The following is a 53564-nucleotide window of genomic DNA, read 5'->3' on the forward strand; positions in this document are numbered from 1 at the left end:
CTTAAGAGAACAACCTATCTACTAACACTAAATAGGGTAGGAGTGAATTCCATCTTGCAAAGCTATGTCCCCAGCTATTCATCCGGTCTTATCCCCAAAATGGTAAGTTTATTGAGCAGTGCTGTTGAACTACTCTCACCATTTCCGGATCAAAGGATAATCCCGAACAAATAGAAGTTCATAGCTAGCTCAAGATTAAGATTGAGTTAACCTATGTTACATATTAAATGAAATAGTCAGCTTTAATAGTAAATGATCGTTATAAAGTATTTTCATGGTCCACTCTATATGAAAACTCATTGCATAGCATGCCCCACTCTCATGTCTCAACATGAACGATTTCTGGATCACATCATTTGTAGAACCTTACAACTTCTTGTAACAACTACAAAGTGGGTCGCATTCAATAATGTTACCAAGATGAGATACTCAATTTCATCCATATACTTATTAGACCATTTAGGCTATATACTGTCAACTTGATCCTGTTTATGTCATTACATAAAGTTATAGCAGTTAGACTATAGCCAAGGATGCGTTTATTGGATTTTCATAATAAGATGCAAAATCAACAAATCAATATTATTGATCAAATGGAATGTTTAACATGAATTGTGAGTTCTAGGACATTTCCAACAATCTCCCACTTGGACTAAAACTCCAATGAGAACAAATATATACAATATAATGTTGAGATACATAATGGAAAAAGTACAATAAACTAGGGAATCTATAATACCATAGACATGCTCCCACTTGCCCTAGACTACACTACTCGGAGTCTTAGTCCAACTAGGTGGCCTTCGGAAACTTTAGCCAAGAGGGCATTGGTGAATGGATCAACAAGGTTGCCTTCAGAGGCTATCTTTGTGACGAGCACATCTCCTCTGTGTATGATCTCTCGGATGAGATGGTACTTTATTTCAATGTGTTTTCCACGCTTGTGACTCCTGGGTTCCTTTGAGTTAGCAACTGCACCACTGTTGTCACAATACAGTGTGATAGTTAGATGCATATTTGGAACGACTTCCAAATCAGCTAAGAATTTGCGTAGCCATACTACTTCTTTAGCAGCTTCGCATGTAGCCATGTATTCCACTTCCATGGTGGAGTCAGCGATACAACTTTGCTTAATGTTTCTCCAAACTATAGCTCCTCCGTTAAGAGTGAAAACTGATCCTAAGGTAGATTTTCTGGAATCTATGTCAGTCTGAAAATCAGAATCAGTGTATCTTGTAAGGATCAAATCCTTAGGTCCATACACAAGTATATAATCCCTCATTCTCCTTAGATACTTAAGGATTTTTGATAGCAGTCCAATGACTGTGTCCAGGATTGGATTGGAACCTACTGACGATTCCAACTGAAAAACATATGTCGGGGCGTGTACACAACATAGTATACTGATGCGTTATTTTATTAGGTGGAATTATGGATGATATGTGATGATGAAGATGCATTGAGCACTCAAGTTTTCTTAGTGGAATCTGTTACGCGTTCGGTATGTATGATATTCAATGCTCACAATGATGCAATACTACTACTATTTATGCGTTAATTAGGGATTGCTCAGGTAGTATGCCCTGCATTGTCACAAGTTTCCTTACGATGGAACCAAGTTTAATTCCACTGTAAGTTTCTCAGTGTGATCCAAGGTCGAACACGGGGAAGTGGTGCCGGTTATTGCGGTATGTTCATGGTATATGCGACTAGGTTTTTAATTCTTCATAAAAGGTGTGTGCAGTATGTAAATTGCAGTAAAATAAAGGAAAGCGGTAAAGATTCGATAAGACATAAAAATACAATAAACCTAAGCTAGATGTTACAATATATAGGCTTTATGTGCAAGATAGTAGGATTAAGGCTGGCTGTGAAGATTGTGCAAAGACATGGGATGCGACGACAAGTCTTGTGAACAGATTAGAAAGAAAAATATAAGTACTACAAATAATGCAAGTTCTTAACTGAATTGAAAGTACAAATACTGTTCTGCTCTTCTCTTGGCGTACACCTCTCAGTGATCGGCCGTGTTTCCCACATGTCTATGGTGAAACAGAGTCTAACGTAATGAACGCAAGGTTGTTTCCATGTCTGGAAGTACTACTCGCTTTAGTTAATGCACTCTTCTGACCTTCTCTCGATCGATCAGAATGACATCTTCACTTCTGCTCTCATAGGTAAAGATGCCGTCTAGCATGCTTTAACTAAACGTATTTTATAACTTTAATACATATTAAGTTCTTGGTGATTCATATTGCTCATCAAGCGATTAAGAAAACATCATGAAGAAAGTGACTAATGGGTGAACGGAAATAGACAAAAAATGGTAAACGAAATCTATCGAAACATTTAATATTTCTATTAAGTGTTTGATACATGATGTGTGAATGAAGAGATAAAGAAAATATGGAATACAATGAAAGAGAGATAGAACAAATAAAATCCAGTGCCAATGTCTTGGCACAGATTCAATGGAGATCTGCTTGCCGGATCGGATGGTTTTGATGGCAGGAAGAGCTTCCCTCTCAGGCTTGCTCCACCGGTAGCAGGGGTCTCTGCATAGAGCTTCGATCAGGTATATGACAGGTCGGATCTGAGATTTAGCTCTCGGCCTTATCTCGTTCTCTTCCCGGATTTCTTCTCTTCAGCACTCAGCTTAGCCTTTTCTCTTTAAAATCTTACAGCACTTAGCCCAGTATTAAATAGCATACTTTTCTTTGAAATCACTGGGGTATTTATAGGAGCAGATCTTTTGACTCCAGCCTTGTGGTCCCCACATGATGGTTATGGTAATTCTGCAAATGGAGGGATATTATTCCTTCTGTTATGCAATCAGACCATCAATTTTGCACAATCATTAGTTGTACACGTGTCTCAATCCTCCACTCTCGAGTTGCTCAGTTGCATCTTTCGATCATGGGTTCACATGTGGTGTTTGTTTTTATTACCACATACGGTTGAAGCGTAGCTCTGGACCGACTGTCGCCTTGCGCCGTTACTTCGGTAATCGTCTTTTCATGGTTGATTGATGGGCGTAATATGACAGAGATGCGTTGATTAGTTTCTTAGGAGCCTTGAGCGCAAGCGGTGACTTGGTCTCCTACAAAATAGAGTAAAGTTTGGCTTGTCCTCCATCTTTTTGGCGTTAGTGGGTGTACTTGCAAACATTTATAATTATTGTCATACTAGGTTAATTTTCATACAATTGGCGCATAATTACTAACTTTTGGCCACAATATCTAGATAAGGTGGCATAAATAACTTGTATTTCTACAAGTTATCAAAATCCAAGTGTAAACCCCACTGAGTTTCCTGGTAAGTCCAGGGTCGAACTCAGGGACTTGGGAAAACAATATGTGGTGGTAATTTTTCAGAAAAACTTTGAGGTAACCGGTAACTGAAATAATTGTTGGTTTATTTGTTGCGGTAATGAAAATAAAAAAATGCGACAGAGTTCGAAAAGAGTTGACAAATGGAAGATGCGATGAGTATGCGGTGAACGGGTTGAGAAGGGTTTCGGCTAGCACTCCCTAGGATGCGTTCATGCTATGCGATCATGTAACACATACAATAGTGAACTATCTCTCGATGAGAATGCTACGACTTCTAATGTTAGAACGCATGCGATATATGCGATAATTCTATAGGACTTACACATAAGCCTCTATTCTTATTTATGCGATGACGAAATGACACACATACAAATAAGGCGACCACATAATATCATACCTATCTCTAAGGTGCATGCGATGTAGGTTGGAAAACAGAACTTATCTCTAAGTCCCTATCTCTTGTTTATGCAGCTCTAATTTTGCTCTCTCGAGTCTAGATTCTAACCTAGTTCTCTCGAGTCTAAGCTTCTTTCTTTAGACTCTCTCTTGAGTAGCTCTAAAGGGATGTTTGGCACAACATAACACAAGATAATCGCAAGCAATGAACATCCTAGGTCATGTTAGCTTAGTTCTTCTCAACCCATTCGACAAGTTTAGCTACTCATGCGTGCTAAGAGAGTGAACAGATGTAGAATAAGAACTTCCATTGTATAAATATAAAGATGAAGTACAAAATAATAATGCAAGAAGAGAATAAAGAGCCTGGTAGCAATCTCTTGCTTCCCAGGCTTTTACACTGTCTTTTCTACTCGTGTTCAAAAGATAATCTCGCTTTCGCGAGAGTCGGCCCACTCTCTGCTTCTATGCGTCCGGGTTCTCTCTCGAATTGCCTTGAGCGATCTTCCGGCATCTCTACTCTTCTCTTGCTCCGCCTTCTTCAAGATAAAAGAAAAACTATGAACAAAGACGTGCTAAGCTAACTGAACCGAACCCCTTTTCTGAAGAATGCCTTTAGTATTTATAGAGCTTCAGGGTGAAGGGTGGCTTCTCTCTTATGATTGCACAGATGGGATTGCTTTAGTTCCCTGACTGATGCGCCGAATATTTGTCACCGAAAAGCTAAATGTACTTATTACCGTTAGTGGCTGTTAACTTAATTCGGATTCGATCATCATCAACTTTCTGTCCCATCGTGATTAATTATGTCTTTCACCCAGATGCACCCACCAAGTTGTGCCGACTCTATGCGACAATCCTTCTTGAGCAAATGTTTGCGAACAAAATCACTGTAAAGCCTTGCAGTAATGCTGCGCTCGACCAATGATTTCCTGTGATCGCTCTTTCTGCCTTGCGTCAACGCATATTCTGCATAAAAATACAAAAATCAACTATTTCTATGCGATTAACGTATGCGACCGCAATGTTTAAACTTAATGCTTTTAGACACAATCTAGCATATTTTATCAGCATAAGCCAACATTGTTTAAGAACTTAGCACTATGATAACGTGCATTTCTGCCCATTATCACACCCCCAAATTTAAACAATACTTGTCCTCAAGCATAAGCTAAAGATTTCCTTTAGCAAGTCGACCGTAATGTTCTTTTCCTAGATTTCTCAAGGATACTTCATTCAGCTCCTATACACCAAAATTTCCTTAAGTCTTAGTCAAGTCTCTTCTTAAAATATTTCTAAGACCTAGGGATTGCAAGCTTAACCTTCAAAAGGACTTTACTCGATTCCGGGACATTGCATGATTTATTTCAAAAAGAATACTTTTCCATCTTGGTGTCAAATGATTTTTTTTATCCTTGCATATTTCTTGTCATTATTAGTTTTTTCTGACCTTGCGCTAATCCAAGTGCCTTGCCTTCATTTTGGCTTGCCCCCACGTGTGTCATACGGACATCCAACTACGAGCAATGCGATCTTTCTCAGACTAAACTTATACTACTTGGTAGCGGAGTTGGAGTCATTTATTTAGGCATTGATCCTAGTGACTTACTTTCGTTTTGGCTTTCCCCCACGTGTGTCATGCGGATATCCAACTACGGATAAGTGTCCTTTACAACTTAACTCTTATCAACATGGGTTTCCCATTACGTTGATAGTGGAGTTGTTATTCTCAAAATTTTCCTCTTTTCTTCTTCTTCTTTTTTTTTTCAAAATAGCAAGGTCGAAAATAAATACCTCACCCCCAAATTTGAAATGCAGCAATGTCCTAATTGCCAAAAGATTGAAAGAAGTCATGCAATGTTCTTAAAAGACTTCGTAAAGAGAGTTTGAAAGAAAGCTAGCAGACCCCTAACTTTTAGAAATATTTCATGAGGTGACTATCTTAAAATTAAGTTGACTCTAGTATATACGAAAAAAAATAGAAGCATGTGTCTCATCATTGAAATCATAATTGGCAAAGAACTCAAGTAGTGACTCACTAAATTTATCAATATTAAATGATTGCGGTAATCAAAGAGGATGCGTTGATAAAACTTTCAAAAGTAAAATGCGATGCGATAGTGCGGAATTTGGAATTAAGATAAGGAAGAATACAATCCCCAAATTGGTGCTATCGCCCGCATTGTGTATTGATGCATCCTTCTTTACGGCGATCTATCTTCTTTGGATTGCGGTGATGGCATAAGATAAGTTGCGTCTCTGTGTAACACCTCCGCAATCCGGTGCCTCGATCGTTGCAAGAAAAACAGTGAGAGGGTCAAATAATTTTAAATAAAACAAAACAATTTTACTGCATTCTTTTTCTTTTTTTTCTTTTTTTTTTTTTTGTAGAATAAGAATAGATAAAGAGCTGAAAGGATATAGTGAAATGAAAATTCTGAGTAGTAGAGAAAAGTTGAAGATTCCATGATTTCACTTGTGTCCCTGATGAATTTTGATCGTCTAATAGCGTAGGAACCACCTACTTTTCAAAGTTCCTCAGTTCCACAGACTTGGCGATGCCAACATTCTCCATGATACGCTTTTGCTCGCTGCCCATTAACTTTGAATATGTTGGTTCCGTCATCATTTGATAATTCAACCACACCATGCAAAAATGCCTATCTAACTATGTATGGTCCGGACCAACGTGACTTTAGTTTTCCAGGGAAGAGTCGTAGATGTGAGTTGAATAGTAAGACCCTCTGCCTGACTTGGAATTTCTTACCGCATATGTGTTTGTCGTGCCAGCGCTTTGTGCTGTCTCTTATACACATCTAGATGTGTATAAGAGACAGTTCTTACTGCATATGTGTTTGTCGTGCCAGCGCTTTGTGCGCTCCTTGTAAATCCTTGCATTCTCATATGCGTTAATCCTCCATTCTTCTAGCTCGACCAGTTGAAGTTTTCTCGCTTCTCTTGCTTTCTTCAAATCAAAATTCAGTTTCTTTACCACCCACAATGCCTTGTATTCCAACTCTAGAGGCAAATGACATGCCTTACCAAATAACAACACATACGGGGACATACCTATGGGTGTTTTAAATGCAGTTCGGTATGCCCACAACGCATCGTCGAGCTTTGTTTCCCAATCCTTTCATGAAGGCCTTACCACCTTTTCACGTATCAGCTTGATCTTCTAATTGGACACCTCGGTCTGACTATTCGTCTATGGATGGTATGCGGTGGCCACTTTGTAGAGAATGTTATATTTGCACAGCAGCTCCTTGACAGTATGATTGATAAAGTGAGACCCCTCATCACTTATTATGGCACGTGGGGTGCCAAAATGAGTGAAAATGTTTTTCTTCAGGAATTGAGAGACTATCGCCGCGTCGCTTGTGGCGCATGCCACTGCCTCTACCCACTTGGATACATAGTCGACGGCTAACAAAATATAATTTTTACCATTCGATGGAGGGAAAGACCCCATGAAGTCAATACCCCATACGTCGAATAATTCAAGCTCCAAGATGATGTTCATCGGCATTGCATGTTTCCAGAAATGTTACCTGTGCATTGGCACCGATCACACTTCATCACGTAGGCAGTTGCATCCTTAAACAATGTTGGCCAAAAGAATCCACTCTGTAAAACCTTAGTTGTGGTGTGCTGTCCTCCAAAGTGCCCACCATATGGTGAGTCATGACATTGCGATAATATGCGTTGTTGAGCAGAAATTTGGCACATATAGTCGCAGAATTTGATCTGCCCCTCTTTTGTACAAATTCGGCTCATCCTAGAAATATGATGTGCATTCGTGCTTGAGCCTCCTCTTCTGGTGGTCAGTATAATCTTCTGAAAATTTCTCACAAACCAGATAGTTGACTATGTCAGTATACCAAGGCAATTCTTCAATATGGAACAGCTGCTCATTCGAGAACACCGTGCTCACCTCTAACTCATTGCGGTCAACCTCAGGGTTTTCCAATCTGGACAAGTGATCCGGAACTTGGTTCTCCGTCCCCTTTCGATCAATTATTTCTATGTCAAATTCTTGAAGGAGGAGAACCCATTTGATCAACTTGGCTTTGCATCCTTCTTTGTCATTAAGTACTTTATCGCCGAATGATCAGTATGGATGAGTACATTTGTTCCCAGCAGATATGCTCTAAATTTTTCCAACGCAAAAATTACTGCAAGTAGCTCTTTCTCGGTGGTGGTGTAATTGGTCTGAGCAGGATTTAATGTCTTACTCGCATATGCGGTGGGATGTAAGATTGTTTTTCTCTTTTGTGCCAACGTTGCTCCCATCGCATACCCGCTTGCATCGCACATTAATTCAAAAGGAGGTGTCCAATCAGGTGCAATTAACACGGGTGTGGTAATCAGTGCATTCTTCAAAATTCTGAATGCGTTGAGGCAATTATTGTCAAAATCAAATTTTCTGTCAGCCGCCATCAACGCACTCAATGGTCGTGCTATTCTCAAAAAGTCCTTGACAAAGTGTTTATAGAATCTAGCATGCCCCAAGAAACTTCGTACAACCTTCACGCTTGTTGGAGGTGGAAGTTTTTCAATTGCTTCTTTTTTTGCTTTATCCACCTCCAACCCATCCCAGGAAACCTTGTGCCCCAGCACGATGTCCTCTTTACCATAAAATGGCATTTTTTTTAGTTAAGAATGAGATTCGTCTCCTCGCATCTTTTTAGTATCTTCTCGAAGTTGGCTAGACAGACTTCATAGGTGTGCCCATAGACAGAGAAGTCGTCCATGAAGATTTCAACAAAGTCCTCAAGATAGTCTGAAAAGATGGCCATCATGCACCTTTGAAACGTGCTTGGCGCATTGCAGAGGCCGAACGAACTGCGGCGAAAAGCAAAGTCCCATCATGGGCACTGAATTGGTATTGTCCTGTTTCTGGAGCAATATAATCTGAGTTATACCCGCATAGCCATCCAAAAGTAGTAAATCTGTCAATTGAATTGTAGAGAAATGAATCTTCTTATTGCCGCATTCAGCTTTGATAGTCCATGCAAATACGCCACCCTGATATGCTTTTCGGTAATAGTTCATTATTTTCGTTCGGAACTATCGTCATGCCACCCTTTCAGGCACCACACTACACGGGCTGACCCATTGCTATCTACTATCGGATAAATAATGTCGGATCTAAAAATTTAATGATCTCCTTTTTAACGACCTTTCATTGCAGTGGTAGTCTGCACTGATGTTCGATCATTGCCTTGTGGTTTCTTCAAGACAAATTCGGTGCATACAGTACGCTGGCTAATTCCTCGAATGTCGGCGAGCGTTCAGCCAATTGCTCGCACATGTTTCCTCAAAATGCTCATCAACGCATTCTCCTGTCTTCATTAAGTTCCGAGGAATTATTACTGGCAGCTTCTCATTTTGCCCCAAAAATGCGTACTTTAGGTGGTCGGCAGGGTCTTTAAATTCCATTGTTGGTGTCTACTAAGGACGTTGCGTTGTTTTTCTTTCTTCTTTTTCTGTTGACTCTTCTTCTTGGGTTGCGATCGTTTCAACTTCCTTGTTTGTTCTTTTATGATCGCATTATAATAGTAATGGATGCACTTGCATTCTCTTCTTCATTCTCTTCGTCAAACTTTTCTTCTTCAATCAAATTCTGGTCATCTGAGTCATGCAGGTCTTCTCGTCAGGAAACTTCATGGCGCGATGATGTTGAACTTGACTGCTATCCATTTATGCTCAAAGTGATCTCCCCTTTATGCACATCAATCTAGGCACAACCTGTTGATAAAAATGGTCGCCCCAGGAAGATGAGCACATCTTTGTCGGCTTCGTAATCCAAGATGATGAAGTCGGCTAGTAGGATAAATTTGTCTATGGTGATCAACACGTTCTTCACCTTCCCCTCTGGATGCACCAGAGATCTATCTGCTAGTTGGAGAGTCACGGTCGTGGGCGCAAGTTGCCCCACATTCAGCTGCTTAAAGATCAACAAAGGCATCAAGTTGATGCTGGCTTCGAGGTCACATAAGGCTTGCCTGATGTATAGTCCTCTTATGGAGCAAGGTATAGTAAAGCTCTCAGAATCGCTCATCTTCGGTGGAATTATTGATTTCGAACTCTGTGTTAAAGCCACCATGGCAAACTTACCAGTACCCCTCTTCTTGGTTACCATTTCCTTCAGAAACTTCGCATATGCAGGCATCTCCTCAATCGCTTCACTGAATGGAATATTAATATATAATTGTTTTAACATAGACAGGAAGCATTGGTACTGTACCTCGTCATTGTTTTTCTTTCTGAGTCTCTGCGGGAAGGGTGGTAACTGCACTCTCACGATCCCATTCTCTGTTGGCTTTGAGGTGGACGTAACTTCTGGCTCTATTGCTTCTTTTTCTCTTTCTTCTTCTTGTGCTACCGCAATTTCAGGTTCCGGCGCAATGGGAGGAGTCCCGTTAAGCTCATTCTTTTCTCCCTTCATAGTTTTTCCACTCCACAATGTCACAGCTTGACATTGCTCTTTACTTTGATCTCCCCGGGTTGCGTGGGAGTTCTGTTGAACTCGGCAGAGCCCCTTGCAGCCTGTTCTTTAACTCATTTGCAATCTGGCCTATCTGTAATTCTAGATTGCGGATGGACGTAGCCTGACTTTGAAGCACAGTTTCGTTTTTCTCTATGTATTGATTCAATAGGCTTTCCAAGGAGGATGATTGCGACGGTTGCGAACTACTGGCTTGATTGCTTGTTTGACCGTTATTTCGCGGGAATAATCCTGGTGGCCCTTTTTTCTGCCCCACAGATTGGAAATTCTACTGCTGATTCTTCCATGCAAAATTGGGGTGGTTTCTCCACCCGGGGTTGTAGGTATTCGAAAAGGGATTATTTTTTACAAAGTAAACGAACTGTGGATTCTATGGCCATTCTTCCATTGCGTGCCCATCATCGTAAGTCACACACCTTACGGTGTTTTGACTAATTGCGTTGACTTGCCCATTTTGTGGTGTTGGGCTGCTGATCGCAATTCCCTAAATTAAGTTCATCATTGCGGTCATCTGATTCTGTAGTGAAGCAATGGCACCATTACTTGCGTCGTTATCCTTAATTCTCAGTCTCTGATCTTTCTCTCTCCAATCCTCGTGGTTTTTAGAGATGCGATCCAAGATATTCTTAGCCTCATCATACGTTTTGTCAAGCAGACCACCAGCGGCTACTGCATTGGCAGCGATCTGCGAAGCGTGATTTAAACCATGATAAAAGATTTCCATCTGAAGGCAGTCTGGCAATCCATTGTGTGAACAGTTGATGCGTTGTTTTATGTAATGGAAATACAGATGATATGCATTAATGGATTGCGTTGTGCACTCAAGTTTCCCCAGCAGAATTCAAGTGTAAATTCCCCTGAGTTTCTTGGTAAGTCTAGGGTCGAACACAGGGACTTGTGAAAATAGTTGCGTAGATATTTTTATGAAAACTTTGTGGTAACCAAGTAAATAAATAAGTGTTGGGTGTGTTGTTGCATTGATGAAAAAGAAGTAAGTAAAGGCAACGGATTTGAGAAAGATTGTTGCGTTGGTAGATGCAATGAGTATGTGATCAACGGGTTGAGAAGATCTTTAACTAACGTTACTCGAGAATGCGTCAGACTATGCGATCATGTTACAACCATGAACAGCAAGTCATTTCCCAATGTAAATGCGATGCTCCTAAGTCTAGGATGCATGTGTTGAATGCAAAATGTCCATAGAGCTTATCCCTAAGTCTCTACGTTTGTCCTATGCGTTGATGCAAAATGTATGAAAGCAAGGTGACCGCATACAATCATATCTTATCGCTAAGATGCATATAATGCATTAATAACCAATAGTGCTCATTCCTAAGTGCCTATCTTTCGTTTATGCGTTCTAATCTGGTTCTTCCAAACCTAGATTCTGACCTGACCTTCCCAAGTCTAGATACTGTCCTTAGACTACCCTCCCGAGTATCTCTAATAGACGAATGAAGTATTCATAAACAAGAAAATCGCAAGAATGAAGATTCCCTCGTTATGCTAGCTAATTGGTTCTCAAACCATTCAACTAATTTAGCTACTCATGCGTGAACAATAGAGAGTGAACAGATATAAAGAAAGAAATTCCATTCTTATAAATAAGTTGAATACAAAATGACAGTGGAAAGTAAAGGTAGAGAGCCTAGTAGCAATTCCTTGCTAACCGAGGGTTTTTACACTGAATCTCTATGCTGATCTAATGATGTTCCCGCTTCCACAGGCGTCGGCCCTCTCTCTGTCTTGGAGCTTCCGGTGCTTTCCCAAGCTTACCAGAATGATCTACTGGCACACTTTCTTCCTCGCGTCCGCCTTAAAATGAAAGAAAACTATGGACAGAGGCGTGAAATTGTCAAGTGGTGAATTAATCGACTGCTTAACCCCTTCTCTGAAGAATGCACTTGGTATTTATAGAGCTTCCATAGTGAAAGGCAGCCTCTCTCTCTTGATTGTACAGATAGGACAACTTTAATTCCTGATTGACGCGCCAAATAATTATCACCGATAAAACTATATGTACTTCGTGACCGTTATCAACTGTCAACTTAATTTGGATCTGACTGTCATTAGCTTTCTGTCCCATCGCTCTTAATTATCCTTTCACCTGGATGCGCCCACCTTGTTGCGCTAACCAAGTTGCGGCGATTCTTCTTGAGCGAATGTTTACGAGCAAGATCAACGCAAAGCCTTGCGATAAAGTTGCGCTCGACCAATGAATTCCTATGATCGCAATCTTTGCATTGCGTTAACGCATATTCTGCACAAAAATATAAAGATAAACTATTCTAATGCGTTGGACACATGCGACCGCAATATTATAGATTTTATGCTTAATGGATGGAATTTAAGATATTTCATCAACGCAATCCAACATTGTTTAAGAACTTAGCACTATGATAACGTGCATTTCTGCCCGTTATCAACAGTCCTGGACCAACCTCTTAAACCTCGCCCAGGTATCACTAAGCGATTCGTCCATGTCTTGTTCAAAATTGGTGATTAGTTTCCTTCGTCTAGCATTCTCAGTAGATGGAAAATATTTCTTCATGAACTTCTCTACGACCTATTCCCATGTTTCCATTTTCTTGCCTGATCACAAAGAGAAAATGGAAACAAAGTTAGTCGAACTTCTTCGGCCGAGATGTTTGGGAACACAAAAGTATTGAAAATTTCTATAAAGGTACGGAGGTGGGCGTGTGGGTCCTCGCCATGCCGGCTTCTGAATTGTCTTGCAGTCTGGATCATCTGCAGCATCATCGGCTTCATTTCGAATCGGCTTCCATGGGCAGGCCTCATGATTCCTGGAGAGAAATCATAGAGGTTTGGTAATGCATAGTCCCTAATGGGTCCATTGCGATTGTTAGCCAGGAGGATTGGATTCGCCATGACGTTGTTTTCGTTTGGTGGTCCGTTTCCAGGCTGCTCCGCCATATATTCTTTGTCTGAATGTTGTTGTTGGCGGTCTCTTAATCTTCGTCTAAATGTCTTCTCAATCTCCAAGTTGTAATTCACCAGAGATTGAGAGTCTGCAAAGAAATCATAAAATTATCGTTAGCACACTATTTTTCCGAAGTTCCCAACAACGACACCAAAAACTTGATGCGTTATTTTATGAGGTGGAATTATGGATGATATGTGATGATGAAGATGCATTGAGCACTCAAGTTTTCTCAGTGGAATCCAAGTGTAAACCCCACTGTATTTCCTGGTAAGTCCAGGGTCGAACTCAGGGACTTGGGAAAACAATATGCGGTGGTAATTTTCAGGAAAACTTTACGGTAATTGGTAACTCAAATAATTGTTGGTTTGTTTGTTGCAGTAATGAAAATAAATAAATGCAGTAGAGTTCGAAAAGAGTTGACAAATGGAAGATGCAATGAGTATGCGGTGAACGGGTTGAGAAGGGTTTCGGCTAGCACTCCCTAGGATGCGTTCATGCTATGCGATCATGTAACACATACAATAGTGAACTATCTCTCGATGCGAATGCTACGGCTTCTAATGTTAGAACGCATGCGATATATGCGATAATTCTATAGGACCTACACATAAGCCTCTATTCTTATTTATGCGATGACGAAATGACACACACACAAATAAGGCGACCACATAATATCATACCTATCTCTAGGGTGCATGCGATGTAGGTTGGCAAACAGAGCTTATCTCTAAGTCCCTATCTCTTGTTTATGCAGCTCTAATCTTGCTCTCTCGAGTCTAGATTCTAACCTAGTTCTCTCGAGTCTTAGCTTCTTTCTTTAGACTCTCTCTTGAGTAGCTCTAAAGGGATGTTTGGCACAACATAACACAAGATAATCGCAAGCAATGAACATCCTAGGTCATGTTAGCTTAGTTCTTCTCAACCCATTCGACAAGTTTAGCCACTCATGCGTGCTAAGAGAGTGAACAGATGTAGAATAAGAACTTCCATTGTATAAATATAAATATGAAGTACAAAATAATAATGCAAGAAGAGAATAAAGAGCCTGGTAGCAATCTCTTGCTACCCAGGCTTTTACACTGTCTTTTCTACTCGTGTTCAAAAGATAATCTCGCTTTCGCGAGAGTCGGCCCACTCTCTGCTTCTATGTGTCCGGGTTCTCTCTCAAATTGCCCTGAGCAATCTTCCATCATCTCTACTCTTCTCTTGCTCTGCCTTCTTCAAGATAAACGAAAAACTATGAACATAGACGTGCGGAGCTAACTGAACCAAACCCTTTTTCTGAAGAATGCCTTTGGTATCTAGAGAGCTTCGGGGTGAAGGGTGGCTTCCCTCTTATGATTGCACAGATGGGATCGTTAGCGACTATCAACTTAATTCGGATTTAATTCCCTGACTGATGCGCCGAATATTTTTCACCGAAAAGCTGAATGTACTTGTTATCGTTAGCGACTATCAACTTAATTCGGATTTGACCGTTATCAGCTTTCTATCCCATCGTGATTAATTATGCCTTTCATCCAAATGCGCCCATCAAATTGTGTCGACTTTATGCGGCAATCCTTCTTGAGCAAATGTTTGCATACACAATCACCGCAAAGCCTTGCGGTAATGCTATGCTCGATCAATAATTTCTTGTGATTGCTCTTTTCGCCTTGCGTCAACGTATATTCTGCATAAAAATAAAAAAATAAATTATTTCTATGCGATTAACATATGTGACCGCAATGTTCTAAAGTTAATGCTTTTGGATGCAATCTAACTTATTTTATCAATACAAGCCAACATTTTTTAAGAACTTAGCACTATGATAATGTGCATTTCTGCCCGTTATCACATACATCAAACTCCCAACTGCAAAAGCATATGGAATTCTGTTCATCTTCTCAACCTCTTGAGGTGTCTTAGAACATTGTTCCTTTGACAAATGAATTCCATGCCTGAAAATTAACAAACCTTTCTTGGAATTTTGCATGTTATACCTTGACAACATCTTGTCAATATAAGATGCCTGAGACAGTGCCAATATTTTATTCTTTTGGTCTCGAAAGATCTGTATTCCTAGAACATACTAAGCATCACCTAAATCTTTCATTTGGAGCTGTGTTGCTAACCATCTCTTTATATCAACAAGAAAACTTGTCTCATTCCCAATGAGCAAGGTATCATCATCGTATAGAACTAAGAATCCTATAATTTTGTTGACTATCTTCTTGTATACACAAGGTTCATCAATGTTCTATTCAAAGCCATAAGATTTGATCGCAGTGTCAAATCTTATGTTCTAGGATCTGGAAGCTTGTTTCAATCCATAAATGGATCGATTAAGCTTACAGGCTTTTTGTTCTTGTCCTTTTTCGATGAACCCCTCTGGTTGAGACATAAAAATACATTCATCAAGATAGCCATTCAGAAAAGCTGTCTTGACATCCAATTTCCATATTTCATAGTCATAATATGTGGCAATGGCAAGAAGTATTGTTATTGATTTAATCATGGCAACAGGAGAAAAAGTTTCTTCATAATCAACTCTTTCTCTTTGGGTAAAACCCTTTGCCACGAGCCTGGCTTTATAGATCTGTACCTTGCCAGTTTGGTCTCGTTTTCTCTTGTAGATCCACATACAACCTATAGGTGTAACACCTTGTTTTTATCTACAAGTTCCAGACTGAGTTGAAGTACATAGACTCTATTTCATCGTCCATGGCTCTTGTCCATTCTTTCCTGTTGAATCTTCTATTGCCTTCTTATAGGTTAATGGATTCTCTAAACCATCATCTTGTATGATGTCTCGAGTTTCTGTTAAACCCATGTAGCATTCAGGTTGTTGAATAACCCTCCCACTACGAAGAGGGATTCCCAACTCTTGAGATGGATGTGACGGGACACAACCATTGTTGATGGTCTAGTTTGATCAACAACTCTTGTTGACCTTTCTGTAGTATCTTTAGACAGTTCTTGCAATATTAGTTTACTGCAAGGTAGATGATTTTTAATATGATCCTCTTCTAAGAATGTTGCATTTGTCGATACAAACACTTTATCTTCTTGGGGATCATAAAAGTATCCTCCTTTTGTTTCCATAGGATATCCTACAAATAGACATAATTTCAAACGTGTTTCCAATTTCTTAGGATTTTGTACCAACACGTGTGCTGAACAACCCTAGATACGAAAATGACGTAAACTTGCTTTGCGTTCTTTCCACAATTCATATGGTGTTTCTGAAACACTTTTGGACGGAACAAAATTCAGAATATAAACTGCAGTCTTTACTGCATATCCTTAAAAGGATTGAGGTAATGTAGCATAACTCATCATAGACCGAACCATGTCTAAAAAGGTTCGATTTCTCCTTTCTACAACACCGTTTTGTTGTGGTGTTCTAGGTGCTATGAGTTGGGATTGAATTCCATGATCTACTAGATAGTTCTGGAATTGCAAATCTATATACTCACCACCTCGACCAGAACGAAGTGTTTCAATTATTTTACTTAACTGATTTTCAGTCTCAGCCTTAAATTTTTTGAACTTTTCAAGAGTTTCAGACTTGTGAGTGATTAAGTAAATATAGCCATATCGAGAGTAATCGTCAATAAAATTGACGAAGTATTGATATCCTCCTCGAGCTTTAACATTCATCGGACCACAAAGTTCTGAATGTATTAGTTCAAGAGGTTCTTTGGCATGAAGACCTTTGTCAGAAAAATATCTTTTCATCATTTTCCCTCAAGATAAGATTCACATGGAGGTAGGGAACTGTCTTTTAACCGATTTAGATGACTGTTTTTTACCAATCTCTCAATCTTGTTGAGATTAATGTGACCAAGCCTGAGGTGCCAAAGATAGGCATTAGGGAGAATTTTTCCGCTTTTTATTATGAGTTTCAACCGTTTTAAACATCTCTATATTTAAAATAGCTTTTGCTTCAATTGGTTGTAATATGTATAAGTTATTTGCAAGTCTAGCATAAAAAATATGAACACCTCTTGAATAAACAAACACTTCATTACAATCAAAAGATACACTGTACATATTTTCTAAAAGACAGGAAATGGAGATCAGATTTCTTTTCATCTTAGGTACAAAGAACACATTCTTGAGCAAGATAAAAGAATCTCCAAAAAACAACTTCACATTGCTTCAGCTGAAATGACTTCACCTGTGCCTACCTTGAAAGTCATCTCGTATTCAGAAAGTCTTCTCCAAGAACTATAGAAAAGTACAAACAGGATTAGTGGCACCTGAATCTAATATCCAGGTAAGGTGAGAATTTTCCACTATACATGTTTCATCAACTAGTAAATCATATTTACCTTGTTTATTCTTTTCTGCTTTCTTTTTAGCCAGATATTTTGGGTAGTTACGCTTCCAATTCCTAACCTGTTCACAATGGAAACATTTTCCCTTGGGAGTTTTGTTTTTGTTTTTCTTCGCAGAGGTTTTCTTTTTTCCTTTTCCTTTCTTCTTCATTTGAACGGTTTTATCCTTAGAAGAAGAAGGACCATCTTTCTTATCATCAATGAGTTTCATACTAGATGTGGACCCTTTGTAAAACTTTTTTGGTTTGGAAATAACATTTATTTCCTTTTCCTTGAGTTTCATCATAGTTTGAAAAGTTTGCAATTCATTCAATAGCGTTGTTAAGTTATAAGTGATTTTGTTCATAACAGCATTTGTCTTGAATGGCAGATAGCAATCAGGAAGAGATTCGAGTATCATGCTCACTTGACTTGTCTCGTCTATCATAGCCCCGTGAGCCTCCGCGATGTTAAAATCAACCATCATGTCGAGAACGTGTTCTCTTACATTGGTCCTATCTTTCATACGTGTCACATACACATATTTGATGGCTTCATGTCTAACAAAAGATGACAGTTGCCTGAACATCTCCTGTAATGATGCCATGATCTCAAGAGCTGTGGACATGACCTCATGTTTTTTGTTGGGTACATTAGATATACTCACCAAGATATAGGCCCGGGCTTTTTCATTTGCCTTCACCCACCTTCATAGACATTTCGAAAATTTCAGGTAGCTGTTGGATTGAGAACTGGAGGATGCTCCTCTGTTAACATAAACCTCAAATCGTCTACTACTAATATTGTATTGATATTTGACTTCCAATTCGAGTAACCCTCTCCGTTAAATTTGTTAGAGGTAAGCAATTGTATGATTGAGGTCGAAATTGCTGAAACATTTTAAACAAACTCTATTAAATATGCATCTAAATCCATTTTAGCAAAACTAATAAAGTACCCAATAAATCTTTATTTATTTGCAACGATACTTAAGTGATTTAGAACAAGTGCTACGTGGGGCAGTCAAGAATTCCTTCACAGAAGCAAGACAGTTCTTGACCAAATACTATTATCTAGAATAACTCGTATTCCAATAGTTCTTTTTAGTTATCGTTTTCGGTTAAGATCTTTACTAACATTTAGTAATTCTTGTAAATGTGACCCGCTATTTTCAGATCTTATAGGATGGTATGAATATGCCTCCGAGATAGAAGGCAATATCCAAGACAGAACTATAAGACCCTATTCATTTTACTGAAGCCTGGTTTGTTCCGAATCCTATGTTACAACCCTCCGTTGGGATCGCCATGGTTAACGACTAGCTAGTGTCGCATAAAAACGACAGCAAGCGCAACATAGGAATCTCACGTTCAAACTAATGGAGGAGACCGTAGGACAATGTTGACACATTTCCTTCACCCATTTACTATGAACCACTTCCCTCATTCACCTTGTTATTGATCCATGAAAACACTTTCTGTATGGAGTAATCGAGGTAAAATTGACAAGAAGCCGAGCATGGATCTCACGATGTGAATTCTTGAGGACGTGAGAGCTAATAACTATATACCAAATATATTGTTAATCTCCCACTGAAGTATTCTAAATGATTGGGTAATTTACTTAGGCATGATGACTAATTTCATACAACTAAGTCTAAGTAGTTTATCCAAATATAACTATTATAATTGGATTCAACTTACAATGTCTTGGTGATAAACCAGTTTATTACCTCACTTCGCTCACACAAGCTCATAAAATTAGTTAACTACTCTCAATAGTTCGGTCATAATCCTCAGATAGGAGGTGTTCCTAAACTGTTAACTTAAGTACCTGCAACCTTAAACAGGTTTATCCGATATGAGTTTGTAATCGTATTTTATAAGGTAACAATCTATTTTAACGTTTAAAATTAGTTGTTAACCTAAGTAAGCATGCAACTATTCTTTGTTAAGGATTTTATGTTGGGAATGTTCTAGAACTCGCAGTTCGTGTTAAACATTCTATTTTATCAATAAATTGTTGATTTTGCATCTTATTATGAAAATCCAATAAACGCATTATTGGCTATAGTCTGAATGCTGTAACTTTATGTAATGACATAAACAGGATCAAGTTGATAGTATATAGCCTAAATGGTCTAATAAGTATATGGATGAAATTGGGTATCTCATCCTGGTAACACTATTGGATGTGTGATGCATTGTGAATATGATGAAATATTGGTGTATAATGCGATGATGGTGTATGCGTTGTGTGATGGAACACGAGACATACGCAACGGAAAAGGGACCCAATTATACTCTAATTGCTTTTAATTAAAAGGAAATTAGCATGCAATTGAAGGAAAAAATAGTAAATTAAAAAATCATCTTTGAAGCTCTAAAAATGCTTTTATTCGCTGAATCTCGACCCAAACTCTTCTGGACCACCACTAGAGATAACTTACTATCCTCTGGACTCAGAACTGGGTTGTGGGACCCGATGGATGAAGAACTCGAGAGAGATAAAGAGATGGAAAAGAAGATGGAAATTTGGGTTAGGTTTGGGGTTTTTTTTTCTTCAGCCCAATTTTAGAAACCTATTTTGGCAAAAATGGCAAAAAGTTTTTAATCCAAATTCAGAAGCTCATATTTATAGAAAAAGGCCATGCAAAATTGCATGAAACAACTTCATAAAAATCCAACACCTAGAATCCACTATCTAAGTGGGCTTAATGTCTCCACTACAAGCCAACCTAGCCCACTATTTTGTTAGTGGAATTATCCAAGAAAAGTTTGGATTTTCCCACTAACTTTAGTCAAAGGGCAAAATGGTCATTTTGTCAAAGTCAAACTTTGACTATGATTTTTTTGTGTTGACTAATTTTGATCTTCTGAGCATGAATCTGCATTCATTTTCTCGAAATTCAAATCACATTTGAATATAAGGCCGGTCAAAATTTGACCTTTCAAAGTCAAAAGTCAACTCTTTGACTTTTTACATCTTTGACCATTTCCATTATTTTCGAGCTTTCGAATATGAACGTATTCATATTCTTGATATTTAAATCACATTTAAATATTAAAGATGTATCTCTAAACTGAAAAACTGACCACTATATCACATATACTTGTCGGTTTCTCTCTCTTCACCTAATTCGAACAATTCGAATTATTCTATCATACTGCTCTAAGTTTATTCCATATAAGCTAGTAGGGGAACCTAATGGACCTATAGATCATGGGCTCCAATGATCCGAGATTAGTTGGCTAAACTCTTTAGACGGAGCTAATCAACATTCATTAACTCACGGGTCATTCCACTATAGTCCCGTAGTTGCACTCCCCTCACTATAGATATATTTGTGTCCATTTGATATAACCATGATTAGTAAGCTAATCCTTCACAGGTTGTTCATAATCTCGGTTGGGTGATAAAAACCATTTGACCCCCAAGACTACATCTTATTCCTTAAGTTCCACTGATCCTCTAATGAACAATTGGTTTAAGGTCGAACCTATAAACCGAACCCCTCTCGGGCCAAGGAGAGGGTAGGGCCCCTTGTTCAAGACCTGGATTCAGTACTAAAGAGAACAACCTATCTACCATCCCTATAACGGGTAGGAGTGAATTCCGTCTTGCACCCTATGTTCCCAGCTATCCACCTGATCTTACCCCTGAAATGGGAGGCTTATTGGGCTAGATATAATGAGCTGCCCTCACCTATGCAGATCTAAGGATAATTCCGAGTGAACAGGAGTTCATAGTTAGCTGAGGATTAAGATTAAGTTACCTAGGTCATCAATGAACGAAATAGTCAGTTTTATACAGAAAATGACGTTTAGAACGTAAAAAGTGACTATTTCATGGTTCAGTCTTATGTAAACTCTTTACATAGGATGCCCCCACTTTCATTTCTCCACATGAACGATTTAGGATCACATCGTTTGTGCTAACTACAAAATGGGCCACATCCATAGTGTCCCTAGAATAAGGCGCCCAACCTTATTCATATACTATAGACCATTTTGGCTATATATTTCAACTTGATCCACATTTTATGTCACTACATAAAGTTCAAACTACATTAAATAGCCTCAGGACCTTAGTTTATTGGATTCAAGATTACAATTTCAATAACAATTTTATCGAAAAACAAAATAGAATATGTTTATTAATTTACAAACTACGAGTTTTAGGACATAGAATCCAACATTGTGCATGCAAGTTTTCCTAGCAAAATCCAAGTATAAATTCTACTAGGTTGCCTGGTAAGCCCAGGGTTGAACACAGGGACTATGGAGACAGTATGCGTCGATGATCTTAGATTTCTTTGCAGTGACAAATAAAACAATGCGTTGGTTGGCATGTTTGTTTAATGTATAGATTCTATGCGGCGGAATTGAGAAAAGAGTCAACAACAACGAAAGTTACAATGAGTATGCGAGGGGAACGGGTTGAGAAGGTATGTAGCTAGTGCTTCCTGAGATAGCGTTCAAGCTATGCGATCATGCTACACACAAGCAAAAACAATTCATCTTCCAATGCAAATGCTATAGCTCCTAATTTTAGGACGCATGCTATATATGCGATGATGTCTATAGGACTTATTCCTAAGTCTCTATTCCTCGTCTATGCGATGATGAATGATGCACATAGATACAAGGTGACCGCATACCATCATATCCTATCTCTAGGGTGTATGCAATGCGTTAATAGCAAACAAAACTTATTCCTAAGTTTCTATCTCTTGATTATGCGGTTCTAATCTGACTCTCCCGAGCCTAGATTCTAATATGACTTTTCCAAGCCTAGATTCTATCCTTATACCACCCTCTTGAGCATCTCTAAAGGACGAATGATGCATACATAATACTAGATGATCGCGTAAAGTGAAAATCTCAGGTTATGCTAGCTAAGTGCTTCTCAACCCATTCGATAGTTTAGTTACTCATGCGTAATGTAAAGAGAGTGAACAGATGTAGAGATACAAATTCCATTTTATAAACAAGATCAGAATACAAAATGACAATGGAAAATAAGGATAGAGAGCTTGGTAGCAATGTCTTGCATCCCAAGCCTTTTACACTGAGTTTTCTCTATTCTGCCCAAAAGAAGTTCTTGCTTCCGCAAGAGTCGGTCCTCTCTCTATTATCAATGCTTCCCAGCACTCTTCCGAGTTAACCAGGATGAACTTTCAGTGTCTTCTCTCTTCACTCACCTCCGCCTTCTAAGTGTATAAAATTACAGACTACGGCTATCTGAGTAAATGGTGAAGAAGACTGTAAATTTTGAATAGCGGAACACCTTTAATGAAGGTGGCCTTAGGTATTTATAGAGCTTCAAGGTGAAGAGCTTTTTTGTCAAATGATTGCACTGATGGGATTTCATTAATTCTCTGTCTGATGTGCTGATTAATTGTCAATGAAAAGTTCAGTGTACTTGCTACAGTGTGTCGTTAACGGCTTGTCAACTTAATTCGGATTCGACCGCCATCAGCTTTCTATCCCATCGTGATTTATTAAGCTTCCACCTTGATGCACCGTCTCTATGTGGCCACCTTCTTAGGTAGATCTTCAGGAATGCATACGATCGCATAGCCTTACGGTCACAATCTTTTAATGCGCTCAGATGCTGAATTCCTTGGATCGCAATTCTGCCTTGTGTCGACGCATTTTCCTGCACAAAATACGTAAATTAGCTATTTTAATGCGATGGACGCATGCGATCACAATGTTCTCAACTTAATGCTTTTGGACACGATTTTACAAAGTCAAGGAAAGATACAACCCTCAAATTTGCTCTGTCGCCTGCATTATTTGTGATCTTATTTCTTCGATTGCGGTGGCTGAATAAACTAGTCACATCTTTTGGTTATCGTGTGGCTCCCCCGCTATCATTCACCACGATCGTTGCAAAAAAAAAAAAAAACATTGAGAGGGTAAAAAATATATAAGACAGAGTTAACAATTTTTTTTTTCTTTTTCTTTTTGTAGATGCAAGAAGTAAAAAAATATAAATAAATGATAACAGAGATAAAAGAAGGATAGTGTGAGTTCATGAATCAATGATAGGAAAAAGATACTCCAAAAGAATTGCGCCCCGATGAGTTTCTATCGCATAACAATGTAGGGACCACTCGATTTTTCTTCATTAAGGATTTCTCAGGTCTACGGAGGTATTTTCCCGATGAAAGTCACCTCTGCGATATATCTTGACTCTTTGCCCGTTGACCTTGAATGCGCGGGTCCCCTCTTCATTAGTCAATTCGACCGCACCATGCGGGAATACTTCTTTGATTATAAAGGGTCCTGACCAGCGTGACTTTAATTTACCGGGAAAGAGTTGTAGCTGCGATTGAATAATAAGACCTTTTGTCTGACGTGGAGATTCTTCTTGCATACTTATTTGTCATGCCAACGTTTTGTGCGCTCTTTGTAAATTTTGGCATTCTCATATGCTTGCATTCTCCATTCATCGAGCCCGACCAACTGCGACCTTTAAGTCGAAATTAAGCTTTTTCATTGCCCCACATTGCTTTATGCTCCAGCTCAAGTGGTAATGACATGCCTTTTCGAACGCCAACGCATAAGGGGATATGCCTATAGGTGTTTTATAAGCGGTCCTGTATGCCCATAAGGCATCGTCCAACTTCATTTCCCAATCTTTTCGTGAAGGTTTTAGCACCTTCTCTAATATCAGCTTGATTTCCCTGTTGGACACTTTAGCTTGACCATTTGTTTGTGGATGGTATGCGGTGGCCACTTTATGGAGGATATTATATTTGAGCAGCAAATTGTTGATGATGTGATTAACAAAGTGAGAGCCTTCATCACTTATTATAGCACGTGGAGTGCCAAAACTAGTGAAAATATTTTTCTTTAAGAACTTGGAGACTACCACCGCATCACTTGCGACGCACGATACCGCTTCTACGCATTTGGAAACGTAGTCGACGCCCAATAAAATGTATTTGTGACCATTTTATGGTGGAAATGGTCCCATGAAGTCTATGCCCCAGACGTCGAATAATTCCAATTCTAAGATGATGTTCATGGGCATTACATGCTTCCATGAAATGTTTCCTGTGTGTTGGCACCGGTCGCATTTCATTACATAGTCTCTTGCATCCTTAAATAAAGTTGGCAAAAAATATCCACTTTGTAGCACCTTTGCTGTTGCGCGTTAGCCTCCAAAGTGTCCTTCATATGACGAGTCATGGCATTGTGATAGTACGCGTTGGTGAGCATTGTCTGGTACTCATAGGTGCAAAATCTGGTCTGATCCCCTCTTATAAAGATTTGGCTCATCCCAATAATATGATCAACATTCATATCTGAGCCGCCTCTTCTGGTGGGTTGTGTAATCCTCAGGGAATTATTCGCAAAACAGAAAATTGACCACGTCCGCATACCATGGTAATTCTTCAGTTTTAAATAGCTGCTCGTCTGGGAAAGTTGCGTTCACCTTTGACTGGTTGTGATCGATTTCTGAATTTTCTAATCTTGACAAATGGTCTGCAACCTGGTTCTCCGTCCCCTTGCGATCAATGATTTTCGTGTTGAATTCTTGGAGGAGGAGAACCCATCAAATCAATCTCGGCTTCGAATCTTTCTTTGTCATTTAATACTTGATTGCCGAGTGGTTAGTGTGAACAATCACTTTGGATCCCAGCAAGTAAGCTCTAAATTTTTCCAACGCAAATATCACCACAAGCAATTCTTTTTCTGTAGTAGTGTAATTTGTTTGAGCAGGGTTCAGGGTTTTACTCACATATGCGATGGGGTGTAGTATTGTTTTTTTCTTTTGCGCCAGCACCGCCCTAATTGCATAATCGTTTGCGTCGCACATTAGTTCAAAGGGTTGTGTCCAGTCTGGTGAGATCAACACAGGTGCGATTATTAATGCATTCTTTAGTATCTTGAATGCATTGAGACATTGGTCATTAAAGTCAAACGCTCTTTCTGCCTCCAGCAACGCACTCAATGGTGGTGCAATTTTTGAAAAGTCTTTCACAAAACGCCGATAAAAGCCAGCATGTTCTAAGAAGCTTCTGGTAGCCTTCACATTTGCTGGAGGTCGGAGCTTTTCAATCGTCTCAATCTTCACCTTGTCCACCGCCAGCCCATCTTTGGAGACTTTGTGCCTGAGCACAATACCTTCCTTCACCATGAAGTGGCATTTCTCCCAGTTTAGCATAAGGTTCGTCTCTTCACATCTCTTCAGTATCTTCTTTAGATTTTTGAGACAGACTTTGTATGTTTGCCCATACACCAAGAAGTCGTCCATGAAAATTTCTACTATATCTTCAAGATACTCAGAAAAGATGGCCATCATACACTTCTGGAAAGTGCTTGGCACATTGCATCCAAACGGCATGCGTCAAATCGCAAATGTTCCATAGGGGCAGGTGAATGTGGTTTTCTCTTGATCTTTAGAAGCAATCATGATTTGGTTATAGCCGACATATCGATCCAAGAAGCAGTAGTAATCATTTCCCGCTAGGCGGTCTAGCATCTCATCGATAAAGGGCAAAAGGAAATGATCCTTCGTTGTCACTGCATTCAGTTTGCAGTAGTTCATGCAGATTCGCCAGCCAATGACGGTCTTCATCGGTATTAGTTCATTATTTGCATTTGGGACTACTGTCATCCCTTCTTTCTTTGGCACATATTGCACGGGGCTGACCCACGTGCTGTCGACGATTGGATAGATAATCCCTGCATCCAACCACTTGATTATCTTCTTCTTCACGACCTTCTTCATCGCAGGGTTGAGTCTGCATTGATGTTCGATCAATCCTTTCTGATTGTCCTCGAGACATATCCTGTGCATGCAATATGCGGGGTTGATTCCTCTAATGTCTACTAGCATCTAGCCAATTGCTTTTATGTACTTTTTTAGGATGCTCAGCAGTGCATTCTCTTGATCTTCTTGAAGTGCAGAGGAAATTATTACTGGTAGCGTTTCATTCTGCCCTAGAAAAGCATACTTCAGGTGGTTTGGAAGGGTTTTCAGTTCTACTGTCGGTGGTTGTTCCAAGGATGGTTTTGGTGTTTTTCTTTCTTTATTCATTGTCAACTTTTCTTCTTTGGTTGTTGTTTATGTGATCGCATTGCAGGCTACTATGGATGCGGTCACATCCTCATCTTCATCTTCATTTTCAGACTTTTCTTCATCATTCAAACTGGGTTCCTTATCGGACTCAATGAGGTGTTCTTCTTCCGGATATTTCATGGCTCTGATAATATCAAACCTGATCTTCCGTCCGTTCACGCTCAGTGTGATCTCTCCCTTATACACATCAATCTAAGCGCGACCAATGGGTAAAAATAATCGTCCAAGGATGGTGGGTACATCCTTGTCTGCTTCATAATCAAGGATGATGAAGTTTGCCCGTGATGCATTATTTTATGTGGTGAATTAATGAAAGAAATTATGGTGATGGAAATTGTGTTGTGCAACCAATTTACTTAGTAGGACATAAGTATAAATCCTACTGAGTTTCCTAGTAAGCCCAAGGTCAAACTCAGGGACCAAGGAAAACAATATGCGGTAATAATTTTTAGATTACTTTGCGGTGACAAATAAATCAAAGAGTTGTTGGTTTGTTGTTTATAGAATAAAATGTATGCGGCAGAGTTGAGAAAAGAGTTAATATTACGAAAGATGCAATGAATATGCGGAGGAATGGGTTGAGAAGGGGTTCAGCTAACACTTCTTAGGGTTGCGTTCATGTTATGCGATCATGCTACACATATAAAATAGCAAATAATCTCTCAATGCAAATGCTACAACTTTTAGTTTTAGAACGCATGCGATATATGCGATGATGTCTATAAGACTTACACATAAGCCTCTATTCTTGTGTCTGATGCGCCGAATATTTGTCACCAAAAAGTTGAGTGTACTTGCTATAGTAGTTCGTTAACGGCTTGTCAATTTAATTTGGAATTGACCGTCATTAGCTTTCTGTCCCATTGTGATTTATTACTCTTTTCACCCAGATGCGCCCACCATGATGTGCTGGCTCTATACGGCAACCTTCTTGAGAAAATAATCACGATCATAAATGATCGCATAGCCTTGCATTAACGCAATCTCTTAATGCGCTCGACTGATAACTTGTATAAATACAAGTTATTTATGCTGTCTTATTTAGATATTGCGGCTAAAAGTGAAGGAATATGCATCGTTTGTATGAAAATTAGCACAAAAATACAATAATTATGAATTATCGCAATTACACCCACTAACATCATCAAGATGGTAGAAGAGGATATTTCTATTATGTTTTGCAGGAAACCAAGTCACCGCTTGCGATCAAGGCTCAACGAGAAACTGAACAACGCATCTCTGTCACATTGCGTCCATCAATCAACAATGAAGAGACGATCAACACGATGACGGTGCAATGCGACAGTCGATCCTGAGCTGAATTTCAACCGCATGCGGTAATAAAAACAACACCGCATACGAGCAACTGATCGAAAGATGCAGCTGAGCGACGCAAATGTGGAGGATTGTGACACATGTACAACTAATCGTTGTGCAGATTTGACGGTCTGATTGCATAACAGAAGGAATATTTATTCCTCCATCTTCGGAATTTCCATAAAAATAAGTGGGACCCACAAGCGAGAGTCAAAGCTTTTCACCTATAAATACCCCCATAGAATTCAGAGAAGATATACTGGATACGGGTATACTTGATACGAGGGCTAATTGATGCTAGATTATTGAGAGAAAGGCTGAGCTGAGTACTGATCGGAAGAAATTCGAGAAGAGAAGAGACAAGGCCGAGAGGTGAGTCTCAGGGAAATTCTGCCAGATCCCCACCGTGAAGTTCTGTGCTTAGATCCCTGTTACCGGTTGAGCAAGCCTGAGAGGGAAGCTCATCCATCCGTTCACTCCATCCACATCGGCAAGCAAATCTCCATCCAGATCGGCACCAAGACGTTGGCGCTTATTTGTATTTGTTTCTAACTCTATTTCATCAATTATATTTCATTCTCTTAATCTCTTCATTCGCAAATCATGTATCAGACGCTAAATAGTTTTATTGAATGTCTCGATCATTTCCATTTCCACTTCTCTGTCTATCTCCGTTCCTCCATTAACCGTTTTCTCCATGAATTTTTCTTAATCCCTTGGTAATTAATATGAATTAAACGAGTAACTTAATCTATGATAAAGAGATAAATGCGTTTAGCTAAGGCATGCTAGACGGCATCCTCACCTGTGAGAGCAGAAGTGGAGATGCCATTCTGATATGTCGTGAGAAGGTTAGAAGAATGCGTTAACTAAAGCGAGTAGTACTTCCAGAGATGGAAGCAACCTTGCGTTCATTACGTTCATCCTTGTTTCACCACAGAAATGTGGGAACGCGGCCGATCACTGAGAGGTATACACCAAGGGAAAAGCGGAACCGTACTTATGCCTTTAACGCAATTAAGGAACTTGTGATGCTTGTACTAATTATCTTTTCTCTTTCTGCTTCACACATAAGACTTGTCACCACATTACATGATCTTTGTATAATCTTCATAGCCAGCCTCGACCTCGATATCTTGTATCATGAAACTTGTATCTTGTATCATCTTAGCTTAGGTTTATTTTATCGCAATTTACTTGATTATTGCATTTATCGCTTTCCTTTACTTTATTGCATTTTTAAATACTTGTACAAACAACCTTTATTAATTTGAAAAACCCCTAGTCGCATATATCACAAATATAACGCAATAACCTCAAACAGTCCTTGTGTTCGACCTCAGATCATACCGAGAAACTTACGGTGAAATTATACTTGGTTTCAACGCAAGGAAATTTGTTACAACGCACAACATACTACAAGAACATTCGTTAATAACGCATATCATTGCATAAAATCTATGTCATCAAGTTTATGGCATGGACTTGCATCATAGTACAAAATTTTGTGTTACAAATTTATGGCACCATTGCCGAGGAGTTGGCTAACGATTTATTGTTTGAGTATGTTTGTGGTATTTTGCAGGACAGATCTCTTTGTATTGGCTATTCAACATGAAGAGCAATCTGACGGCTTAGGAGTGCTGGAGTGATCCAGAAATTCTAAGTTGACCCAGAGATCAATTGTATTATTCGCGCACAAGAACATCAGGGTCGAATTAAGTGGTGAAGAATCATGGCTAATAATAACGAGGCTCCCGCAGGGAATCAAAGGGAAAATGGGCCAGCACAAGGCACCATATTTCTTGCTACTGATCATGACATCCCAATGAGAGACTATGCGGTGATAGATTTCTATAACTTCTCACCAGGAATCGCAAGACAAACAGTTGAGGAGAATGTAAGTGTTGAAATAAAACCAATTATGCTGTAGATGATTCAAAATATGGGTCAATTTGGAGGATTACAAGAAGAAGACCCACATGCGCATTTGACGAATTTTGTAGACATGTGCAGTGCATTTTCCATGCCTGATGTGACTAAAGAAAGACTTAGGTTATATCTTTTCCCGTACACACTGCGGGATGAAGCAAAGAGGTGGGCTCAGTCATTAGAGCCGAATGAGATTAAAGCATGGGAACAGTTGGTTGATAGGTTCATGAATAGATTCTTCCCTCCAGCCATCAACACAAAGAGATGGAGGGATGTTGTGACTTTTGAGAAAAATGGGTTATGAAACCTTGAGCACTGCATGGGTGCGATTTTGGCATTAGTGAAGCGCTGTTCGCATATCGGATTCCGATAGTATTATGATGGAAACCTTTGACAATGGCTTAGACCAATCAACCAGCAGTTGTCGATGCCTCCACGAAGAAGGATTAATGAACAGTCATATACGGAAGCAAAGAATATCTTGGATCCATATCGCGACATTTTGATGAGTGGATTGATTACCGGGCTTGAAGGTAGAGGTCTAAAGCTAAGAAAAGGTAGAAAGTTGCTGATTGTGTCAAACTGATACAATGAACGCATGGTCGATCAAAGACCACAATTGACCTCACTCTTCCAGACGATGGCTAACGAATAGAGAACTCTCTCTCAAGGATCAGCGCAAGTTAATGCGTTGACTCACGTGGCCGCAATGAATTGCATCCAATGTGGAGAGGGACATCCAGTAGAAGTCTGCCCATGGAATCAACAACCCGTACATTTTGTCTACGATTAATCATTTGGCAACATCTACAACCCTGGTTGGTGGGATCACTCAACTTCAAGTTGGGACGGGAATCACAACCAGGGGAGACCATAGTTTCTATCAGAACAGTTATCAAGGGGATAGAGGCAACCCTCCGGTCGTGGGTGCCAGTTGCCCCACATCCAGCTGTTTAAAAATTGAAAGAGGTATTAAGTTGATGCTGGCCCCGAGATCGTAAAGCACTTGACCAATATATAACCCTCCGATCGAGCAAGGTATTGTGAAACTTTCGGGGTCGCACATTTTCGGTGGAATTATGGATTTTGAACTTTGCGTCAATGCCACCGTTGCAAACTTGCCAGTGTTCTTTTTCTTTGTCACCATGTCCTTCAGAAACTTTGCATACTTTGGCATCTGTTCAATCACTCCAGTGAAAGGGATGTTGATATGCAACTGTTTCAGCATGTCCATGAAGTGTTGATACTGCACTTCATCATTTTTCTTCTTTTTAAGTCTCTGGGGGAATGGTGGCAACTGTATTTTCACGGTTCCCTATTCTTTTGGCTTCGAAGTGGATGCAATCTCCGATTCCATCATCTCCTATTCTTCTGTTTCTTCTTGAGTCAACAAGGTCTGTGGTTCTATCGCAATTGGAGCAGTCCGACTGGGCTTCTTCTTCTCCTCCGCCACTGTTTTTCCGCTTCGCAACGTCACAGCTTGACATTGCTCCTTAGCCCCCAAGACTTGGAAGGGAGCATGAGGATCCACCAGTAGTATTCCAAGACAACATTTTAATTTAACATTCTCCCCCCCCCAATCTATTAAAGACTTTAACATGTTTACAATAATCTATCTAACTTTGATACATATAGTTCAATTTCCTATATTCTTTTATCACATGATCCGAGCCGTGCCCTGAGAATTTACCAAGTCGTGGTGTTTTGGTGGTTTATAGAATCCTTCCTGAATGCTCTGCTTTGCCACCTGGGGTATAAGAAAACATTTGGAAGAGTGTGAGCTACTAAGCCCAGTGAGTGGTGCTTTTAAAATAATAATCACTTTGCAAAACATATTTTTGGGAAGTCAATCACATAATCATAATTCCAGTATAATTTATGCATGATCATGTGTACATAAATCATCATCCTCTAGTTCCATGCTATACGTGGCATGTTCATATTATGTACATACTATCAATCATAACATCTTTTTATGGAAACATTCCTATAACCCACTTTTCCCTCCAATATGCACATCGACAATTCTTTTTCCGCTAGCAATGCTTAGGTAACTTGACTATATTTGTCGCTGGTCGTCACCGACTATTATTTCCCGCCGATCGAGGCCGACTATATTTTCCCGTCAAGTACCCCTTTTAAGCATGCTAACATATGTAGTCCGGGTATAATCTCAGTTTCCATAGAAATTTCACAAACAATATCATGGAAACCAACATAACATCATAAGCGTGCATTTTGCACTTACATATGCATTTATCCACATATCAACACATAAAACTAAGTAAACACTTACCGCAAGCAAGTTTTTCCACTAAAATTACCTTGAGAATACCTTCCTGAGAATTCCTCCATATCAATGGAAATTCCTTAATTAATACTTGTTATATTCATAAATAATGTCAAAATAGCCAAAAGACCATTATATAATGAAAATACCAGCTTACCCTACTCCAATTTAGCCAAAATCCTAAAATTAGCCTCTTTAGAGGTTATTTGGACTGTGGTAGGCAACTGGGCGTTTGGCAGTAGGCAGGGTGGGTGTGCTGTGCCGCACAGGGGACTGACACGTTGGGCGCGTGTTACACGGTGGCCTGTTACGCTGGGTGTGATGTGTCGCACGGGGGGCAGCTGCACTGGGCTAGCGCGCGGGATGCATCGAACGGGGCACGTGGACGGATGCAGCGCTGCAAGGCATGCGCGTAGGGTGTGGACTGGCTGTGCGTCTGTGCTGACTCAATACCTCACCAATGCAACCTTTGTTTCTTTTGATCTTCAATTAACTTGGCAGCCTAATAACTCAAATATGACACTCTAAATATGCTCTCAACACAAGATTTTGGGTGATGGTATGAATAAATCCCTCTCGCCCAACCCCTCTATTTATAGCCATTCCAAACTCACCCCCTTGTGACAACTCAACTCCCATTTGTCTCACTTTGGAGCTGCCAACACTTAGCCTACCCAAATTAGCCTTGAGTTGTTCTCATCTCAGCTTGCCAGTCAAAATTTTCTTTTTTGCATGAAATCTTCTTCACCCACCTCCTGCTTAGGGTGATAAGACTTCCATTGCATGAAATCTCCTTTGTCCACCTCTTGCTAGAACTTTGTGTGAACCTCCTTTTGCCACCTAAATCACTTAAATACTTAAAAATTTTCCTCTATTTAAATTTTTTGAGACTTATGATCGTATAACTCTTGACATCTTACTTTGGAGTTTTTCCAACAATTAGCCTTACCTTTTGTCCTTAACGCATAGCAATTCAACCTTCCTTCATCAAAGTCCCACTTAGCCATCACATGAGTCGACCATCACCAAGGCATAGGGTGGCCGCTCACCCTCGACGCATGGCTTGCTAGGTATGCTTGCTCGGTCTACTAAGCATGGATGCACGACGCTGACCATCGATGCATGGGTGTACTGCCTAGGCGCTTGCGCATTTGGCTGCATAGGCACGTTTGACCGCATAGGTGCTTTTAGTCGCATAGGCGTGCTCAGTCGCGTGGACGTGTCTCGTCGCATGGGCATGCGCTTGGCATAAGGCATCGACGCATGGCTGCTTGGTAGACTCGGCAGGCTCGACGCATAGAATGGGCGTCCGGCTTGCCCACTCAGTGCATAGGCAGGGCGCTCGACATACATGCTCGATGCATGGGCTGTGTGCTTAGCCTCGGTGCATGGTCTGTGCACTTGGCCTCGACGCATGACTTGTACGCTTAGCCTCGACGCATGGCTTGCGCGCTTAGCATGCTCACTCGATGCATGCCTCCAACGCATGCCCTTGCGTTTGTTGTATGCAAGCCCTTGGCCATTTTTCAAGTCTTCTTCCTTCCATCCTCCATGCACTCTTGCGTTCAACATATTTAAGCCTCCCATATGCGTTTGGTCTTTTGGTTACCTTTTTGGATAATTTAGTATTAATGTTTTCCACTCTTTGCCCAAATATCCTTACTTAGGATTTTTCTTCTCTATTTAACCTCTCATTTTAGATTTAGTGTTAGGGTCTTACACACCCTGAGTTGTGTGGGAGCTCTGTTGAACTCGGTAGTATCCCTTGCGGTCTACTTTTGAGTTCGCCCACAATCTGTCCTATCTGAATTTCAAGATTGCGGATAAACGCCGCTTAATTCTGAAGCACTGTTTCATTCTTTTCAATATACTGCTTCAGTAAGTTCTCCAAAGATGAAGATTGCGGCACCTTTGAACTACTAGCTTGATTTTGCGTTTGACCGTTTGTTCGCGGGAAAAATCTTGGTGGCCCTTCCTTTTGCACCATTGGTTGAAAATTTTGTTGATTTTTCCATACGAAGTTAGGGTGGTTTCTCCACCCAGGGTTGTAAGTATTAGAAAACGGATTATTCTTCACGAAATAGTTAGATTGTGGGTTCCTCGGACACTCTTCCATTGGATGGCCTTCACCTCAAGTGGCACAACTTGCGCTCGTTTGGTCGATTGCGTTGACCTGCCCCCTATGCATTCCTGGGCTACTGATTGCGATTCCTTGTATTAAATTCAGCATCGCAGTCATTTGGTTTTGCAGAGATGCGTGGCTCCGTTACTTGCGTCACTGTCTTTAATTCTCAATCTTTGATCGCTTTCTCTTCAGTCTTCATGGTTCTTTGAAATGCGATCAAGTATATTCTTAGCCTCATCGTAAGTTTTGTCGAGCAGACCTCCAGCTACTGTCACATTGGTAGCCGTCTGTGATGTAGAGTTCAAACCGTTGTAGAAAATTTCCATCTGTAGACAATCTGGTAAGCCATTATGCAGGCAATCTCTTACCAGCCTTTTAAACCTCGCCCAAGTGTCACTGAATGATTCGTCAATATCCTGTTCAAAATTGGTAATCAACTTCCTCTTTCTTGCATTTTTTTGTTGGGGGGAAGTACTTCTTCATGAACTTTTCAACTACCTGTTCCTATGATGTATTCTCCCCTGGTTCTAGAGAGTAAGTCCATTTTTGTGCCTGGTCACACAACGAAAATGGGAACAATGTTAATCGAACCTCCTCAGCGGAAATGTTTGGGAACAAAAACGTATTGCAAATTTCAATAAAACTCGAAAGTGGGTGTGCAGATCCTCGCACGCCTACTGCCAAACTATCTGACAGTTTGAATCATCTGTTGCATCACCGGTTTCACCTCGAACCTCGATCCGTCTAAGGATGGCCTCATGATTCCTGGCAAGAAATCATAAAGGTTAGGCGACGCATAGTCCCGGATGGGCCTATTGCGGTCGTTCGCCAAGAGGATGGGGTTCGCCATGATATTATTTGTGTTTGGTGCTTTGTCTTTTGGTTTCTCTGCCATATTGGGATTTTCTCTTGTTGTCATTGGTGGCTGTTTCTTCTTCTTCTTCGGAAAGTTCTCTCAATCTCTGGGTCGTAATTGGGATTAGGATTTTGTCCTTCGCTCATATGACGCCCGTTTCTTCCCTTACCTAAGGAGAGGCAGTGCACAGAGATGGAGAGTCTGCAAAGAAAATCAAAAAGTTACCGTTAGCACAATCTGTATTGTCGTAGTCCTAGACAACGACGCCAAAAACTTGATGTGTTGTGAATATGATGAAATAATGGTGATGTGATGGTGGTGTATGCGTTGTACATGTAAGTTTTCCTAGAAAAATCCAAGTATAAATTCTATTAGGTTGTCTGGTAATTCCAGGGTCGAACATAGGGACTATGGAGACAGTATGCAACGATGATCTCAAATTTCTTTGTGGTGACAAATAAAACAATGTGTTAGTTGGTATGTTTGTTTAATGTATAGATTCTATGCGGCAGAATTGAGAAAAAGTCAATAACAACGAAAGTTACAATGAGTATGCGGGGGAACAGGTTGAGAAGTTATGTAGCTAGTGCTTCCTGAGATTACGTTCAAGCTATGCGATCATGCTAATTTATCTTCCAATGCAAATGCTATAGCTCCTAGTTTTAGGACGTATGCGATATATACGATGATGTCTATAGGATTTATTCCTAAGTCTCTATTCCTTCTCTATGCGATGATGAATGATGCACACAGATACAAGGTGACCGCATACCATCATATCTTATCTCTAGGGTACATGCGATACGTTAATAGAAAACAGAACTTATTCCTAAGTTTCTATCTCTTGATTATACGGTTCTAATCTGACTCTCCTGAGCTTAGATTCTAATATGACTTTTCCAAGCCTAGATTCTATCCTTAGACCACCCTCCCGAGCATCTCTAAAGGACGATGATGTATACATAATACAAGATGATCGCATAAAGTGAAGATCTCAGGTTATGCTAGCTAAGTGCTTCTTAACCCATTCGACAGTTTAGTTACTCATGCGTAATGTAAAAAGAGTGAACAAATGTAGAGATGCAAATTCCATTTTATAAACAAGATCAGAATACAGAATGACAATGGAAAATAAGGATAGAGAGCCTGGTAGCAATGTCTTGCGTCCCAAGGCTTTTACACTGAGTTTTCTCTATTCTACCCAAAAGAAGTTCTTGATTCCGCAAGAGTCGGTCCTCTCTTTGTTCTCAACGCTTCCCGGTACTCTTTCGAGTTAACCTGGATGATCTTTTGACGTCTTTTCTCTTCACTCACCTTCGCCTTCTAGGTGTATAAAATTACATACTACAGCTGTCTAAGTATATGGTGAGGAAGACTCTAAATTCTGAATAGCGGAACCCATTTAACGAAAGTGGCCTTCGATATTTATAGAGCTTCAAGGAGAAGAGCTTTTCTCTCAAATGATTGCACCGATGGGATGTCACTAATTCTCTGTCTGATGCGCTGATTAATTGTCACCGAAAAGTTGAGTGTACTTGCTACAGTGTGTCGTTAACGGCTTGTCAACTTAATTCGAATTCGAACGTCATCAGCTTTCTGTCCCATCGTGATTTATTAAGCTTCCACCTTGAAGCACCGTCTCTATGCGGCCACCTTCTTGGGCAGATCTTCGTGTACGCATATGATCGCATAGCCTTGCGGTCGCAATCTTTTAATGCGTTCGGACGTTGAATTCCTTGGACTCCGATTTTGCTTTGTGCCAACGTATTTTCCTGCACAAAATACATAAATTAGCTATTTTAATGCGATGGATGAATGCGATCGCAATGTTCTCAACTTAATGCTTTTGGACACGATTTTACATATTTCTACTGTCGCAATCCAACATAGTTTTATATCTTTGTGTTATAATAATGTGCATTTTCGCCCATTATCAATGCGGCCCACTCTGTAGTTGTTACAAGAAGTTGTAAGGTGCTACAAATGGTGTGATCCATAAATCGTTCATGTTGAGACATGAGAGTGGAGGCATCCTATGCAATGAGTTTTCATATAGACTGGACCATGAAAATTGTCACTTTTCTTTATAACGAACGTTTACTATTAAAATTGACTATTTCATTTAATATGTTAACTAGGTTAACTCGATCTTAATCCTGAGCTAGCTATGAACTTCTGTTTGTTCAGGATTATCCTTTGATCTGCAAATAGTGAGAGTAGTCCAATAACACTGCTCAATAAGCTTACCATTTTGGGGATAAGACCGGATGAATAGCTGGCGACATAGCCTTGCAAGATGGAATTCACTCCTACCTTCTTTAGGGTTAGCAGATAAATTGTTCTCTTAAGTACTGACTCTAGGTCTTGAACAGTCGGGGCCCCACCTTCTCATGATAGAGAAAGGATTTGATTCATAGAGATTATGAATCAGAATTGTTCATTAGAGGATCAGTAGGAACTTAAGGAACAAGATGTATTAACAGAGGTAAAACGGTATTTCTGACCTAGCTGTGATTACGATCAACTTGTGAAGGATCGACTTACTGATTATATTTATTAAGTGGACATAATATATCTACAGTGAGGGGAGTTCAACTACGGGCTATAGTGGAGTGTTCCATTAGTTAACGAACGGGGTTTAAATCAGACTAATTAGTTTAGCCGATTAATCGAATTGTCGGAGCCCATGATCTGTAGGTCTGTAAGGTCCTCCTACTAGCTCGTAAATGGCTAAGCTTTAGAGTGGAGAATATTTGAGAGAAAAATTTCTATGAGAAGAAACTGTTCTTCTTGTCCGGCTGCTGTGAGTGCTTCATTGTTCTTCACCTTTTCAAGTTGTTCTTGAGTACCACAACTCTGCCTAAAGTTCCAAGAGGATAGTAGGGAAGGCTTTGAGGTGGTTCATGGTGATTTCTGGTGAAGACTGCTACTATACGATCGGATTCTTGGAGAGTTCTTCAAAGGTATGATCTTAATACCCTCTTTTTAGAAAAGCATGCTTTAGTTTCTGCCAAAATTAGTGAATTTGAATGCTTTTGGAACCTTGATACTTCCGCTGCATATTTTTTTTTTAACTCTATCAATTGGTATCAGAGCAATTTCTTGCCACCAGGTGTTTCACTGTTCTACTCGTGCTCTAAAGATATTCTCATTTTTGCGAGAGTCAACCCGCTCTCTGCTCTTACGCCCCAAGGTTCTCTCTCGAGGCGCCTTGGACGATCTCCGGTGTCACCACTCTTCTCTAGCTCCGCCGTGAAATGAAAAAGAAAGCTATGAACAGAGGCATGAACTTGTAAAGTGATGGAGTAATCGACTGCTTAACCCCTTCTTTGGAGAATGCACTTGGTATTAATAGGGCATCAAAAGGTGAAAGGTGGCTTTTCTTTCCTGGTTGTACAGATGGGACTACTTTAATTCCTGACTGATGCGCCAGATAATTGTCACCGATAAAGCTGGATGCACTTTGTAACCGTTATTGGCTGTCAAATTAATTTGGATTCGACTGCTGTCAGCTTTCTGTCCCATCGATCTTAATTGTCCTTTCGTCCGGATGCGCCCACTATGTTGCAGTGATTCTTCTTGGGTGAATATTTGCAAGTGCGATCAACGCAAAGTCTTGCGGTGAAGTTGCGCTCAACCGATGAATTCCTATGATCGCAATCTCTGCAATGTGTTAACACATATTCTGCACAAAAAATACAAAAATCAATAGTTCCAATGTGCTGACGCACGCGACCGCAATATTATAGATTTTATGCTTAATGGACGCAATTCATCATTTTTCATCAACGCAATCCATCATTGTTTAATAACTTAGCACTATGATAACGTGCATTTCTGCCCATTATCACACACAATAACACTGAGCAATTGTTTAGTTGCGGAGCTAAGCGATCATGTAGATAAATGCTAAGTGACACGATGATGTTCTATACAATGGAGCTAAGCGATCGTTTAGCTATGGTGGATACTAAACGATGACATGAATGAGCTGGGCGATGGTGTTAAGCGATCGTTTAGTACTATGTGATGGAGCTAAGCGATAACACAACGATGGATCTAAGTGATTTTCTAGTCCTATGTGATAGAGATAAACGATCGCTTAGCTTTCAGCAAACACTAAGCGATCGTGTACTTCCTCTCAACCAAAGGCGATGACAATAGACGATTACCTCCAAGCACTACACGATCGGCCTTAGCAGCATTTTGAGGTAGGATCGGGAGTAGCCGGTTCGACCGGTTTTCTCAAGGTCCAATCCAGTTCAGCCTCAAATGGTTTTGGTTGGTCCAGTTCAGACTTTGTCGGTCTGGTTCAGACTCATCCAGCCCAGTTCAAGATGTTTGGGTTCGATTTGGAGCGGTTCGTGCCATTCAAAGATGGTTTTGAAGTTGTTTGTAATAGTTAGCCATCTGTTTGCTTGTTTATGCCAAAACGAAAACCATAACAGTTAGTATTTAATTGTTTATGCATGAAATGTATGTGATAATTAAATAATTCATTGCCATGTAGATTTAAAACCCCACTGTAGGAAGCATGTTACATGCATTGAAAGTATGTTATAATTGTTATAATATATAGTATGTATGTTAGGGTTATGTTTAATATAATAGTTATATTAGATACCTTTGTTGAATGTTGTGGATGTTAAGCATGTCTAAATTTTGTAAGATGTTATAAAATTGGTTAGACGTTTAAAATCCATAACAAAGAACAGCTGCATGCTCACTGAGGTTAACAACTAAATTTAAACGTTCAAATAGATTATTACCTTATAAAACATGATTATAAACTCATATCGGTTCATAACCTGTCTAAGGCTGGGGGTACTTAAGTTGATCGTTTATAGAACACCTCCTACCTTGGGATTATGACCAAACTATTGAGAGTTATTAACCAATTTTATGAGCTTGCGTGAGCGATGTGAGGTAATAAAATGGTTTATCACCTAGAAATTGTAGGTTAAATCTAATTATAAGTGTTATATTTGGATAAACCACTTAGACTTAGGTTATATGAAATTAGCCGTCATGCCTAATTAAATTACCCAAACATTTAGAACAGTTCAGTGGGAGATGAACAATATATTTGATATATAGTTATCAGCTCTCACATCCTCAAGAGTTCACACTGTGAGATCCATGCCCGGCTTCTTGTCGATTTTACCTCGTCTGCTCCATATGGAAAGTGTTTGCATGGGTCAATAACAAGGTGAATGAGGGAAGTGGTTCATAGTAAGTGGGTGAAGGGAATGTGTCAACATTGTCTTATGGTCTCCTCCATTTGTTTGAACCGTGAGATTGCTATGTTGTGCCTGCTGTCGTTTTTATGTGGCACTAGCTAGTCGTTAACTGCGGCGATCTCTACGGAGGGTTGTAACATAGGATTCAGAACAACCCCGACTTTAGTAAAATGAATAGGGTCTTATAGTGCTATCTTGGATATTTTCTTCTATCTCAGAGGCATATTCATACCATCCTATAAGATCTAAAAATGGCGGGTCACACTTACAAGAATTACTAAGTGTTAGTAAAGATCTTGATGGAAAACGATAACCAAAAGAACTATTGGAATATGAGTTATTCAAGATAATAGTATTTGGTCAAGAATTGTCGTGCTTCTATAAAGGAATTCTTGACTGCCCCACGGTAGCACTTGTTCTAAATCACTTAAGTATCGTTGCAAATAAATAAAGATTTATTGGGTACTTTATTAGTTTTGCTAAAATGGATTTAGATGCATATTTAATAGAGTTTATTTAAAATGTTTCAGCAATGTCGAACTCGATCATACAATGCTTGCTTCTGACAAATTTAACAGAGAGGGTTACTCGAATTGGAAGTCAAATATCAATACAATATTAGTAGTAGATGATTTGAGGTTTGTGTTAACGGAGGAGCGTCCTCCAGTTCCCAGTTTAACGGCTATCTCGAAATGTTTGGGATGTCTATGATAGGTGGGTAAGGGCGAACGAAAAAGCCCGGGCCTATATCTTGGCGAGTATATATGTTGTACCCAACAAGAAACATGAGGTCATGCCCATAACTCGTGAGATCATGGCATCATTGCAGAAGATGTTCGGGCAACTGTCATCGTCTGTTAGACATGAAACCATCAATATGTGTACGTGACATGTATGAAAGATGGGACCAATGTAAAAGAACATGTTCTTGACATGATGGTTCATTTTAACATCGCTGAAGCTCACGAGGCTGTGATAGACGAGACAAGTCAAGTGAGCATGATACTGAAATCTCTTCCTGAGAGTTATCTGCCATTCAGGATAAATGCTATCATGAACAAAATCACTTATAACTTAACGACATTGTTGAATGAATTGCAGACTTATCAATCTATGATGAAACTTAAGGATAAAGAAATAAATTTTATTTCCAAACCGAAAAAGTTTTACAAAGGGTCCATGTCTGGTACGAAATCCGTTGATGATAAGAAAGTTGGTCCTTCTTCTTCTAAGGATAAAGCTGTTCAAATAAAGAAGAAAGGAAAAGGGAAAAAGAAAACCGCTACGAAGAAAAACAAAAACAAAACTCCTAAGGGAAAATGTTTCCATTGTGGAGAGGTTAGGCATTGGAAGCATAATTGCCCAAAATATCTGGCTAAAAAGAAAGCAGAAAAGACTAAATAAGGTAAATATGATTTACTAGTTGTTGAAACATGTACAGTGGAAAATTCTCACCATACCTGGATATTAGATTCAGGAGCCACTAATCATGTTTTTACTTTTCTACGGAAACTAGTTCTTGGAGAAGACTTTTTGAATATGAGGTGACTTTCAAGGTGGGCATAGGTGAAGTCATTTCAGCTGAAGCAGTGGGAGATGTGAAGTTGTTTTTTTGAAATTGTTTTATCTTACTCAAGAATTTGTTCTTGGTACCTAAGATGAAAAGAAATCTAATCTTCATTTCTTGTCTTTTAAAGAATATGTACATTGTATCTTTTAAATATAATGAAGTGTTTGTTTATTCAAGAGGTGTTCATATTTGTACTGCTAGACTTGAAAATAACTTATACATATTACAACCAACGGAAGCAAAAGCTATTTAAAATATAGAGATGTTTAAAACGGCTGAAACTCATAATAAAAAGTGGAAAATTTCTCCTACCGCCTATCTTTGGCACCTCAGGCTTGGTCACATTAATCTCAATAGGATTGAGAGATTGGTAAAAAATGGTCATCTAAATCAGTTAGAAGACAGTTCCCTACCTCCATGTGAATCATGTCTTGAGGGAAAAAGGACAAAAAGATATTTTTCTAACAAAGGTCTTCGTGCCAAAGAACCTCTTGAACTTATACATTCAGACCTTTGTGGTCCGATGAATGTTAAAGCTCGAGGAGGATATCAGTACTTCGTCAGTTTTATTGACGATTACTCTCGATATGGCTATATTTACTTAATCAGTCATAAGTCTGAAACTCTTGACAAGTTCAAAGAGTTTAAGGATGAGACTGAAAATTAGTCAAGTAAAAGAATTAAAACACTTCGATCTGATTGAGGTGGTAAGTATATGGATTTGCAATTCCAGAACTATCTAGTAGATCATAGAATTCAATCCCAACTCACAACACCTAGAACACCACAACAAAATGGTGTTGTAGAAAGAAGAAATCGAACCTTGTTGGACATGGTTCGGTGTATGATGAGTTATGCTCAATTACCTCAATCCTTTTGGGGATATGCAGTACAGACTACAGTTTATATTCTGAATGTTATTCCATCCAAAAGTGTTCCAGAAACACCATATGAATTATGGAAAGGACATAAAGCAAGTTTACGTCATTTTCGTATCTGGGGTTGTCCAGCACACGTGTTGGTACAAAATCCTAAGAAATTGGAAACATGTTCAAAATTATGCCTATTTGTAGGATATCCCATGGAAACAAAAGAAGGATACTTTTATGATCCCCAAGAAGATAAAGTGTTTGTAATGACAAATGCAACATTCTTGAAAGAGGATCATATTACAAATCATATACCTCACAGTAAATTAATATTGCAAGAATTGTCTAAAGATACTACAGAAAGATCAACAAGAGTTGTTGATCAAGCTGGCCCATTAACAATGGTTGTTGTCCCATCACGTCCATCCCAAGAGTTATAATGCCTCGTCGTAGTGGAATGGTTATTCAATAACGTGAATGCTACATGGGTTTATCAGAAACTCAAAACATCATACAAGATGATGGTTTAGAGGATCCTTTAACCTTTAAGAAAGCAATGGAAGATGTTGACAGGGAACAATGGATAAAAGCCATGAACGATGAAATGAAGTCTATGTACTTCAACTCAGTCTGGGAACTTGTAGATCAACCACAAGGTCTTATGTCTATAGGTTGTAAGTGGATCTACAAGAGAAAACGAGACCAAACTGGCAAGGTACAGAGCTATAAAGCCAGACTCGTGGCAAAGGGATTTACCCAAAGAAAAGGAGTTGATTATGAAGAAACTTTTTCTCCTGTTGCCATGATCAAATCAATAAGAATACTTCTTGCCATTGCCACATATTATGACTATGAAATATGGCAAATGGATGTCAAGACAACTTTTCTGAATGGCTATCTTGATGAAAGTATTTTTATGTCTCAACTAGACGGGTTTGTCGAAAAAGGATAGGAGCAGAAAGTCTGTAAGCTTAATCAATCCATTTATGGTTTGAAACAAGTGTCCATATCCTGGAATATAAGATTTGATACTACGATCAAATCTTATGGCTTTGAACAAAATGTTGACGAACTTGTGTATATAAGAAGATAGTCAAAAAAATTTGATGATATCTTGCTTAGTAGGAATGAGACAAGTTTTCTTGCTGACGTAAAGAGATGGTTAACGTCACAGTTCCAAATGAAAGATTTGGGTGATGCTCATTATGTTTTAGGAATACAGATCTTTCGAAATCGAAAGAATAAAACTTTGGCACTATCTCAGGAATCTTATATTGATAAGATGTTGTCAAGGTATAATATGCAAAATTCCAAGAAAGGTTTATTACCTTTCAGGCATGGAATTTATTTGTCAAAGGAACAATTTCCTAAGACACCTCAGGAGGTTGAGGAGATGAACAGAATTCCATATGCTTCTACAATTGGGAGTTTGATGTACGCTATGTTGTGTACATGCCCCGACATATGTTTTGTAGTTGGAATCGTCAGTAGGTTCCAATCCAATCTTGGACACGGTCATTGGACCCCTGTCAAAAATATCCTCAAGTATCTTAGGAGAACGAGGGACTATATGCTTGTGTATGGACTTAAAGATTTGATCCTTACAGGATACACTGATTCTGATTTTCAGACTGACATAGATTCTAGGAAATCTACCTCATATCAGTTTTCACTCTTAACAAAGGAGCTATAGTTTGGAGAAGCATCAAGCAAAGTTGTATCGCTGACTCCACCATGGAAGCAGAATACGTGGTTGCATATAAAGCTGCTAAGGAAGCAGTATGGCTATGTAAATTCTTAGCTGATTTGGAAGTCGTTTCAGATATGCACCTGCCTATCACACTATATTATGACAACAGTGGTGCGGTTGCTAACTCAAAGGAACCCAGAAGTCACAAGCGTGGAAAACACATTGAAAGAAAGTACCATCTCATTTGAGATGGTACACAGAGGAGACGTGCTCGTCACAAAAATAGCCTTTGAAGACAACCTTGCTGATCCATTCACCAAGGCCCTCTCGGTTAAAGTTTTCGAGGGCCACTTATTTAGACGAGGACTCTGAGTAGTGTAATCTAGGGCAAGTGGGAGAATGTCTATAGTATTATAGATGCCTTACTTTATTGTATTTTTTCCATTACGTATCTCAACATTATATTGTATATATTTGTTCTCACTGAAGTTTTAGTCCAAGTGGGAGGTTGTTGGGAATGTCCTAGATCTCGCATTTCGTGTTAAACATTCTATTTTATCAATAAATTGTTTATTTTTCATTTTATTATGAAAATCCAATAAACGCATCCTTGGCTATAGTCTGGATGCTGTAACTTTATGTAATGACATAAACATGATCAAGTTGACAGTATATAGCCTAAATGGTCTAATAAGTATATGGATGAAATTGGGTATCTCATCCTGGTAACACTATTGGATGCGACCCACTCAGTAGTTGTTACAAGAAGATATAAGGTGCTATAAATGATGTGATCCATAAATCGTTCATGTTGAGACATGAGAGTGGGGGCATCCTATGCAATGAGTTTGCATATAGACTAGACCACGAAAATAGTCACTTTTCTTTATAATGACAGTTTACTGTTAAAATTGACTATTTCATTTAATATGTAACCTAGGTTAACTCGATCTTAATCCTGAGCGAGCTATGAACTCCTATTTGTTCTGGATTATCCTTTGATCTGCAAACAGTGAGAGTAGTCCAATAGAACTGCTCAATAAGCTTACCATTTTGGAGATAAGACTGGATAACTAGCTGGGGGCATAGCCTTGCAAGATGGAATTCACTCCTACCCTATTTAGGGTTAGTAGATAGGTTGTTCTCTTAAGTACTGACTCCAAGTCTTGAACAATCGTGGTCCCACCTTCTCATGATAGAGAAAGGATTTGATTCATAGAGATTATGAATCAGAATTGTTCATTAGAGGATCAGTAGGAACTTAAGAAATAAGATGTATTCACAGGGGTAAAACGGTATTTCTGACCTAACTGTGACTACGAACAACTGAAGGATCGACTTACTAATTATGGTTATTAAGTGGACATAATATATCTACAGTGAAGGAAGTTCAACTAAGGGCTATAGTGGAGTGTCCCATTGGTTAACGAACGGGGGTTAGATCGATCTAATGAGTTTAGCCGATTAATCTCGAATCGTTGGAGCCCATGATCTGTAGGTCCGTAAGATCCTCCTACTAGCTCGTAAATGGATAAGCTTTAGAGTAGCTTGAGAAATTAATTTTAAACGTTCAAATTAAACGGAATAGGAGAATATATATTTAAATATGATTTAAATATATGAAGATGATTATTGTGTAAAAATTAATTTAATATTTGAAATTAAATTAATTATTATTTTAAATTAATTTATGAAATTAATTATAGAAAATAATTTTTCAAAATTTTATTAATCAAAATAGTTTTGAAATCATTTTAAAAATTGGTTTTCACATGTGCACAAAATGGAGAATGCAGATTTTCCATTATCTTTGTCTTCATGCTCACACAAAAGCCATTATCTTCTCTTCATTAATTCTCAAAGCATGAGCTGCAAGCCATACACTTCACTTTTTTGCATGTTCATCTGTAATATATAAAGAAGATCAGAGTCATTTTAGAAGAATGAATGGAGAATATTTGAGAGAAAAATTTATGTGAGAAGAAACTGTTCTTCTTGTCCGGCTGCTGTGAGTTCTTCATTGTTCTTCACCTTTTCAAGCTATTCTTGAGTCCCACAACTCTACCTAAAGCTCCAAGAGGATAGTAAGGAAGGCTTTGAGGTGGTTCATGGTGATTTCTGGTGAAGACTGCTATTGTACGATTGGATTCTTGGAGAGTTCTTCAGAGGTATGATCTTAAAACACTCTTTTTAGAAAAGCATGCTTTAGTTTTTACCAAAATTAGTGAATTTGAATGCTTATGAATCCTTGATACTTCCGCTGCATATTTTTTTAACTCTATCATCTTAAACGTCTAACCAATTTTATAACAACTTACAAAATTTAGACATGCTTAACATCCACAACACGATTGGAACATCAGATTTGACACTACTGTCAAGTCGTTTGGCTTTGACCAGAACGTTGATGAGCCTTATGTATACAAAAAGATCATCAACAACTCAGTAGCTTTCATGGTACTGTATGTGGATGATATCATACTCATTGGGAATGATGTAGGGTATCTGACTGACATTAAGAAATGGCTAGCTGCCCTGTTTCAAATGAAAGATTTGGGTGAGGCACAGTATGTTCTCGAGATCTAGATCATTCAAGATCACAAGAACAAACGGTTAGCCCTATCTCAGGCATCGTACATTGATCAAATGTTGATTAGGTACAGGATGCAAGATTCCAAGAGGGGTTTGTTACCCTACAGGCATGGAATTATTTTGTCTAAGGATCAATGTCCTAAGACGCCTCAAGAGCTTGAGGAGATGAGACGGATTCTCTATGCTTTTGTTGTAGGAAGCTTGATGTATGCAATGTTGTGTACCAGACCCGACATTTTCTATGGAGTAGGGATTGTCAGTCGGTATCAATCTAATTTAGGATTTGATCACTGGATGGCGGTCAAGACAATCCTCAAGCATCTTCGGAGAACGGGGGACTACATGCTCGTGTATAGAGATAAGGATCTGATCCTTATAGGATACACGGACTCTGACTTTCAGACCGATTGAAATTCTCACAAATCGACATCGGGGTTAGTGTTTACTCTGAATGGAGGGGCTGTAGTCTAGCGAAGCATGAAGCAAGGATGCATCGTAGACTCCACTATGAAAGCCGAATACGTAGCCGCTTGTGAAGCAACTAAGGAGGCTGTTTGGCTGAGGAAATTCCTTTCAGATTTGGAAGTTGTTCCAAATATGGATTTGCCCATCACACTGTATTGTGATAACAATGGGGCTATAGAAAATTCGAAGGAGCCTCGAAGTTATCGTCGGGGAAAGCACATAGAACAGAAATATCACCTGATCAGGGAGATTGTGCATCACGGTGATGTGATAGTCACGAAGATCGCATCAGAGCACAATGTTGCCGATCCCTTTACAAAGGCCCTCACAGCTAAAGTGTTCGAGAGTCACCTGAAGAGTCTGGGTTTGTGGGACATGCGGCATCTTGTCTAGGGCAAGTGGGAGATGATACTGGGGTATGCCCTAGTTTATTGTATATTGTACATTTTTATATTGTATTGTATTACATTTTGGCTTAAGGAATTAATACATTTTGTGATCAATGCATTTCTATATTTCCTTTGATTCCATCTCCATCTTCATTTACTTAGTATCCTTTACTTTCATTGCATCACTGAGTAAGACTGTTAGAGTATCACATACTTAATCATGCGACATAGGAATATGAAGCATGTAGCAAACCATCGGGAGGTGTGCGTTGCACGAGTGTTGTGAGAAAACCTTATTTGCTCAGTGTGAAGCTGTAGCAACGCTTGTCTATAAGCGGATGCAGTGCTTGTCTATCAATAAAATCAGTAGCAACTAACTGCCTGGGAGGGTAAGTGGTTGGTCGCATTAAGCAATGTAAGCAAGTGTTCACGAGAGATAGGAATAATCTTACGTCAACCAGGTTTATGCGATTACCTTGTCTTATGAGTGCATCATTCATCATTTAGGCATACTTGGGAGAGTAGTCTAAAAACCAAATTTGAGTCTCAGGAGAGCGGATTGGATCGCATAAGGAAGAATGGGGAACTTAGAGATAAGCTCCGTTTGCTATTACATAGCGTATACATCCTACGGATAGGATATTGCATGCGTCCATAAGTAGGATACGGTGGTATGTGGTCATCACGCTTACGTGTGAGAGCACGTGAGTGGGTTATGGAGGCTTAGAAATAGGCTTCTCGGCACTATCGCATATACATCGCATGCGTCCTAGAATTAGGCACAAGTGTGTGAAGCATGATCGCATAGCTTGCGTTGGCTGGGGTTGCCCTTGCGGTCAAGCTTAGGGTTGCGATGAAGACATTTTCACCATTTTATGTATTTTTCCATGCATTTTACTACGCATCAACAGTTGCTGTGTCTCTACCTCTCAGTCATATTCCTACTGCTTTGTTTGTTAGTTAGAAGTAGGAGTAGTTTATAGCTTATAACCCCCATCATTCTTTTATTTACCCACCGCAGTTACATCACCGCATACATTCAGCTACAAGTCCCTGAGTTCGACCTCGGATCACCCGAGAAACTTGCGTTCGCATTATACTTGGCGTGAGCACAAGAAAACTTGTGACAAGAATGCATGGTCATTGCAGATCAATGCATACATTTTATTCCAATGCATGACCACCGACGCATGAGTATAAACACATAACCTAAGACATGCATTGCATAATTGCATCCTCCCATAATTTTAGTCATCAGTCACCTATTTTCGTTTAGGTGAGATGTAAGTCTCTTGTATCAACGACATTATACATAGAGTCTAATCATCTCGTGGTCAAGGTCTTGTACAAACTCTTCGTATAGGACACCCTCACTCGCACGTGTCCACATGAATGGTCAAGATCTACCATCTGTAGTAGTTTACAACACTTGCAAACCTTTATAAAGTGGGTTGTATCCATAGTGTCACCAGGATTAGGTATCCCACCATAATCCTTATACTAAAAACCTATTTAGGTTATCACTTAAGGCATGATCCACTTATATATCACATATACATACTTAAGTACATAAGATAACCAAGGAGGTTTGTTTATTGGATATGAGTAAATGCCAGAATTAAATAACACTTATTTTATTCATCAAACAATGTGTATCCTTACAAAACAACGAGACTCCGGGAGAATTAGGACACTAATCCCAACACCTACAACCTACTGCTTTAAGGGGTAGACCACCAATGTGGGTTGATAAGGGAAAATGTTTCCATTGCAACCAGGATGGGCACTAGAAGAGAAGCTGCCATAGATATTTGGCAGAGAAGAAGAAGGCCAAACAAGGTAAATGTGATTTACTAGTTTTAGAGACTTGTTTAGTGGAGAATGATGATTCTGTCTAGATTATTGACTTTGGGCCACTAACCATGTTTGTTCTTCATTTTAGGGAATTATTTCTTGGCGGCAGCTCGGTGCTGGTAAGATGACGATGTGAGTTGGAACCAGACATGTCGTCTTAGCTGTGGAGTGGGAGGTCTCCGATTAACTTTACATAATATATTTCTCATATTGAATGATGTATTTGTATTTCCCAATTTAAAGAGGAACTTGGTGTCTGTAAAGTGTCTGCTTGAATGTAAATATCAACTATTTTTCTCTTATAATAAAGTGTTTATTACAAATAATGGTGTTGATATTTGTTCTGCACAACAGGAAAATAATTTGTATGTGCTAAGGCCGTCAGCAATAAATGCCCTCTATAACATAGGGATGTTTAAAACTGTCGTAACTCAAAGTAAATGTTTTACAATTTCTTCTAAAGAAAATGCCCAACTTTGGCACCTAAGATTAGGGCATATTAATCTCAATAAAATTGAGAGATTGGTAAAGAATGGACTTCTAAGCGAGTTAGAAGAAAACTCTTTACCTGTGTAAGAGTCATGCCTTAAAGGCAAAATGACTAAAAGGCCTTTTAGTAGAAAAAGTCATAGGGCCAAAGAGCCTCTAGAGCTAGTGTATTTAGACCTTTATGGTCCGATGAAAGTAAAAGCCAGGGGAGGTTATGAATATTCCATCACTTTCACTGATGATTATTCAAGGTATGAGTACGTTTATTTAATGCAACAGAAGTCTGAGTCTTTTGAAAAGTTCGTAGAATTCAAGGCTGAAGTTGAATACACATTAATCAAGGTAGAGAGTTTTTTTAATTCAACTTTCTAGAATTATTTGATAGAACATGGAATAGTTTCCCAACTCTCAGTACCTTGTACAGCTCAACAGAATGGTGTATCAAAGAGGAGAAATCGAACCCTGTTAGACATGGTTTGGTCTATGATGAGTTACGCTTCCTTACCTAACTCGTTTTAGGGTTATGCAGTAGAGACTACAACTTATATACTGAGTTGTGTTCCCTCAAGAGTGTATCCAGGACACATTTGGAGTTATGGAATGGTTGTAAAGCTAGTTTACGTTATTTTAGAATTAGAAGTTGCCCAACACATATGCTTGAGCCTAATTCTAAGAAACTTGAACCACGTTCAAGGTTGTGCCTATTTGTAGGCTACCCCAAAGGAACGAGAGGTGGTTATTTCTATGATCCTAAAGAAAACAAAGTATTTGTATTGACAAATGCTACTTTTCTTGAGGAGGATCATATAAGGGAGCAGAGTCCTAGAAAGAAAATCGTGTTGAATGAACTTTCCAAAGAAACTACTGAATTTTCAATAAGAGTTGTTGAAGAGCCTGGTACCTCAACAAGAATTGTTGAATTAGGTTCATCTAGTTGGTCAAATCCACCTTAAGTGTTGAGGGAACCTCGACGTAGTGGGAAGGTTGCGAACCCACCTATTTGCTATATGGGTTTAACAGAAATCCTAGCTATGGTAGCTGATGGCGAGGATGAGGATCCATTGTCTTACAAGAAGGCAATGGAGGATGTTGACAAATATGAATGGATCAAAGACATGGATCTCGAAATGGAGTCTATGTACTTCAATTCAATTTGGGATCTTGTAGATCATCTTGATGGGATTAAACCTCTATGTTTTAAATGGATCTACAAGAGAAAACGGGGTGCTGATGAGAAGCTACAAACCTTCAAGGCTAGACTGATGGCAAAGGGTTATACCCAGGTAGAGGGAGTCGACTATGAGGAGACTTTCTCACCTGTTGCTATACTGAATTTTATCCAGATCCTCCTATCCATTGCCTCCTATTATGACTATGAGATATGGAAAATGGAGGGTAAGACTTCTTTTCTGAATAGCAATCTTGAGGAGACCATTTATATGGTGCAGCCCGAGGGATTCATAGTCCAAGGTCAAGAGCAAAAGATTTGCAAGCTTAATCGGTCCATTTATGGACTGAAACATGCATCTCGATCTTGAAATATAAGGTTTGATACTGCGATTAAATCTTATGACTTTGATCAGTACGTTGATGAGCCTTGCGTCTACAAGAAGATCATCGATAGTTCAGTATTTTTCTAGTGTTGTATGTAGATGCTATCCTACTTGTTAGCTCTCAAAAAGAGCTATTATTCTTAGCTTAATTAAAGCTCGTTAATGGATTTTATGTGTTTATTTTCTTATTTTTTAGGTATCATCAACCGAGGAGGTAGAACCAAGAAATCAGAGACAAACGGGGCTGATTTGAAGCAATTTGGAGGTGATTTGAGTTGTCAAGCTTCAAAATAGTGAAAATTACGAAACTGTCACTGCACTGTCACAGCATTGCAACGCTAGCCTGATGCTCTACCCTGACGCTCTAAGGAAGAACATGCAGCATTGCAATGCTACTTTACAGTGTCGTGACACTGCAAATTTTGATGGACGGACACGGTTAGCACGTGCACAAGTGAGCGCTGTAACGATGTTTTTAGCGTGGTTGCGGTCTTTCCTATAAATACTCCCCTTCATCTTTAGGTCAAAATATGCCGAATTTGGGTGGCCAAATTGATGGAGGCCAAAGTAAAACTCGTTCCTTCGTCCATTATTCCCTTCAATTTTTGGTATCTTTAGGTTAGTTTCGCTTTTTATTTTGGGTTGTAAACAATGGAACGGATGTGTATCTCAGATTTGTCTATGAATTGAGAGGTAATCTCTATCTAGTTTTCTTTGAGCAAGAGCTCTGTGTTTAATTTCTTGGACGTTTCTTAATTAATTTAACTACAATCTTGTGAATTCTTTGGTTGGATTTGTTTTAATCTTAATGGAGTTTTGAATAATTCTTTTGACAAATTAATTTGTTGAAAACCTTGTTTGCAAAATCATTCTAGCCTATGCATCATTGATTGATTTAGTTGCAAGTATTAAGATCGTATGTTTAGGGTCTAACTTTTTTTGGCCAAACTCATGTATGCCCTAATCTTTCCAAATAAAATCATGCTACAAGAGATGACTTTCCGACTTGTAGTATATCTCAACAATCGAACCATTTCTTAATGCTTTTCAGTTTAAACTTGTATGTCGCTTAGAAGGAAAAGTTTTAAATTGAATTAGTGCCGATTTAGATTTTTATCAAAAACTTGGCTAATTGGGCTATTAGATTTTCTAATAGGTTGAGGGATCGACAAATTCAGTATAATTAATTGGTGTCCAATGAAAGAAATTACATAGGAACTCTTATCTTGCCCTAGAAGTTAGATAGACTCATATCCTAGATTACATTTACCCCTTTTTATTTAATTTCACACATTTATCTCCTATTCAGACAAAACCCACATTTTTCGTTCTAGATAGAAAATTAACTCAACGAAATCAATCGCGCTTCTCTGTGGATCGACTCGGACTTACGACTGTTGCTACGTTTTAGTAGTAATAGAAGTAGTTCAGTATTTACATGAATTTACACCGGTCATATGTTGGACATAACACTTCTCCATAAGCAAGAAACATGTAGAGCAATCAAATAATACAAAACCTCTATTACTAGGATTTATCGTCGGAATGATCGTTATTTAGGAATTAGTATATTAGAGTCAAAGTGATACATATGTTGTAGACAACAATGGCCGTAGCCTCAAGAATTTAATTGGAATTGAACATTTTGGGGCCTACCTACTTTAATTAATATCTTTTATCACTCTGTTTCTCAATTTCCACTAGAAAAAAAAAAAAAAAAAAAAAGCACTTTTGCTCCTTGTTTGTTCAC

At 39.2% G+C, this 53564-nt stretch overlaps 1 non-coding gene across 1 annotated transcript; it reads left to right on the plus strand.

The window, feature by feature from the left end:
• The first annotated feature begins 34589 nt into the window (after nucleotides 1-34589).
• On the plus strand, nucleotides 34590-34696 carry LOC120078835. The gene has a single exon (XR_005482116.1). It is a non-coding gene; the product is annotated as a small nucleolar RNA R71 (small nucleolar RNA).
• The last annotated feature ends 18868 nt before the right edge of the window (nucleotides 34697-53564 follow it).

The sequence above is a fragment of the Benincasa hispida genome, chromosome 5, assembly GCF_009727055.1.
Source record: "Benincasa hispida cultivar B227 chromosome 5, ASM972705v1, whole genome shotgun sequence".
NCBI lineage: Eukaryota > Viridiplantae > Streptophyta > Magnoliopsida > Cucurbitales > Cucurbitaceae > Benincasa > Benincasa hispida.